The sequence below is a fragment of the Vicia villosa genome, linkage group LG1 (genome assembly GCF_029867415.1).
Source record: "Vicia villosa cultivar HV-30 ecotype Madison, WI linkage group LG1, Vvil1.0, whole genome shotgun sequence".
NCBI classification, from domain to species: domain Eukaryota; kingdom Viridiplantae; phylum Streptophyta; class Magnoliopsida; order Fabales; family Fabaceae; genus Vicia; species Vicia villosa.
This window is the reverse complement of record NC_081180.1, coordinates 38,065,637-38,117,612: the sequence shown is the minus strand read 5'-3', so window position 1 is coordinate 38,117,612 and position 51,976 is coordinate 38,065,637. Positions and strand designations below refer to the sequence as shown.

The window sequence follows — 51,976 nt, the reverse complement described above, 5'->3', positions numbered from 1 at the left end:
TCAGGAACGTCACGTTTCTAGTAATCCAATTTCAGAAACGATTTCTCTCATCATCATATAATTTATTTTCTTAAACTCTCTAAAAAATCTTCACTACTCATTCAGTAATTTCTTTTGATAATTGTTCTTGACCGGCCAAAGGCCCAAATTAACGTCAATTCACTCCAAATGACCCAAGATATAAAGTCATCTCACATGAAATGCAAGGTACATTTTTCTAATTTATACTTTTCACTACACTCACTTTTGAATTTTGAATTGACTTGGGCGTTGGAGTGTTAACCCTGCATGTTTACCCCGCATCGCAATATCGGAGATTAACACCAATGGTTAAAGATTCCTCGTCAGCAACTTACATATATTTCGAGATCCAAAAAGGAACTATGGCGGCATACGTGGGAAATGACTTCTCATTCCCATGAAATTCCACGAGTAAATCATCTTTGATCCAAAACCAAATCTATATTGGAAACATCATAATGGAAGCAATATCTCTATTAGCCATGTCAAGGAGATCCACTGAATCTTTTAATTCAGTCCTCCGCCAATTATCACTTATTGATGAGATCTGTAGTGGAGCGACATCCAATGTCGATCCGTCATCGGAGTGCCTTTCGTTAACTATAAGTATTTTTTTATCAACGAAACATATAATTAACGTTAGGATTTCTAGATCATGAGAAGATCAATGGAAATTCGAACTTCGGTCTACCGTTGTTCTTAACTTTCACTGTCATTGATTGCAATTAGACACGATTCCTTGTGGATGATGGAAGCTTCTGCAACATCATCTACATTGACATGTTAGAGCAATTAGCCCTCTGGAATCCAGATCTAAATTCGTATTGCAGTGGCGATTTTTTAGTCTTCAATGATTCAGTAACTCATCCTTGTGGAATCATAGATCTACAGCTATTATTAGTAGAAAGAATGTGTGGGAGAAAGGTAACTGTTAACTTCCTTGTAATTATGTGTATAAATGCGTTCAAAGGTATCTTAGGGAGATCCTACTTAGAAAATCTGGATTTGATGTTTTCCTCAGTCCTCTTTAAGATAGCATACCATGATATGGAAGAGAGGTCAATTATGACTAGAGCCGACCTTGAGGAAGCAAGGAAGATTAAAGAAATTCTCTTGAAATGCATCCTCTTGTTGTCAGCAGAAGTAGAGGAAGGCCCAGGGGGTATCGATATCTTCGATCTAGACACCCGCAAGGATAACGTTAGGCTTATTCTAGACAATAACTTCAAGACCGTCTAGTTCGTTGGCAATCTCAAGCAATTGGCGGAGATAGGATTTGAGCTTCATATGGAGGTAAGAACCACATTAATCGAATTCCTTCAAGCCAACACATATATTTTCTCTATTTATTCACATGATATGCCCGACATCAACCCCACATTGGCCTGCCATCAATTGAACATCGATCTCGGTGCCCACTAGGTCTCTTAACAGCAAAGAAGGCAGTCCCTAGAGAAAGCTCAAGCCCCCTTGAGCACGTTGAAAGGCCTATTAGATGCAAGATTTATTTTTTAGGTGAAGTATATAGAATGGTTGTCCAACATCATTATAGTGAAAAAAGCCTAGTGGAAGTAGAAGATGTGTGTTGATTATATGGATCTTAATAGAGCGTACCCAGGGGACTCTTACCCGGTCTCAAACAACGACAAGCTTGTAGATAAATCAATCGGGTACAAGTTACTATCATTCATGGACGCTTACTCTGTGTATAATTAATTACATGTGTTTGAGTCTGACCGGATAAAGACAACATTCATGAAAGAGCAAGCTAATTTCAAGTAGAATGTCATGTCGTTCGGATTGAAGAATGTTAGCGCGACATATCAGAGGATGATGAACAAGATCTTTCAAGAGGAGATAGGAGAGACGCTGGAAGTGTACATGGATGGCATGATTGTAAAATCCGCTCAAGCAGAACTCCATGCTCAATGCTCCATCGAGTATTCAAGAGGGTCCGACAATATAACATGAGACTCAATCAAAAGTAGTGCATCTTCAGAGTAATAGCCGACAAGTTCTTAGGATTCTACCTAACTGAACTTGAAATCGAAGCAAACCCTAACAAGTGCAGAGTAGTGGTCTGAATTAGCGCTCCAACCTCAAAGAAAGAGGTCCAAAAGTTGAATGGCATGTTGACAATTCTTAGAACAGTTTTTGCAAACCAATAATAATTGATTTATTCAAGAGCCTATATATTTGTTTTAAAAAATTTCTGTTGAAGAGGTTTAATTGCCAAAATCAGATTTAATTAGATCTCCATTGATTAAAATATTTAACTGGATATTCTTTGTAAGAAAGATTTAATTGGATATGTTTTAAAGTGAAGATTCATCTCGTACTTAATTAGTCTAATATTTTGTTGAAGTTGGTTTGAAAAGCTTTTGATTGGAAAAATTTTAATTAAACAAATCTTACCTGAAGATATTTAATTGGATTTGCTTTAAGTGCAAGATTTGATTTGCTAAATTTTTCATTCGGTTGGATTTTGATTGTACTCTATTGGGCTTCTGACTGGACTATAATATCTATATAAAGAGATTATTCTCCTTATTTGATGACAAAATTTTATAGAGATTATCTTTTATGTTAGAGAGTTTTGTTGAATGGAGTCATTGTGTTTTGTTTCTTGTGTAATATTTTATTTAAAAGAGTTTTTTCATACTTTAGGAAGATAGAGTATTTAGTTTGTAATGGTGATTTAAATTACTTCACTTATAATTGTTTCTTGCAAACACTTGAGTGAGTGTTTGAGTGAAATGAGGGGGCTCATATTCAGTGGGGGCCTAAGTCGAAATTCATGGACAATATTAAGAAAAGGACATTGAATTGGAGAGCTCATATGAAATTGTCGTGTACTATTAAATATTGAATTAATGATTTTTTTTATTGGGCCAATATCCTTCAAACATATGTGATATTGCATCGAACTTGGTTAACAATTATTTGTGCTATTTTTTATTTACTGGCGGTCCTTTTAAATCTTATTGTCTCACATTGTTTCTATATTGTGAGCGACATCTTGTCACTGATCGAACAAAATTTCACCTTTCAATAGTAAAATATTTATCCATCAAACGTTATTGGTTTGATTCAGTAAGACATGTGATATTTATCCTAATTCACTTAAAATTTGATAGTTATGTCTATGTCCAGTTTACTCAGAGTTGAGATATTTTTCCACTTACAGTCCAATTAATTACAATTACTAAAGTATTTCGTAGTCCAATTTACTATATCTTAGACTTATCAACAAAAAAAAATGATTACAACTTAGTCTCTTTTCTTCTTAAAGATTCTAGCTAAATTTAACCCTTTGAAAAAGTTTACAATCAATTAACTAATAAAGAGTATAGTGTTTAAAGTTTAAAATTTCATATAAGTTTCTAGCACAAATACAAGTGTTTTCTCTTATATATTTGTAAATGTTCTTGATTAAGTTCTTTACTCTTTTTTTAGAGTTTTGATATATAGAATTATTTGATTGGACAGTTGTAAGAGATATTTACACAATCTTACAAAAAATTCACACAATCTTATACTAATATTATAAATTGTTTTACACCACTCGTATCATTTTAACTTGTCTGTTATGTCAATTGTCTCTCAATTTAAATTTAGTTCTCTAGGAGGTACACCAATAGATGATAAATAAAATTTAATCTTTAAAAAAAAAAAAACTTACATATGATAAGCATATTAGTCATGAGAGAATAAACTACAAGAAAGATCGCTTACCAGTGAACAATGAAGAGTTTACTTGGTGAAGCATTAACCAAAGGGATATATCAAATGATAGTTTATAGGCAGTGCGCCTAACGATGCTTTGTAAGATGTGTTTCCATGTTCATTATAGAGTAGGTTATCATACGGTATTTTGCTAGACACATCTTTGTAGGTTTTCTACTATATCATAATTTCCATCGATAGTTTCAAATAAATTTTTATGCAAGAAATAATTATTAGAGCATAAAATTATTCACTTGTATCATGTTATCATGAAAACTGTTATCATGAAAACTAAAATTAGAGGTCATTGGTAATCATACATATTGTTGTAATGTGTTGTCTATACATGACTTATTGTATGTATTATTGTAATGTGTTGTTTGTAGATGATTATAGTATGTGTACCTAATTTTATATACTCGATGTCATGTGGAAAAAAATTGCTTGAATTGGAGCAAATATATGATTTGTTATTTCATTATGGCTTTACATAAGAACAAGTATGTGTGAACTATCATATCACTTTGATATTAACAATGAAGTTCTTGTTCATACATGTTGGAGCAAATATATGTTCATGCTTACATATAGTTGTGGTGTTGAACAATAATAAAGCCTGCGTGGTTCTGAACAAGAGTAATGCACACAATCCGCTACAAAAATGGAGTCAGTGATGGTGTTGAACAACTAATTTTCACCTGATATTAAAAAGAGTAATGCACACTACTAGAAAGTATGAGACATTGCATTAGGAATGTGTTGCATTATGATATTGTGGTGTGTTGAGAACATGTCAGATGTTTATGTTTTGGCTTTGAGTTTCCTGGACATTTATTCGCATATAGATCATAACTCTCTACTCTTGTTGTGGACTGGGCTAAATGCTCGAGATTTTAGTGGATCGAGTTACATGGAGATTGCAACTAGGATGACAGGAAAACATTTCAGATTGGTGGTCAAATGTCTTGGTGTTTGATGTCCCCTGCAATGTCTCCAGCAACCAGCAATCCTTGTGTTTAGAATAAAGATTAGCTTAGGATTTTTCTTGGAGTTTCATTTCATTTTGTGTTGGGGTTTATATTTTCTTTCAAAGAGAAAGTGGCTTACTTGAAATTGTTGTGTTTGAAGTTTTATTTCTTTTTGTTTTAGAGTTTATGTTTCTTTCAATGGAGTTAGTCTAAAGCTAAAACTTCATGCAATTTTCCCTAAACTTCTTCCATTACTCTCAAAGTTCTTCCTTTTTGTTCCAAACTTCAGGCCAAAATCTTAATAATCTGAGCATTGTTATTTGAACATAAAAATCTAACATCAGATACTGACTACTGATACAACATATAAAATACATTGATAATAAGTGAGTTAGATTTTAGATGAGAGATAAGACAATATAAAATTGAAAACTGTATCAAACTATGGTGAGATATCAACTTTTATATTGACATCTTTTCAGGATATTCAATCATTCATGAGAAATAAATGTTTTCACAATTTAAATATCAATTTTGTTTTATTTTCAATGGCTTTCCATTTATCAAGCAATTAATCAATCATCCTAATAAAATTACCAATACATATCAACGTTGCTGGGAGAGTATCGCTAAATGGCTGGTTGTTGCTGAGTGATGCAATGTATATTTCCACCTGACAATACAATCTCCCTGGAACCTTCAATTCCCACAACCTAGGAACCAACAAACATTATAAAATGTCATCAGTATCCAAAACAACTCAAATAATACCTAAATGTTAGTGCAACAACACAGTCTTTGAAATATTACCATATGGCATAACAACTCTTCAACTGAAAAGAAGAGTATTTCAACAATCAATGATATACAAAAACAATTACTTACTTCATGATGAGGAAACGTCTTAGACAGAACTCTGATAGCTTCATCATCCCACTTTTTATCTCCAAATTTTGGAACAACAATAGCACCATTTGCAATGTAAAAGTTTACATATGAAGCAGCAAGCCTAGTACCGGGAAGTCTTGGCTTGGCGCAGTCATCCTGAAAAATATAAGGTTAGGCCATAAAATCCAATAGAAGTTTATTTTGTGTAGTTGCATGAATAAGTTAGCAATCAGAAGTGTAATAAACAGTAATATTCATTCTTAACCATATAAGGTATCAATCTTAACACAAGTTCAGTATATTAATTTTCATATCATACGTAGTAGGATAGCCATTATTAGAATATCATAATTTAAATTCTACTTGACTACAACTTCTGAACTATTGGCAATATTTGAGCTGTTAGCGGTTTTTTTTTAAACACAGATTAAAGCTTGAAATCTTCATCCAAAACCCATGTCTTAATATGCTGATTGCTAACTAGTTGTGTTCCAAAGATTGCACTGATTCCGAGCATTACATGCAATAGATCACTTTCTAGCAGTGTCGTCAATAGCAGATGCAGAAAAAAGAGGTTGGTTATGCTACAGTGCCATAGCACCATTATTTGACAACACTTTGTATTAAATAGCGTATCACAGAACATAGCAACATAGCAGTTCGTTTAAATTCCACTGCACTATAGCATACCGCTATTTGACAATATTGCTTTCTAGTAATTAGCTCTTCCCAATACTACATACTACTGAAAACAAAATTGACTTGACTGCAAATGAACTTCAATAACCTAAGTATCAAATTATGTTAGAGATGTAATCATATGGTTACCCTAGGCCTTTGAGCTTTCCATATAACCATACACTAGAGACTCCATTAAAGAAACACCACACCCAATCCTTTAGAAAAGCAACTATGTAAAATGCAATGCAAGCCAACCAAAACAGAGAAAAATTCTTAGGTCTGCCTATGTAGTTTTCCAAATGGTATCCAATCCAATGATATATGTTTCACATCATCCTCACAACCAACAACTGAACTATGTATTAACCAATATATAAGGCCTGGGATTTGAAAAATGTAAAATCATCTGGCCAAGAGAAAAGAGCAAGCCTCAAATATGACATCTCAAACTTCTACAACTGCTGATCATACAACAATAAAGGTACACTCCAATAGAATTGAGTTTGTATTTTGAAAATTACTTATTTTTTTAATTATATTTTCAATCATTTAAGAAATAAATTTAAATGGAAAAAGAAACAAAATTTGGATGTTTACCTGGAAAACCCCCGCAGCCTCTTTCTCCGTCATGTATAGTGGATCCGGGACATGGAGTTTAATGATTTCCAATTTTCTACCATTAGCATCTGTTACACTTGAAAGGAAAACATATGCTTCTTCAGATATTTCATACTGAGGATCAGTTTTATCATCAGTCCAAGATAGCAGAACCACACCGGGCCTCGCAAAACAGCAGATGTTATCAATATGACCATTTGTATCGTCATCTCCTGTATAAAAACAGCATACTTAATAACATAGGGAATATGGAGAAACTAAATGCCACTTTGAACTTAAAACATGTATCGCAAGTATTCTAGCCCGTCTCTATGGAAATGAAAGTGTCTAATATTCCAGTTTGGGAGATTCTTTAAATGTGTGGAATTACACAGTTTTTCAACAATATGTTACCATGTTGGAGTCGTGTGTGAATAAAGTAGTATTGTAATGAAGTATCATCAACATAAATATCCTTTTGTGAAAAAAAATAAGGATCCTAAAAAAAAATTGTAAGAACATCATAACAAAACAAAACCACCACCAGCCTCCTGTTTCTTTTTGTGGAAAATTTGCTAATAAAAACGATTGTTATTAACTCCTTGAGACTTCTCATTTCTTATTAAGAAAGATGGAGAGAAATGAGTCAATTTTATCTTACTTTGTTTAATTCTACAATGCAGAAAAATACTTACGTGATAATCAATATGAACTAATTGAGTGAGATCTAAAACCTTATATGTACACGATGATAGCATAGTAAAAAAATACAGAAATTAATCTCTTGACAGAAAGTGGATTCTACACAAGAGAACAGCCAGATTTCCCTTATCATACTTGGTGATAAGTACCATGAAATGGTTGTAAAACTTTTTATAAGCTGCATCTTGCATTATTCCATTATTCGGTTGGTTTTACATTGAATTACAGTATTTTCTCATATATAAAATTCTTCTTATCCAAAACAAATCTATAAAATTATGATAAATGTCCATATATATTGTTTATATGAATACCATATTAAATATCCCGTGCAAAATACTATCAATTCATAGTAAGATTCTCAATCTAAAAGATCAGTATCAAGTTTATTTACCATATAATCCACGAGGCAACCATATAACCTTCCTGATTCCAAGATATGCCTTAAGTTCATCCTCTATTTGGCTCTTACTCAAATGAGGATTCCTGTTCTTGTTCAATAGACACTCTTCTGTGGTAAGACATGTTCCTGAGAGAAGAAAAAATTACTGAAGTAAACAGCAAAACATAAAAATTACAAAAGCAATTCAGTACAGAGATCCAAGTTTAGAGCAGTGAATCTAAGTAAATATAATCTGGTATCAGAACAGATTGAAATAACAGGCATTACCAGGAAAAAAAAATGAAGGTAACAGATTATACCATATTCATGAACATAACATATACAAAATAATTCTGCTGTCCAAGTACCTAATTACCCTTATCCTTGTTCAAGAATGAATCGGTACAAAAACTAATCTTAGAGCTGGATAACTAGCATGCCAACAAATCACTGCATTAACTCTTACCTTCTCCATCCACATGGATGCTTCCGCCTTCAAGCACCATAGAATGCGAAAACCTAGGAATTCTCTCAACATCCAAAATCTACAACAAATATGGTGATAGTAGCAAAATCAGCAAGTGATTACAAGTTTACCACAGCTAGAAAACAAACAAAATATTCAACCACTCTTACCTTCTTAGCAACATAGGTATCAAGACTCCAATCACTGTAACATCCATCTTCTACACCTAAACATTTTATAAAGTTCAATTAGTTTAAGAACCAATAACTAATACACTACAATTCAATGAATCACATATGTTTTTTTTTCCTTTAACCAAGCTCCTCAAATCACAAATCCTAAAAGATCTAAATTTCAAAACAATATGTACTCACCTCCCCAACTATTAAAACTCCAATCAATCCCCGCAATCCTATGTTCCGTATCACCAGATTCCGGCGTTCCTCTTTTCACAACAAACTGTTACACAAAACAAAGAAAAACTCATTCTTCAACAAAAACCACAATGCATAATGCATATATAGAATACCAAACAAATAACCAAAAACCGATCCACAAACTCACAGTAGGTCCAATGTCACGAAACCAAGAATCATTAGAGCAAATCTCAATGACTCTGATATGCTCTGGTAACTGACTCCGAGCATTCTCCCACTAAAAACATAACCAAACCAAACCAAAACAAACCATATCATATAATCATAAACAAATTTTCAGAGCGCTATAAATCAATAGCAATAGTACAGTAAAAAGTAAAACCATTAACCTACTTGAGCGGAACAAGCGCAAACGGTTACTCTCTCGAATCTGGAGATCGCGGACGCCACCCTAACAAACACACGTTGAGCATGAACGGCGTTGTCACGCCAATTATCAGCGCGTTCCTATCACGCAACAACACAGAGATTAATTAACACACAAAACACAACGAGAGAAAAAATGCATGAGGTTATAATATAATACTTACAGGCCAACCCATCCAACACTGCGTATGGGGTTCCCATTCTGCAGGCATGTGAAATCCAAGAGAGGAAGGAGTATCTTCGAGATGCATCATGCAATATTATTCTCGGTTCTGTAGTTTTTGCTCTGTTCTTCAGAATCGATTTTTGATGAAAAAAAAATTAAGATGATATAACTTAATCAAACATGTAATATACATGACTTACATATATAGAGAAGAGAAGAAGGTGGATGCGTGGTCACTTCGAACTCTTCACCGAGTGAGAATATTTTTGTGAGAATATTTTTGTGGGTTCATTTTTCTAATATTTAACTCTTCATGCTGCCGCTGAATTAGACCATTTAAACCCGTTCTAGACTCAATTATCAAAATACTCCCTCCGACCGGACCGACCGGTTCGACCGGTTTCACCGTGAACCGGACCTATATCTGGTCCTAAGAGGCTTGTAAACCGTGCTGTCAAAAAACCGGGGAAGAAGCCGGAAAACCGGTACAAAACCGGGTGAACCGACCAAAACCGGCGGTCTAAGTGGTTAATCATGTTGAACCGGTTTTTATAACTGATCAAACATTTTTTATTATTTAATATTTATCATTTCAAGAGCCCTACATTTTTTAAAATATTCCAATTCAAGAGAAGAAAAATTACAAACCGGATAACTTGACTGCAAGTTATCCGGTGAAGAAAAATTACAAATCGGATAACTTGACTGCAAGTTATCCGGTGAAGAAAAATTACAAACCGGATAACTTGACTGCAAGTTATCCGATGAACTTTGGTAGGGGTGGGAAATGATAAATATTAAATAATAAAATTATTTTATTAATTAAAAGGATAGAATTGGAATATTTTAAAAAATGTAGGGGTAGAGGGATAATGGTAGGGGTATGAGGTATAATTTTCATCTAAGTGAAACTATTACAATACTATTGTCTATTGTTTTATGTTGTTATGCAGTATGTAATTATAAAAATCATAAAAACAAACACAAATATAATAACAGTAAAAAATACTACGATTTTTTCATCTAAAATAAAATTAAATAGAAGTAAATTTTTATACTTATGTGTGGTAATGAAATCAAATCATGTCATTTTAGATATAAATCAAATCTCACGTAAAAAATAATGAAAATGTTTTAAAATAATAAGTTTTTTTTTATTCTTTTATATATTATTTCTTAATAAAAATATTATAAAAATCATATTTAATCGTAACCGGTCAAACCCCGGTCAAACTCTTAAACCTTAAACCCATATTTATACCGGTTTAATTTCCGGTCCGGTTTTAATTACTTTGGTAAAAAGTAAGAGATATAATATTATTTTTACTATAATATCCTTATTATATATTGGAAATTGTGAACTTTTTAATAATTAGAGGGTGGAATTTGAAAAAATATGTCACTTATTTTGGGACATCATTTTAAGTCACTCCTTGTAGGATAGAGAGAGTATTTGTTTTTTAAAAATAAAATAAGTAATATGATTATTAGAAGACAATTATTTGGAAGACAAAATTGTTAGGTGACTTTACTGAAAAAAGAATCCTAAACTAATGGAATCGAATGGGGTCCTGGCTGGGGCACTTGCTTTTCAAAGATTCTATGTTGTGTGTGGTTCCTATGCGGTGTTGGACACTAGTGGTTATTCCGTCACTTTCTGTTCAAAGTAAAAAAGGAATCTTTGAAATACAACTAAATATAATAACAAACCGTCGAATCTCAATAGAAGAGAATCTATACAAAACCAAAAAGTAAAAAATAAAAAATTCACATTAATACAAAACCAAAATGTTGTTAACAGGAAGTTTGGTCTCATCTATATAATAAGTTGTGGTATCAACTACTTATTTGAGAATTTTGTTAAGAGATAAGGGATATCTTTTTTACAAGAAAAAGCATAGGACTAGTAAAACCGGTCTACATGTATACTTTTGTTGAAGTATAATGGCACATTCAGCGTATTGTTGTTAGTTTGTTGGATTTTGTGTTGGACTTTAGTAGTTTGGCCCAATATATATATATATATATATATATATATATATATATATATATATATATATATATATATATATATATATATATATATATATATTGTATTTGCTTTGTAATTGTTAGTATCGTGAGAATAATATAGAACCATTCTTGTAACCGTTTTTCAATTGAGTAAAAGTTAGTTATAATTTGTCTCTATCTTCTTCCATTTTCATCGTGTTCATCTTTGTTCATCTTGTTCCGTTGTGCACCAACAATTGGTATCTAGAGCTCCGGTTCGGATCCACGGGAACGGAAACACGAGTGTACGTAAGGCGTGTGTGATTGATTTCGTTGTTCTTGAATTCACTTTGAATTCACAATCGAAATCGTATTTGAATCACATTTATTGATTTCGAAGGATCGGAATTCGGGAAACACAAGTGTTTGGTGAGATCTGAGTGATTTCTTGCATAATTTCTAAGATGAACGGTGGAAATGGTGGTTTGAATACGAAACTTTCGGTGTTTGATAGAATAATTGGAATTGATGGATGATTCAGATGTGTGTGTTGTTTGGCGCTCAAGATATGCTTGATCTCGTCAACGATGATGTTTACAGTGAAAATTGGTAAACAAGTGCTAGTCTTCCAGAATATTAATCTTTTGATTACTCACAGGATCGACTAGATTGATCCTAGTGTTCGAACAAGAAATGTCACTAGAAAGGGGGGGTTTGAATAATGACCTCTTTTTCTTCCTTTTTAAAATTAAGTTGAGTAGTTAAAAGGTAGATGATTAAGAAAATAGTAAAGCAAAAAGCACACAACAATTTATACTGGTTCACCAAATGGGTTAGTCTAGTCCTCACATACAGTGAGATTTTTCTATTCCTCAAACTCATATCCTCCAAGAGGGGTAACTGGAATATTTCTTACAGAGCCTCAAAAGGCTATTACACTTTCCTAGAGTTTTCTCTAATTTTGAATTGACTACTATATTTCGTCAAGATTTTATATCTCTTGATGATATACAAAATGAAGAATTTTTGTTTCAAGATTACTTCATTATGTGGCAGTGATGTAACTTTCACTATTGAATAGAGCTTCTATTAATTTAAGACTTTTGGAAGCTTTTGTGTGTTTGATCTTTTTTTCTTCTTATCAATTGATGCACTATCAGAAAGATTTTGGTGATGTATTTATAGCCATGTGAATAGAGAGTCGTTTAAGAGTGCTGAGTTGGAATTGTACTTTGAGTTTTCATGGGTTGTGTCCTTTGAGTATATGGACCTTGAAAGTTCTGGGCGCAATTTTTGAATATGTTGGATCTAGTAAGAGGTTCATGTGTTTTCTTGTGTCTTTGGGTAGTGAATGTTCTTGAATGTTATTTGCAAGTACTCAAGTTAAATTGAGATATTCTTTTTAAAAATAAAATCATATGAGAGTTATTGTCGTGGATGGCCCGTCTTAATTCACAAAAAATAAACTGAAAGAGGAGTTAGAATAATAGTTTGTTGTCCTGAAAATAAGATATGTTTCAACACCTAGGACATGTGCTTTCAATTTTAAATTTTGTTCTTATGAATGAAGGACAATTCGACTGTGCTCATGTTCTTACTAAAATGTTTGTTTTGATCTAAGTAATTCTTTAAAGCAATATTATGAACTTGTAAAGAAACGAAATAAAGGCAATTGAAAGTAAATTGCGAAGAAGTAAAATTCTGGAAATGATAAGTTGTAAAATTGTAGAAAAGATAAAATTGGTGTTTACACGTACATTCTCAGAAGACTCTTTTCTCAATACGCAAATACTTTGAGTTCTTTAGTGAGATTTGTACAAAATGAATAAACACCTCGAAACACTGAGACTCCTATATATACTAACTTGAAATAACTGTTTTTAATTGCCTTTCGTTTATAACATGTCACATTTCGTTCGCCATGCCTTCCTTTCATTCTGAAGCTCCACGCGTCTTCTGGTAAAATGGATAAGGACGGAAATCAGTTATTTCTTCATTCAATCTCAACTTCTCCGTCGAATAGCATTCTTCTTCGTTGAACCAACTACTAAACTTAACAAATATTTCTAAGTCCAAGTCCAACACTTCCCTTTATAAGGAGTGACTTCGACGGGCTTTCAGCAAACATGCCATTTTTGTCGAACGATTCATAATATCTCAAAAGATATTTCCTTTCCTTTATTAATAACATGGTGTTGAAATATATAGCTAACAAATTGCAACCCCCCCCCCCCCCCCAAAATAAACTGAAAGAGGAGTTAGAATAATAGTTTGTTGTCCTGAAAATAAGATATGTTTCAACACCTAGGACATGTGCTTTCAATTTTAAATTTTGTTCTTATGAATGAAGGACAATTCGACTGTGCTCATGTTCTTACTAAAATGTTTGTTTTGATCTAAGTAATTCTTTAAAGCAATATTATGAACTTGTAAAGAAACGAAATAAAGGCAATTGAAAGTAAATTGCGAAGAAGTAAAATTCTGGAAATGATAAGTTGTAAAATTGTAGAAAAGATAAAATTGGTGTTTACACGTACATTCTCAGAAGACTCTTTTCTCAATACGCAAATACTTTGAGTTCTTTAGTGAGATTTGTACAAAATGAATAAACACCTCGAAACACTGAGACTCCTATATATACTAACTTGAAATAACTGTTTTTAATTGCCTTTCGTTTATAACATGTCACATTTCGTTCGCCATGCCTTCCTTTCATTCTGAAGCTCCACGCGTCTTCTGGTAAAATGGATAAGGACGGAAATCAGTTATTTCTTCATTCAATCTCAACTTCTCCGTCGAATAGCATTCTTCTTCGTTGAACCAACTACTAAACTTAACAAATATTTCTAAGTCCAAGTCCAACACTTCCCTTTATAAGGAGTGACTTCGACGGGCTTTCAGCAAACATGCCATTTTTGTCGAACGATTCATAATATCTCAAAAGATATTTCCTTTCCTTTATTAATAACATGGTGTTGAAATATATAGCTAACAAATTGCAACCCCCCCCCCCCCCCCCCCCAAAATATCATTTTCGACATACTAAAGAAAAGGGCATTTTTGACCATTCATTCAACACCAAAACTTCAGTTTTAATGACGTCATAGTCATTATGACATCTCTTTTCAAAAAGTCTCTTCAAATCCTTGCATGCAGATTTTCTTCAATCATAACGCTCCTCGGTTCTAGGAGATCGTGGGTAACCTATAACTGCCACCACTTTTCACGAATTGAGTGTCTTACATGCGTCACATGCATTAAACCCACTTTCCAAGCACTTGACGAAAACAGTTCCAATTCTCAGCTTATAAATAGCTCTTCTTCACCATTTCAAACGTTTCTCCTCTTTCTCTCCAGATTTCTTCAAATCTTTACTTTCTCATCTTCGTCTTCTTCATCTATCCTCAAGCAACTTCCACCATTACCAATGGCGTCTTCCTCCACGGCAAACAAAGATTCCAAGAAGACTCAAGAGACCATGAAATCTTCCGGCTTACCTCTCGTCCATAAAATTTTGGGGCCTCAAGTTATGGGCATTCAACAATATGTTCCTGAACTGTTCACTGAAGAACAACGGAGGATCTATAAATCCCATGTATTACTTCTTATCTACATAGCTGCAAAAACTCATGCCATGTTAGGACCCATATCAGATCCAACAACTGACCCTGAAAAACTTAAACAGTTTTTTCCTACTTATGATAGGTATAAACCCATAGGAAATGTTAGAAAACCTAAGGCAAAAGATGAAGTTCACACTAATGAACAACCACACCTTGATCACTAAAGCAATCCTTCGACGAATGAGCTCATCAACTTAGGTTTTATGAATAATGGATTTAGGGTCTTTCAATCCTCTCCTATGTTTAGAGACTCTACGGACTATCTAGCTTGGATAGCCAAGGTAGAAAAGAAAAAAATCTCAATACTGAAAAGATATGGGTATTTTCGATTTGATCGAACTATCAAAGGTATGTCCTGCTTATTGCTCAAGCATGCTAGTTGCTTCCCTGTACTTCTGGGATAGTACTCACCAACCTTTTCATCTTCCTTCTGGAATGATGACACCGACCCTCTTCGACATAGTTGTTATCATTAGACTCAAACCTATTGGAGAGACCTTTGACCCTTCCTACCTGGCCGAAGATTCCATTGACTTTGATGTCTCTAGAGCATCGTACAACACCCATATCGAATACTATCACGACAAACAGACTGACGTAATGTCTGATCGAGAGCATATTGCATTCCTCACTCTCTAGCTATGTCGTTATGTCTTCTACTTAAGATCCATTCAAATAGCAAAGAAGTACATCATCATCGCCAACCAATTCAACGCTGGACACAGACTCTGTCTAAGCGAGTTGATCTTGATTCATCTTTATGAATCTTTGGGTGAAGGAGTTACATACCTCAAAACCCCTAAGAAGAAAGGAAACCTACTATTCGCTGGACCCTTCTGGCTGCTTCAACTTTGGTTGAATGTTTTCTTTGAAGCCTCCTTACCATACCTCAACCCTATTGATGCTAATTCTGACGAGATCAAGAATAGTAGAATCAAAGAAGTACGTCTGGCCCAGATAACTCCAGTCGAAGAAGGGCGTAATCTCCAATAAACTTTTACCAACTTCGTGATGGTTCTTGCACAGCTTCATAATTTTACCCTTTCTATGACTCCTTTCGCCACCAGAAAGATTTGTCCTGAGTGGTTCACAAAGAAATTTCCTGCCCCCATGAAAGAACAAGCAGCAGAGTATCTTAGCATCTAGGAATCATTTCTTACCCCAAGAGTGATACCACTAAGACTTCACCCATCAAAGAACCAAATCACTTTATTAAGCTATCATCCTAACCTTGTCGCTCAACAATTTGGCCTCATTCAAATATTACCCGAACCTCTTTTTGACAAGAAGAACATTCTCATTCTTTACAACATGGTTCATACAGAGGAGAAAAGTCACAAAATTTTGTTTAGATATTATGGTCGAGCCAAACTTGTTCCAGTAGCATTCCAACCATGTTTCCTTCCTACTCAAAAATTTGACTCCTGGTGGCATAATTATTATTCTGAGGAGTTTCTATATGTTGAAGCGTTCACTCGACATCTAACTAAGGCTTTTTCTTCCGTGTAAGAAAGGATCAAGAAAGGTACTTCAACTCATATCAAAGAGATCCAAGCATTCCAGAAATACTTTGAAACTGCTTAAACAACACACAAAAAATGGAAAAGGTAAAACAGGCACATATATGAAAGATAACAGACTAGCGACACGTGGAATGTTGAGATTTAAGGAGAAAAATATAGGAGGTTCAGCCAAAGAAGTAGAAAACGTGTGGGAAAAGGCAACAAGTGGGAAGCATGAAGACTTTAACCAATCAGAACTCTTTATTGTTTCTGTGTGTGTGAGAGAGAGAAGAACCGAATCCTCAAATTAAAATAGCGAAAAAGTGACTACGTGAATAGTGAACAGTGAACAAACTATTAAAACTGTCATGTCAAATAGTAGTAGTCAGGTTAATAAAGATGAACAATAGTTTGAGGAGTATGGCATCAGACCACCATATCTAATGGGAACGTGTCACACTTCTGTAGTTCAGACTGTTAGCAATAAAGAACTCGAGGAGATGTGCATGGGAGTTAAAACCGATGGTGATAAAGCTTAACAACTTTTAGCTATAGAACATGTAGATATGACAGAAATAGGGAAGAAACTCAACCACTAAGTTGTAGTCTGGTGGATCCTAGAAGTTACTTCAATTCAATTTTGTTATGATTATGAGTACATCAAATCAATTTCTTGTTTGGAATTGTAGGGGTGAGGCTAATAAAACGTTTTACAGATATAGAAAACATTACATGGACTTGTATAAGCCCGATATGTTTGTTATGTTAGAAACTAGGAGCGATCCCATGAAACTCACGAATCCTTTGAAGAGATTAGGGTTCGATGATTCCATTAGCATGGAAAATACTGGCTTTGCAGGAAGGACTTATGTTACATGGAAGACAGAAAAGATGGTTGTTCATCAACTGCACAAAGATACTCAATTTATTCACACTCGTATCAAGGACCAAGCTGGTAAAGAATGGCTTTTTACAACCATTTATGCTAGTCCAAATGTTATTAATAGAGGTCTCTTTGGGAGGATTTACGTAACATTGCGGAGGATTAAAGAACCTTGGCTGCTATATGGTGACTTTAATGATATATCTAATAGTACAGAACAAAAAGGTGGTGCACATGTTTTGATCAGGAAATGTAAGCTGTTTCGGGATAGTAATGAGTGTAATCTGCTTCATATGGAGACTGCGAGGCCGAAATATACGTGGAGAGGTCCTTTGTTTCATGGAGGACAACGAATCTATGAGAAGTTAGATAAAGAACTTAGCAACGAAGAATGAAGGGTGGAATTCCCAGACGCTCAAGCTAAGATGCTTACGAGGGGAGAATTTTTGATCATCATCCTCTCATAATTACTCTAAAGGTGTGTTTGATTCATAAGGTGACTCGAGAGTTCAAATTTAGGAGTTCTTGGAAGACGGATACATATTATAAAATGATGCTAAGAAAAACTTGGAACAGTGGTGATGATTTAAATGCTAATTTGGATAAGGTTAAAGAAGAGATTAAAAGGTGGAAGGTGCACACTTTTGATATAGTCATTGGTATGAAGAGAGAGATTATGGTTGGGCTTAATGGGGTGCAAAAATGTCTCCAACGTAATTTCAATGTTGCGGGTATGATTATGTTAGAGAAAAACTTACAGTTGGAATAGAGTAACATTCTCAAGAAGGAGGGGTTAATATGGTTCCAAAGATCGAGAACTCAGTGGCTTGTGGATGGTGACCGGAATACTCGATGTTACCATTTGAAAACTATAAATAGAAGGAGAAGAAACAATATTATAATGCCCTAGGATGACAATGGCAACTGGGTTGAGGATAAAGAGAAGTTGCAGGAGCTTGTGAGTAACTTCTACAAGGATCTGTTCGCGCTTCATTATGAATGGAAGGAGAAGGATTGAAATGAGATTTCATTTCCCATTCTTAATGAGGCTGAGATCAAGAGACTTGGTGATTCCATTAACAATGAAGAAGTGAATAGGGCTTTGTTTTCCAAGAAGCCTTGGAAGGGGCCTGGACTAGATGGTTATCCGGCAGGTTTTTATCAAAAGTATTAGGGAATCATATGTACGAGTGTATGCGATTTCGTAAAAAAGGTTTGGTGCAACCTAGGTAATATAGGAGAAGTCAACAAGACAAATATTTGCCTTATTCCAAAAGTCGATCATCCTCAGTCTGTTTCTCAATCTCGGCCAATTTCCTTGTGTAACACTATCTATAAGATTGTTAGCAAGGTAGTTGTTGAAAGGTTGAAAAGTTGCATGGATAAATTAGTCTCTCCCTTCCAAACTGAATTTGTCCCAGGCCGATTTATTCATGAGAATATCATAATAGCCAAAGAAGTTATGAACATTTTACATAAAAAGAGAGGTAAGAAAGGTGAGTTTGCCATCAAAATTGATCTCTCTAAAGCTTATGATAAGCTTTACTAGGAATTCATTTGGCATGCATTGAATGAGATAAAATTGCCTGAAAACATGATAAATATGATTATGCATGTTGTGTCAAGTGTTTAGACGAATGTAAACTAGCATGGAGCTAGAGGTGATTACTTTAGACTGCAACATGGGATCAGACAAGGGAATCCCATATCTCCTTATCTCTTTATGTTATGTATGGACAAGCTCTCTCATTTAATTGAGCAAGAAGTTGGGGCTAATAATTGGCGTGCGATTCAAATGGGAAAACATGGTCCAAAGATCTCTCATCTTATGTTTGCTGATGACCTTTTATTGTTTGGAGAAGCCAATGAAAACCAGATGAATTATGTTAGGAATACCATGAAGAGGTTCTGTAACATGTCAGGGCAAGAGGTTAGTAAGGAGAAGTCTAGCATCCTATTTTCTAAAAATATGTTGCGAAGTATGGAGAATAAACAGGTGAAGATATCGAGTTTTAGGGAGACTGAGCAATTTGGAAAGAATCTTGGCGTGTCGTTAAGTGGAAAAGCTTTGAGAAAGGCGGATTATCAGTATCTAGTGGAGCAGGTGGAGAGCAGACTTGCGAGCTGGAAAACTAATGTTTTATCTTTTGCAGGTAGAGTTACATTGACGAAGAGTGTCATTGAAGTTATTCTGACGTATGTTATGATAACCAATGTAATACAGTTTGCGTGTATTGATGAGATCCAAAGACTTCAACGCAACTTCATTTGGAGTGATACTGCAGACAAGAAGAAAATGTACGCAGTGAAGTGGGACACGCTCACGAAACCAAATCCTTCTGGTGGATTAGGGCTGAGAGATTTGGAGACCATGAATAGAGCCTGCTTAATCAAACTTAGCTGGAAAATGTTAACTAAATTGAATGATTTATGGTGAAAAGTGTTAAGAGGCATTTAATGTGAAGGAGAGGAACAAGACCATTATAAAACTAGGAGTAAATATTCGAGTTTATAGAGAGCGTTGTATAACACGATGCCATATATTAGGGAGACCGGTTTTTGGAGTATTTGCAATGGGGAAAACATTGATGCTTGGGGGACATTTGGCTAAGTCCTAGCATTTGCATAGCAGGTCTGGAAGTCCAGATTCTCGAAGATTTGCAAGGGGTAAAGGTGAAAGACTTGGTGATTGGAATTGGTAGTCATAATAAAATGCGATCCATTCTACCGCCTAGTATATATTATGGCAACAATAGCTTTATTCTAGTTGGGGCAGGTGATGTTTCTTATTCTGTTACGCAGATGTATCATGCATTGCTGAATTTTGGGGAGCAAAGTGAGAGTTCGGCTTGGGATAAAATTTGGTCTTTGAAGGTGTCGAAGCGAATTAGTTATTTCATGTGGCTGTTTAACCATGATAAACTAATGACGAATTATAACAAAAGTAAGAGGGGATTAGGTTCTGCTGTGTGTAATCTATGTGGGCACGTGAGGGAGACATTAGTTCATGTTATCCGAGACTGCCCTAGGGCCATGCAGGTCTGGCGGCAGCTAGTTCCTCTAGGGTTAATACAATCATTTTTATATGATATGGAGCTTGATGATTGGTTTTTGATGAATATCTCATTTTCAAGCAGTTCTAGTTTGTATTGGAAAGAGATGTGGGCCACGACTTGCTATTATAACTGGTTATGGAGGAATAAAGAAAAGCATGGAGAAGTTGCGAACCCCCCCTTTGATCCAAGAGAATTTATTTTTGTGAAGCTAAAGGAATACAACAAAATAGTGCGTACAAACTTATCTGTTATGGACAGGAGAAAAGTTCCCAAAACCGTTAAATGCATGCCCCCGATTGTTGATTGGGTGAAGTTGAATACGGATGGTGCGTGTAAAATCAATTCAGTAGCTGGCTGCAGGGGAGTGATAAGAAATGCATAAGGTATTTGGTTATGAGGTTTCTCATAATATATGGGTCATTGTAACGTCTTTATGGTGGAATTATAGGGATTGTTTGAAGATCTCCTCCAACTTACGTTGTCCCTTGGATAACGTAAGGTAGAAGTTAATGTAGATTCCATCATGATTGTTCAAGCTATAGCCACTGGTAGCGCTAAAGTGAGAGACAGCTCGGCGATTATTTCAAAGATAAGAAAGATTATGGAGAAGCATGAGGACATTCGCGTCTCTCACTCGTTTAAAGAAGTGAATAAATGTGATGATGCACTGGCTAATATGAGGTATAGTATGAGTTCTAGCATTGTGATCTATAATGCATCACCTGTTTGTATCGATAGCTTGTTAGATGAGGACTCTCGTGGTATCCTTTTCACTAGATTGGTGTCTGTATACTTTGCTGTGTTTTGAGCCTCTGGCCCTTTTTGTAACAAAAAAAATTATAGGAATAAAAAAACTGAAAAACTAATGAGTCATAGATAATTATAAAATACAAAAGAAATTGTTATATATTTATAATATTTCAAACTAATTTTATTTAGTTTATATTTTAATTTATTGAATAACTTTTCATATTATTCTTTGTTATAATTTGTAGAGATATTTAATTATTATTATTTTTATATTATTCTTTATTATCATTTGTAGAGATATTTAATTATTACTTTTATATTATTCTTTATTTGATTTTTTCGACATTTTTTATAGAGACAGTAAATTTATTAGGTAAAAATTTCTAAAGAGATTTTTTTTTTGATAAAAATTTTAGAGAGATTTTTTTTTTGAGAATTTTTAATTCTTTATATTTCTAATTTAAAATTGTAATGTATAAGATAGATTATTTTGTTGAGATTTTTTATTAGAGAATAAAAGTGGAGTTGATTTAAGAGAGAATAAATTAAAAATTGGAGATTTGAATAGATTAATAATATGATCATATTTAATATTTTATTGAGATTTTTTAATAGAGAATAAAAAAATAAGGTCAATTTAATAGAAAATAAATTAATAATAAGAGGTTTGGATAGATCAATAATAGTGTCAATTTTATAGAGAATAAATTAAAAATAATAGATTTAGATAGATCAGTAATAGGATCAATAATAATTATTTTTTTTAGAATCACAATTGTTTGATCTTTATATGATTTTTTTTTCAAAACATAATTAAGTTAACCTTTTTATTTCTATCCTAGACAAAATAGCGCCCGTTTAAGTTAGGTTTTTAAATAAACAAAAAAACCCATACCGCAGAGGCATTCTTCCCTGCCGCACCCTTACCGCTATCAGCTGCTACTGCATCATCATATAGTTGTTTTGTTGTTCTCCATGTTGCGTAGAAACGTCCGTTTGCGGAGAGAGTATTTGTATAGAAAAAGCTTAGAAGGAAACGAGCGTGTTCTTTATGAGAAGAAGCGCAAAGTCAGAGAAGCTCTTCAAGGTTTTCATTCATGAATTTTGTTTATTTGTTTTGTTGATTTGTTTACTCTTCACGGTAACTTCAAGAATGCAATTCAAATCAAATTCCGACGAAGGCAATTTGTTTTTATTTTTGTTTTGCAGATGGTAAACCTATACCAACTGAGCTTAGAAACGAGGAGGTTGCACTTCGTAGTCAAATTGATCTGGAAGATGTAAACACAGCTGGTATTGATATCGAATTTCTCTGTTTTTTTACATTGGGTATGATTTTGCTGATTTTGAATGTCAGTATGGTTGATTTTCACTTTTTGCATTATTGCTCTATTGAGTTCAGTTCCAACAACACACATTGATGACGAGTATGCATTTGCTGATGAGAAAGATCCTAAAATTATGCTCACCACATCAAGGGATCCAAGCGCTCCTCTTAAAAAGTTTGTAAAGGAGTTGAGTACTGTCTTTCCCAATGCTCAAAGAATAAACCGTGGCGGTCAGGTTGGAGCCTTTACCATTATATCATAACTCATGTGACAACAATGGGAAAATAGTATATAATAATCTTGAAATATTTGTTTGTCCAATCTGGTCAATCTTATCTTTGCTTAGTTTTACCATGAAAATATACATACATATTAACAGAGTAATACTTAATGATCTTCATTTTCATTTCAGGTTATTTCAGATATTATAGATGCTTGCAGATCGCACGACTATACAGATGTAATCTTGGTTCATGAACATCGTGGCGTGCCGGCTGGTTTAACTGTTTACCATCTACCATTTGGCCCAACTGCATGTTTTAGTTTACTCAATGTGGTAAGTGTCTGTCTTAGTGTTAACTATATATTTAAATTTAGGAGACTATATGTTACTTTGTTGTTTCTTGAAGGTTACAAGACATGAAATTAAAGATAAAAAAGGTCTTGGAACCATGCCGGAAGCTTATCCACATATTATACTTAATAATTTCTCAACTAAGGTATTCATATTCATAATTCAGTATGTGCTTTATTATCTACACCCTCCGGACACATTTATAAGCAACAAAAATGAAAAAAGTTTGGTCACTATTATAAGCAAAAGTCAATTATTACTCAATCATTCAATGCTATAATTCCTAATATACCCCTATATTTCAATTTCTAACATTATATCAAATTTAATAAGAAGGACATTATAGTAAATTTAATTGATTTTTCACCAAAATCTAAAAGTGAACTACACTTGATTGAATTTCTTAATAACCGTGAAAACCATTTTTGTTGCTTATAAATGTGTCCGGAGGGTGTATGTACATAATTGTTCATATGTTTTTGTGCTAAGGTCTGACTGCTAATAACATTTCTTTTGGTCTGGAAACAGTTAGGTGAAAGGACTTCCAATATTCTAAAGCATCTGTTTCCGGTGCCAAAACCTGATGCAGAGCGTATTGTCTCTTTTTCCAACAATTCGGACTATATCGAGTTCAGGTAGGTTACAGTTATCTGTTTTATGCATTAAGCCTTCTTTACAGTTACATTTACTCGTTTCCTTCTCATTTAAAATACCTTGTCTGCTGCCATACAGGCATCATATATATAACAAACGTGCAGGTCCTAACTCTGTAGAAATGAAGGAAATTGGTCCACGGTTTGATTTGCGACTATATCAGGTTTGTGTTGCGATTAAGTTCACTATTACTCCCTCCGTCTCATAATAAATGTCCTATTTGAGCAATGCGTGGTTTTTAAGAAAATGATTAGATGTGTTGGTTTTAGTAAAAAAGTTAATGTCATTTACTAGAATACCCCTATTAATAGTAGTTGAATAACGTGAAAGTTAATAAATAGGGGGCATAATAGTGGAAAAATAATAATGATTGACGCATTGGAATTGTAAATGGACAATTAATTTGAGACAAGAAAAAAATGCAAATGGGACACTTATTATGAGACGGAGGGAGTAGTTCTTATTTATGAAAGAGGGTTGAAGGAAATTGGTTCATGGATTCATCTAACATGTATCCACTTTGTGAAATGGTCGGAGCAATGCTCCTTAAGTGTGTTTTGTTCAGAAGTTTATTGAAATTGTCATAGGTTCCTATTTTTGCATTTTCTACTTTACATTAAACTCCAATCTTATTCCTAAGATTGGTTACCAAAAACATGTCCTTTCGTCCTTCATGTTTCTGAAACCTTATGCAGATAAAATTAAAATTGGGAACAGTGGATCAAGCTGAAGCTCAAATAGAATGGGTCTTCAAACCATACATGAACACTACCAAGAGGCGGAAGTTTCTCTGAAAATTTTGGATGAAATTTAATATATATACATATATTTTAATTTACTTTTTTATTCATTTACGTGTTATGTCATTTACTCATGTATTAAACATACTAAGTGCATTTAATGAAGCGATTTTTCAAGTTGACGAAGTGGTTCATAGGATAAAACTTTTGTCGTGGTTATGGAACTTGGTAGGAATTTCGGGAAACGTGTATTGTAATTATACTCTTTGGTGCAATCGGCCTATCGACTTTCTTAACTGTTGACTTTGTATGTGTCGGGAGAGTATTTTTTATACTCATCCGTCTATATTGAATCTCATTGCTTATATAAAAAATAAAAAACATACTAAGTGCATCGAGTGTATATCTATTTATTTTTTTAACAAATTATTTTATATTTTGAATAAAATTATTAACAATCTTTTAATATAGTTTTTGGTTGTTATTGTTTCAAATAAGTATATATTAATTGGTAAATTCTTTGGTTTTAGGTAAAACTCAACTTGTACAAAATGAGGTGTCATCACATTTTGTCCTATACATACACGATAGCTAGGGCAGTATTTAGGGTTATGGAAATGAATTTATATGAAAAATAGCATATGTTAATGTTTATTTTGGGATTTTATTTCTTTATTTTTCAAATTTAGTATGTTCATATGGATTAAAATGTAAGATGTTTTAAACTTTTATCATTGAATAAGTATTTTTTATAAAGAATTTATATGGATTAAAATGTAAGATGTTTTAAATTTTCATCATTGAATAAGTATTTTTTATAAAGAATTTATTAAAGAGACGCGCTTGAGGCTTGAGATTTTGAAGAAGTTCGAAATGGAGCACTGTAATAAGGCATGACAATTCTTAACACAATTTAACATCACAATACACAATTCATGGATTAATCAAGCATGCAATAGATACTTCTATTTCTAACCCCAATATCATGCATTTTCCCCAATTTTTTTACCCCAAGTTCCTAACTAATGGAACTCACCTCTTTTACTTGAAGATTCTGAGTTGGAGAGATGAAGATGATGATGAACCCAAGCTTGACTATTTGCTCTCTTCCAAAATCACCAAAGCTCCACATACATGCAAGAGGTGGATGGGCTTGTTCTTCCTTCTCCCTTCTTCTCTCCAATTTCGTTTTCTACTCTTCCTCCTTGACCTTAATTTTGATATTGGTTTGGTGAGAATGAGAATGAGTGCTTGGTGTTTGTTCTCCCATTTTCCTCTCATTTTACGTGTCCCACTTCTTCTCTTAAAAAATCTGAATTGGGAAATGTTCTTAATAAGAGGTTTTTAACCAAACAAGTCCTTAAGGTCCTCATTTAATATGAATAATAACCATAATGTCCTTCAACTATGCAACATTTATAAGCTTGTCATCCGATTCAATTCTAACCAAATCCTTGGAATCAATGGAATTCTAGTAAGACCATCTCCAATGGTGCAACTCATTTTTGAGTTCTTTATGGGTCCCACCAGCCATATCATCTCAAAATAATTTATTTAATATTTATTTTTTTAGTGTAATTCAAATGAGTTATTTATGGGTCCCACCAGCCATATCATCTCAAAATAATTTATTTAATATTTATTTTATTAGTGTAATTCAAATGGGTCCCACAACTTTACCTCATAAATTAATTTGAGTGGGTACCACAATTTTTTACTAGTTGCATTGCAATGCAACTCTACTATGACATGACATTTTGATTCAGTACTTAATTATTATATTGATGTCTAGTTGGAGAACTCATTTAAAAATACCACCATTGGAGATGCTCTAAGATCTTAAGTGACATACCATCTAACCAATTAAATGATAATTATCAGTTTTTGAGAATCGAGATATTACAAAATTGTTCAACCAAAAAAATCTATTATTTTAAAAAGATAATAAATCGATGCCTATAATTCTTTTCATTTATAAAAATATTTGAATCAATAATATATATTTTTATATAAATATTATTTTTGTTTTCGCATTATTTAAAAAAATATTTGAACCAATTGTAAAGTTGTTATATTATTATTTAATATTTTGATCAATAATTTTATTTTCCGTTATAATTATTTAATTTCGTGTTTTGAAGAAATAATAAATTATAATTTGGTTAAAGTTTATCTTTTGTAATTAGTATGTGCATTTGTTTTCAAAATATAATTATAATAAATAAATAAATAATCAAAATAATTGAATCACAAGAGATTATTATTTTTAAAAAGATAATAAATCGATACCTATAATATTTTTATATTTTTTTCTTTAAAAATCATATCATTTAAAAAAGTTGTTTTAAGAAAAATAAATATTTCAAATAATTCTTTAATAAAAATTATTCAAGTCAATTTCCCATCCAAATAAGATACTTCACAAATTATTTAGAAATAATTATAAAAAAAGAGCCTATAAAGATTCGCAATATAATTAAATGATTGTATAAAAATATTTTGGTATTATTATTGTATAGTCATCGATTCTCTTCTTTTTTTCTTTTTTAAAAAAGTTAAGCACCCACTCACTTAAAATATTTTGCTAATTTCATGGCATAGTCATCAAAATAACTTCTTACTATTGGTATTTTCTTTAAAAATTGTATCATTTAAAAAAGTTGTAACAAAAATAAAATATTTCAAACAAAAATTTATTTAAATTTATTTTCCATTTAAATAAAATATTTTACAAATTATATTTTTAAAAATAACTATAACAAAAAGCCTAAAATGATCTTTGAAGATTCTCAATATAATTGAATCATCATATAAAATATTGAGTTAATGAATATGCATTAAAAATGTAAATTAATTTGACATTGTTATTCAATAAAAAATTAACAATATATCATTTTATTAAAAATTTTAAAATAAAAACAAGATTTGAGCATGCATGATCGTGAATGCGTCACTTTTTTTCTATTTTTGATAATAGCAGTGCATGGTCATCAAATTGACAAATTCTCAATTATTCAAAAAAAATTAAACACTCCATGACTTAAAATTTAATTGATAATGTCATGATTTACCAAAAATTAACGATTCTCTATAAATTATGATTAATATGATTAATTGTCATTATTTACTAAAAATAAATTTAAAATTAAAATAGATTTTCCCAACTTATATAATTTAACCTAAAAATTAAAATGCTAAAGACGTTAATCCAAAATTAGTATAAAAAAATTACACCAAATTTCTTGTGATTTTTTTTTTTTTCAAATTTTCACTCTTCTATAAATACTAAAGGCGTTAATCCAAAATCTAAAAGTCTTCCACCAAACGCAGAAGCAAAAATCTCAAAGAAAGCGATTATTTATCTCTCTTTTGAAAATCGAACTAGCAAAACAACAGGGAAGATGTTTCGGGATACAACCGCCGTGTTCGCCGCCACGACGCGGTGGGAGAGTCATCAAACTCAGTGGACTCGCGACTAAGATATTGTCTTCGAGGGAGCTCTAGTGATGGTGCCGGAGGGTGTTCAGAACCGGTGGGAGAAGATCGCCGAGAAACTTCCCGGTAAGTCGGCGGTGGAAGTTAGGGATCACTATGAAGCTTTGGTTCATGATCTACGGGAGATTGAATCCGGTAGGGTTGATGTTCCGAGTTACTCTGATGAATGGGATTAGTCTAATCAAATTTCGTTTGAGTCGAAGGTTAAACATCGCGGTGATAACGAGAGGAAGAAAGGAAAGCCGTGGAGTACAGAAGAACATGGGTATATGAAATTTATGGTTCTTATGAATATTGTACATGCAGTTGTTATGAATATTGTACATGCAGTTGTTGCATGGGCATCTAATACACATTTGACATGGTTGAGATTGCACGGGCGTCCACACGTAACATGGCACTGACCCGGAATATAGATGTTTGACATGACACTGACACATCACATAGATGTTTGACAAGACACTGACATGTCACTATAGATAACAATTTGAAAATAGTAATAAATAAATTGAATACAAAAACACTTTTATTTAGAGGTATAAGTGATGAAGAATGATACTCCCTCCATCTAAAAATAAATTTCGTTTAAGGTTATTATACACAGATTAAAAAATTTAATGATTAAATTAATAAAGATAATATTTTTATAAAATTATCCTTAATTACTATTGGTTGTTATATATTATCATGACTTAAAAAGAGAGTAAATAAGGGGCATAATTGGTAAAAATTAGTTAATGTTATATTGAAAAAGCAAAGAGATTATTATTTTGAGACAACTTTTTATATTTTCTTTCATGGTTGCTGATGTGGTATGTTATCTGTGGCAGGTTATTTCTGATTGGGCTTGGCAAATATGGGAAAGGAGATTGGGTTAGCATATCAAGAAATTGTGTTAAGACAAGAACACCAACTCAGGTAGCTAGCCATGCTCAAAAGTACTTTATTCGCCAGAAGTCGGTGAAGAAAGTGGGGAAAAGATCAAGTATTCATGACATTACTTATGTAGACAGTAACTCTGCTCCTACCCCTATTGATCAGAATTGGGTTCCTCCACCTGGTGAAGAATGCTAGAACCAGTGTGTGATTTTGTTTATATAGTGCATTAGGTTTTTCATGTTTATCTGTTTTTGTTTTTGGAGTTTATGGTGTTTCTAGATGACAGAGTAACTAGGAGTATGTTGATAGTGATTGAATTATTAGTTGCTGTAAAGAAATAGGGAAGTTTTAGGTATATGAATTCAACATGAATGGAAAATTATTTCTCTGTCCAATTCAATTACTGCATAACTTTATTACTATATTTGTGTCAGTTTTTTTTTTACCTTTTTAAGTAAACAACCGTGGAGTTTTTCATTTATTGCGTGATTTGTCAAGGGGAAAATCCTAAATTCTTGTTAATGATAAACCGTGACTTGTCAAGGAGAAATTCCTAAATCTATAATAAGAAAAGAATCTATAATATAAGAAAACAAGTTATCCAATAGGCCATCAAGGTTAATGAACCAAATTCTGTTGAGTTGAAACGGAACGTAGCTCTACTGAGCTTAATCCAACACCAACATGCATTTTCCCCCTTAATTTATAGTGATACTATGTATGTACTCTAGTATTTGTTATGATATTGGTATGGAATAGCTGGACGAATATTTATTATGCACACTCTATTTAAATACCATGTCACATGTTCAAACATCATTTGTGTTAAAACTTGCACGGATTTACAAGTCGGGTTTATGGAAATTCCATGAATTTACGTGGTCTAAAGAATTTGAAAACCTTGGTATCACTTATATTTGGTTTTGCAATCATGTAAAGAGTTATTGTCCTCATATAGAAAGGGTAATTCAATTACTTCTTCTCGTAAGGTGATTTTAGCATCCTGATACAGACTTTCATTCTTCACATATTATTCATTCAATTTTGTTATTATTCATGGGTTGGTAATATAGTGCAGGCGTGCGTTGGATTATTGCTTATGGTTTTACCATTTTTGTTGTTGTTCAAATGTGCTTATTTATGGTTGCGTTGATGGTTTGTTATCAGGAATTAGGGACCTGCAAGTGACTATGAAGGAAGGTGTTAGAACATTGGAGGAACTGACATTTACCGACAATTCAAGCTGGATAAGGAGCCATAAAAACAGGCTTACTATGAAGGTTGCAGCAGGTTTAAACGACTCTATACGCATTCACGAAGGCACGGTAATGGATTTCACTGTTAAATATTTTGTTGGGAAGCCACACGATGGTAAAAACATCAAGTGGAGTTAAAAACATAAAATTGTAGGTTCAATAAGGTTCTCTTTTTAGTTTTTTTACTGTCATTTATGTTTGTAAGGCAAGATAATCTACTTAAGCAACTACATAGACTTTCCCCATTCCTTTTTTGGACTATTTTGTGTGGTATTTTTTGTCTATAAGGTGCTTCTTGCATTGGTTATGTCAGTTCAAAATTTCTTGCTGCATTTTCAGCTGCTGCCCGGAAGAAGTCACTTCAACATTTTGATTCAGAAGAGTCTGACCCTAAAGTAATTTGAAGACCTTTGCTTTTCCTTTGGATTTGCTTGATTTGTTTTTTACATATTTGCTTCTATCATGTTTCTGTGAGTTCAACAAAAATGTTCCATCATATACAGCCTTCTGTATAGGATATTTTGTTGTTGTGATTTGTGATCTAAGTTATGAACACAATTGTGATTTGTGTTCTGAGTTACGAGGAGTGGTGGTAAAAATTCAGTCATGTTCTCTCTTAGACTTTAAGCTAGGATTTGGTTTCTAGTTGAAGACTGAGTAAGGGTTCTCTTATGCCACCATTGGTCCTCCGAGACAAAGACCTTCTCCCATCGTCTTCCTCATGTACACTAGTGTTGCATGAAGATGTTCCACTGCATATTATGACATTGGTTCAATCTTTGTCATATTATGGCTAAAAAGTGGGAGAGTTTCTGATTCTGCTACTGTCAGAAGAAACAAAGGAATATTTGCAGACAGAATAGCCTTGAAGAATAGAAGATATTGAAGCCCAATTCTGAGAATGTAAAAAATTTGTTCTTCTTTGTTGTCTTGAAAGTTGAAGCAGTTATATTTTGCTGCATTTTAACATATGTATAGTTTTAGCCAAAATAAGCCAAAGAGGGAGATTGTTGTTGTTTTTATTGGCTGATTGGCATTTATGTTTGGCTAAAATATAATAGCAGCAAAATGTAATAGAATGTATAAGTCTTGCAAATATAAAAGAACAAAACAGGTACAAGCAATATGTTATATGGAATGTCATGACATCAACTCATGACATCGCGCCTGCAGAACTGAAACATGAAGATTCAGTCTGATACTCAATAGATACATAATATTCTATGAAATATTATGTAATCCTATGTGGCGCAGATTTAAAGGTCAAAAGATTCAAGTCAGAATATTGAAGAATCAAATCAGAATATTGAAGATTCAGTAGTCTCTAATTTAGGAGATAAATTAGGAAACTTGTGATTGAAGACCTTTCTTTTAGCAGAAGATATCTGCTGATTTGTAACAGCTAGTAGTGCTGCGATTTGTAAGCCCAAGTCCAATTGGGAATAGGTTATAAAAAGAAACCTTTGTAACTTAGCTTTGTAGGCAAACCGTGTATTGAAAAGATGTAGTCATTAGGGTTTGTAAAGGTAGACCACCCAGGTTGTGGGATGGCTGCCATGTCCTTCTCGAAACCTGTAGGTAAGATAAATTATTGTTCTCACTTGAAACCTGTAGGTAAGAGTTGAGTATTTTGTTCTTGATTGAAAGCTGTGAAGCTAGATCAAGTATTGTGTCTTGAAGAGTGTCTTCATTACTATTGTTAAGAAGATCACAAGTTGTGATTGATTAAGAGAATTGAGGGGGGCCTCATACCTAGGAGTGTCTTAGGTAAAGTATATCACGGGTAGTTTTAAGTGATTAGATCGCAGACTGGAGGTTTGCTGAGGGTCTATGAATTGATTCTATTATAGTGGACTATGAATTGATTCTATTATAGTGGACTTATTCTTGGCTTGGAAGCCCTCAGAGTAGGTTGGTTGAACCGAACTGGGTTAACAATTCACTGTGTTATTTATCTTCTGCTTTGTATTATCTGTTCAGTCTTGGATGTTGTAACATCGTGTATAACATTAGGCTCATGTTTGATAGCTTAATTCACTGTGTTATTTATCTTCTGCTTTGTATTATCTGTTCAGTCTTGGATGTTGTAACATCGTGTATAACATTAGGCTCATGTTTGATAGCTTATTCTATTACTGAACCAATGAAGTTTACAATCTGGTTATGTTGACTAAACTAACTTGATCCCAGTACTCATGGACTCCTTCTTCTTAGGGGTAATAAAAAATTTGGGGATCGTTCTGTCCTGCCTTTGCTAAGCTGATAACAGACCAGATGTCTTGACATCGCGAGTGACATCCTGAGTCTATCATACCAGAATTTCAAAAGCAAACTTAGATGACCTTGACACCAGCTGATCGCTTAATCACATATCCTTATAAAGTTCTTGAATATGTACTTGTTACGATCAATGGACTATTGTTTCCACTTGATTTCATAGTTCTGGACATGCTTGAAGATGATGAGACACCATTATTATTGAGAAGATTATTCTTACCCACATGTAAGGCTCTAATTGATATAACATAATGAGAGTTGATATTTAGGTTTAATGAGGAGAAAGTCGTAAAGCGATGAAACATCAAAAAGAAAACCGTCAGCGTTGCCAAGTGAACATGATGAAAGAAATATTTGAAGGGCACCATGGAAAGAATTGGTGAGAAAAGAATTTCAGGTAGGGCAGAAGGTTTTTGTGCATAAATCTCGCTTGAGGAGGTTGATTCGTAAGTGGAATTCTAATGGTTCTGGCCTTTTTATTGCTAATAAAGTACTTGCAGATGGTGCAGTAGAAATAAAACACCCATGGGATTCATGCACCTTTACTATGAAGGGAAAGAGACTAAAGATTTATTCACGAAGTGAAAAAGCATCATAGAAGGTATCTTTGATGCTCACAGAACTTTAGACAAAAGAGTCAAGCTAATGACCTTAAAAAAACGCTTTATGGGAGGCAACCTATCAAAGTTTGAATACTAACTAGCTCTCATGAAATGCTTTTCATCCTTTTTGTACTTCTCTTTACTTTGAATTAATGAATTAGTTTGCTACTATTATTTTTCAGCTTTGATTTGCTACCTTACCAATGCCTGTATGAAAAACAAAAGCAGAGTCACCAAAAAAAAAAGAACAAAAGTGATTAACATTGAAATTTCCTTGCAGATTAAAAGTTGATGAAGAAAAGGGAAGACAACTACTTGCACTCAATCTCTCATACCTTAACTTTTTAATTCTGCATAGTATAATTTGTTGCTATTAACCACTCACACTACTAAATATAATGGTATAAATGGAAATAGTATGCATGCATATAATTTGTTGCTATTAACTACTCACACCCACGTTTTTATGGTCTCTCTCATCTTTCTTTGCATTCCAAACAAGAGAACTAGAGTATTTCTCTTCTACTTCTCTCTTTTCAAACTCTCTCTTTACAAATTTTCTTCAAACAAACACACCCTAAATGAGAAAAAATATATACGTAGTCAGTGTAAAATAGTTTCACTGACAACCAATCAACGATATGTATTCAACCAAGTCATACTTAAACTTTAAAAATACTTTAATGATTTGTCAATTTGTTATGTTTTCATTGAACGACAGTGTAAGACTATTTTACATTGTCAGTGCATATCTATTGAACTCTTATTAAATTTATGTATTGTTTATTGAGAAAAAAGAGTATCCACTGACATTGTAATGTATTTTTACATGATCAATCAATCATAGATATGTATGTTATAATTTTTACAAGGTCAACCAAATCACATTTTTTATTTTAAAATACTAATACGAAATAGCTAAATGTTATAATTTTATTGAATTGAATGATGATTTAAAACTAGTTTACAATATTACTTACGAAATAGCTAAATGTTATAATTATATTGAATTGAATGATGATTTAAAACTAGTTTACAATATTACTTTTAGAGTGTGTTTGATTGAAGTGATTTAAGAGAAGTATCAAAGAAAGATAGAGAAAGAGAAGGGAAACATAAAACTTATTTCGTGGTAATTCCAATTAAGTTCAGCATTAATCACCACTGAACCAACTAACAATTGATACTGAACAACTAGCGATTGGTTAGTCTCTTAATTTTTAGTGTCATATCTTTAAAAAATATCTATACCGGTCAAACTTTGTTGAGGTCAGAATAAATGCTGGGAATAATTCCATTTCAGCTTCTCAAGTGATCATATAACGACTTCTCAAAAAAAATCAAGTCGCCGTAAAATAAATGAAACCAAAACTGACACGTGTCCCTCGCACTTTTTGTCGTTATCCAATTCTAACTGCTACCTGCAAATTGAACCCAATTCTTCTTCTCTGCTTCCAGAACCATTCATTCATTCATTCATTCCCTTTTCATAATCACTTTTCAACATCTTTAAACTTCACTTCACCATTTCAACTTCATAACAATCTTTCTCGAATTCTCTCACTATTTTCAATTTTCTTCAGTTCCATGCTGTGAGCATTCCGATTCTTTCTCTAATGGCACAAACCGTTGTTTCCGGCGCCGAATCGCCTCGCCGTCGTCATGGTTTACTCCGCGATCAAGTTCAATTAGTTAAACGAAAAGATTCTTCCGATCGCTATGAAATTGTTCCGATTCAAGATTCTTTATCGTTTGAGAAAGGATTCTTCATTGTTATTCGTGCTTGTCAGTTATTGGCTCAAAACAATGATGGAATTGTGTTGGTAGGAGTTGCAGGTCCTTCTGGAGCGGGGAAAACTGTTTTTACTGATAAGGTTTTCAGTTTCATGCCGAGTATTGCTGTTATAAGCATGGACAATTATAATGATGCTAGTCGAATCATTGATGGAAACTATGATGGTATAGTATTTTCTTTACTTTTTATAGTTATATATACGGTTATTAATTCATATTTGTATCTTTCTTGATGTTTTATTTAGGGCACTGCAAACTTTTGTTGATCTTATTTATTTCTTGTTGGGGAGTTTTTTTATTCTATTGGGATAGTTAGATTAATTAAGTGCTTATTATATAAGTGCTTAATAATTTCATAAACTGTTATGTAGGGGTGTCCATGGTTGGTTATTTTTTGAAACAAACCGTATCCATTTATAAACCATAGAATGGATTAGGATTTATAATCATAATCATGTTTCAATCAAAACCGGTTACGAAACCGGTTATAAATTTGGTTATGGAGACTTTATGGAAATAATTGGAGTATGACTTTGAAATTGTATTGACTGAAGTTTGTTTCATTGTTGGGCAATTGCTAAGCCTATGAAGTTCGAAGAACATAGACTCTACTACTAGCACAAGTTTCTGTGGTTTGTATACATGGCTGCGTAATCGCTTTAATGTTGTAGTTTCAGATTTATTAGTTTTATTTTATGCTTGTTTTCTGGATTTTTTTGGATCAATCTAAAATTTTGTTTAATGGATTCTTCTTGTAGCATTTTTATATATTAGATAGCATCCATTTTATCTATGGCCAGTGGTAGAACTTAAGTCAAGATTTTTGTTTTTAGGGTGAAATTGGTATAATGTAGACGAGAAGCTAGGATGATAGGGGTCCTTCCCATTTTCTTGGCCATAGTAGACTACACGGCTCGCAATCCGTTGTATATTTGAAATTTATTGCAATTCATACATATAAGTGAGTTAAAGTATGAACAGATAACATTAATGAGAAATAATTAGACAGCAATAGAAAATTTTGACAGCAAAGCAAAATTCAAAGTAGAATAAATTGTAGTGATACACAACCATTGAAATTATTGACGAATCGGGCATGTCATGTTTATCATCTATTGCTGATAATATAGTTGAGTTTCCCTTAGTATCTAAGCTTCTTTTACTCATTTCATTTATTGGAAATGCTTTTACAAGTTCATCATCGTAGTCAATAATTAAGAAATAGGAAGGGATGTTACGCGAACCATATTTCTAATGTCATCATTATTTGAAACAGACCCTCGATTGACGGATTATGACACCTTGCTAAAAAATATACAGGATCTTAAATCAGGGAAGCCTGTTCAGGTTCCAATATACGATTTCAAGTCTAGTTCTCGCATCGGATACAGGTTGTGTACCACTCGACTTCAACTTTAAAGAATATGCAATATTTTCTTTTATAGCTGTTCCATCTAGGTTTACGCTCACCAATGAAGTAAACCTGAAAAGTAGAACTCAAAAACTAATAGAATTTAATCCTTCCATCCATTATTAAGTAAAATATATTCAAAATGCTTTAGGTGTGGAAGTGGGAAGTCCTTAAAGTGTCTGATTATATGGAATCTTTGGATTGTTTTTGAATTATCTATGCATAAAATATTATTCAAAAATCTATTATGCTTATACTTTTGGATATCCAAACTGAAAAGTGGCTTGTTTAGAAATATATAACCTGTGAATTTATGAATGACGTTTAGAGGCTCATGTTATATGCAAATTGCTCAAAGCATTGTTTTTTTTACTTCTTCTAAAAAGTAATTTTTCCGTGCAAGTGAAGTTATTAGTGATTATAACCAATTTCACTCACATGCCCAAACATATTAATTAACAAAACAGACATGTATATATAATGGAAAAAATTGTTGTCGTGTTTGGTTTACAAACACATGCATAGTATCATGCAGCAACATTTTGTAGTATGTATTATTGCTCTCTGTCTCTGCATTCACTTTCCAACATTCGTAGCCTCTGAGATGCCGAGAGACACAGAACACATACATGCACATGAATGTCTATTGAGTCTAGAAGAGGTGCAAAATAGCATGTGTAAATTTGGATACACGTTAGCTTTAAAATAGAATCATATTTTTCCTAACCAAGATGATATTGCATTTATACTTAATTTTGTTGATTTCTTTTGTACTATTTCTGAACAGAACTATTGAAGTCCCTAGCTCCCGTATCGTAATCATTGAAGGCATCTATGCCTTAAGTGAAAAATTGCGACCATTGCTTGATCTTCGTGTTTCTGTCACCGGTGGAGTTCATTTTGACCTTGTCAAGCGTGTTCTGCGGGACATTCAACGAGCTGGTCAAGAGCCTGAAGAAATAATTCATCAAATCTCTGAAACGGTTTCTCTCTGATCCTATTTAGATTTTGTTTTTCCTTTAGGAGTTTTGGAATTCCAAATCTTCAAGGCTAGGAGCTATCTGCTATAATTCTTGCATATTATTCTGTTTCCTTTTTTAGGTATATCCCATGTATAAAGCTTTTATAGAGCCAGATCTCCAAACAGCGCATATAAAAATTAGTAACAAGTTTAATCCATTCACTGGATTCCAGAATCCCACCTACATATTGAAGGTGACCCTATGCTATAGATTATCATATAGTAATTTCTTTGTAGGTTTCAAGTATCTTCTTGACTATACATTACTTTGATTGTTCCTACCATTATAGTCAGCAAAAGTTGTGACAGTGGATCAAATCAAGGCAGTTATTGCTGCAGAGTATACTGAAACCAAAGAGGAAACATATGACATTTATCTTCTACCCCCCGGAGACGACCCTGAAGCATGCCAATCATATTTGAGAATGAGAAACCGGGATGGAAAATACAATCTTATGTTTGAGGTTAGGTGATTGAAAATCTAACACTATAGACAGGCATAAATTTTGTCTGAGTTGGTCATATGATATGCATAATGCATTTATTACATACCAATGCTTCACTCATAGAGTCATATTATTGTTCTTGTCCTTCTGCCGTGAGGTAAAAAACGGTCCTATCTTTTTGAGCAAGTAGTTTTCTACTTTTATTTTCTTTTGTTTGATCAATCTCTATCGTTATATGTGTATGCATATGTGCTGGTAAATATGTCGGTTAAAAGAAGTGTCGAGTTTGTTTGAACAATTTTGACAAATATTTGAACACTTGTACTTCACAATGGAGGATGCTATTGAACTCACAACTTACAAACTCAAGGCTTTGCAGATTGTATATTTTGATACCCTAACTTCACATGTTTGAGACTTGCTGAAATGTTTGCACTTAGAGCAAAATAACTGGAAAATCCCCATATTGATTTCTTGTTTTCAGGAATGGGTTACGGATAGTCCATTCATTATATCACCTAGAATTACTTTTGAGGTCAGTGTGCGTCTGCTTGGAGGGCTGATGGCCTTGGGGTATACAATTGCAGCAATCCTGAAAAGAAGCAGCCATATCTTTCACGACAATAAAGTGTCCATAAAAACTGATTGGTTAGAACAACTTAATCGCCAATATGTCCAGGTATAACAGCATATTGTTTGTATTTTCTCCCTCCTTACTTTTTTCTATGCTTGTTGATCATATGTAAAGTAGTTTTAATCTATACCCTTATTGTTAGTTGCCCGTCAATTGTACCCAAAGATGCCTGTTATTTATCTGCTGGTACTATAAATTTTATAATACTAGCCTAACCCTCTATTCACAACCCTCTTATCCCTCTATTCTTTTTTGTTGAGTGTTCTCTTCCATTCTATTAGAATTCTTAAAGATGAAGTTTTATGCAATTAATAAATGCTGAAATAGAGAGAAAATTATGAACTGAATGCTGAATCTCAGCTTCTGACTTTATTGAACGAATTCAGTTAATTATTACAATAGATGCAAATCCTATTTATAGAGAATCTAGGGAATAGGATATTACTGGTGTAGCCAGTTTCTGACTGACACATGTCATTCAGTTAGTTACAACTGAAATTCTCTAACCGCATCACAACAGATTCAGTTTCAGTGTAACAGAATCTGTTTAGAGGGATAATCCTGTGTGTGTGGGTGCAGGCCTATTGCAGCGAACCTTTCACTAATCTCAACTTCAATACATTCATATTTGTTATAATTAACTTTTAACTTGCTTGCTTGCCATGGGTTCTAGTCCCAGAAACAATCTCTCCCCTGATGGGGCTAAGGTCATTTATGCATGACCTACCTAAGATCCCATATTAATGGGATTGCATTTTGATCAATCTTGTTAACCTTAATGATAATTCACATCTTACTAATATTTTATTTTGTCATGTTATTCCATGTTCTAGCTAGGAACATACCATGATTAGTGTTCTCTCAGTTTTAATGCTTATTGACTTTTATTCTTGTCTATCTTATGCCTTTAATGGGGAGAGGTGGTTATGGAATCATTTACATTGTAATTACGTGCCGAGTTTCAAACAACCAATGCTTATGAAGTTCAAAACTATATACAATCCAGTTCAAAATATGGTTCAATGCATTTTAGTTCACAGTTCGATTTAGTTTTTTAAACTATGTGGACTCCCATACCCATGGGTATTTATTTTATACCCAAACACTTCAAATATGTGATGGGTTTTGTTGGCCCATGGAACTCACCAAGTGCCTGCTTAGATACCATTTATGTATTTTATGTTATTTTTTGAAGTAACTAAATACTCGTTCATGTTTTTTGAAGGTGCAAGGGAAAGATAGAAACTATGTTAAGTTTGTAGCGCAGAAACTGGGTTTGGATGGTTCCTATGTTCCTCGCACTTACATTGAACAAATTCAGCTAGAAAAGCTTGTAAATGATGTGATGGTATGAATACTGATGCTACCATCTACTTGTGTTTTACATATTTGTTCCCCAAATCACTGATCTAGTCAAACTTCAGACACTGCCAGATGATCTGAAGACAAAACTAAGCATAGACGATGATTCAGTTTCAAGCCCCAAAGAAGCACTTTCTAGAGCTTCTGCAGATAGGAGAATGAAATATCTTAATCGGTACATACTAATTTCATTCACATATTTAACCTGCCTTATAAAGAAGTTGACATATCTTCTACTTGCTTTTCATGTTTGGGATAAAATTTTCTGAATATGATTAAAGTGAAAATAGGTTTAAGAAAGGACCTCCTGATGTTATTTTCACGATGTTCTTCTGCAGTGATATTTCACAGTCATTTTCAAATCGAAGAGACAAGATTCTACCTAAGTTGACTAAACTTGCTATAAATAACAGAAGTTTTAATGCGAGAGCTTTAGAATCACCTGCTCCCATGGCTAACCAAGTAAGATATATTTGTTATAAGAAGTTATACAAAGACAATAATTTTGGCTACTTCATTCATTGGTAATACCTTTCTGCTCTTATTTTATGGAACATAGCTACTGCTTAATCTCTAGTACCTAGAAATGTCGAAAGAAGATTGAGATGCAATTGCATTTCATATTGGAGTTTATATTAATCTTTTGAGGAAATTATATTTATGCATTATTTTGGCTTACAGAATGTGCTGCAATTTATTGGCGTCTGCCTTTCTGACTAGAAGGTTTTATTTTCTGTTCGTTTTTCTACTCATCTGAATGATTCATCAACTGATATTTGCTTTTAAGCTGGCAGGGAGTTATCATTCAACTGTCTGATCAAATTTCCACCCTAAATGAAAGAATGGACGAGTTCACCTCCCGTATTGAAGAGCTGAATTCAAACTTCGATGTTAAAAAAATTTCAGCCAGTCAACAAAACATGGCTTTACAGGCTGAGACCTGCAATGGCTCCGGCCCCACTTCTCACTTTGTTACTGGATTAAGCAATGGTTCATTGACTGGATCATTACTTCCTAATTCTCTGTCATCCTCTCAATTGGTTAGAGAGTCTCCGCTAATGGAAGAGGCAAGTGATATATCCTCTCATTTTGAATTCAGATGACAATAAGTGTTCTATTGCATTAAAGTACATGTATGGAATTACTTTGATTATGACACACTGTACTTTCCCTCTCTGTTGATATAGGTATTACTTGTTGCCCGAGGACAACGTCAAATCATGCATCAACTAGACACTCTGAGCAATCTTATGCAGGAATACTTAGGAGAAAAATCGCGGCTGGGAAGAGCAGACCAGGCAGGCAAAATACGTGGAGTTGAATCCTTTGCCATCCCTATGGTTCTGTCTTTAGCCATTGGTGCTGTTGGCGTGTTCTTATTCAAGGGTTTGACAGCTAAAAAATAACGTGTCCACATCGTTTCTTGTAATTGCCATTTATGAAAGATTCCTTATCAGTATATAGCTAAAAGGTTTCTGTAAACAGTTGCCATTCACTCAAGATGCAACATACTAGTAATAAGTGTCAACGAGCTTATACCTTTACTCAATATATAAGCTATTTTATATCTTTGTGCATCTTATACCTAACTCAATGTATAAGCTTGTTTATATCTTTTGTATAACTCAATGTATTAAGTGTCACAATAGAAAAGAAAAATATTTCAGAATAAGTGCGGCTTTAAATATTTATTTCAATTCTACATGAAATTAATAAGATCTACGCAAAGTTCATTAACACTTAACTATGCATTTCTAAATGTTGCATATTATAGTACTACACTACTCCAATACTCCACTTCTTATTATAAGGAAGTTTGAGATTTTTTTTTGTCACAATCAGTGTTGTCCATGGCGGATGGAGGTCCATGATGGAGAACTAAAATTCCGCTGCGCCATTATTGCGGATTATGGCGGAAAAAGCTGCAATAGCGGTCGGAATTTACCATTAGAGAGCAAAAAAACCGTCATGTATATATGCCATGGCGGACATAGCGCCGCCATTTGATAACACTGGTCACAATTATAGGAAACAAATATTTATTGTTTAAAATATTTTTTTACCCTTATTAAAAATATTTGAACTTTCACAAAGATATATGTAGAAAAATTTTAAAAATTACGACAACTAATGTCTTATTGGTTTTGATACCTTTTTAGATAACTTATGGTTTTGATATTATTTTGATCCTATTTTCCTTTTTATCAAATAGTTTAGTGACTTGAGTTACAAGAATAAGTGAGGTACTGGTGCCACTATAATCATAATAGTATATTTCTGCATAAGTACTAATTACTTAACTTAATGGAACCTATGTAATCAATAGTGGTTGGCGCGGCCCGATATAGCGGTGCGGTGCGGAAAATCCGACGAAGCCGCTTCCTAGCATACCGGTGTATTGGGAGAAGCGGCCGCGTTAGGGCTGGTGCGGCCTAGGTATCAGGTTCGGGCACGGAGCGGGTGCGGCACAAAGCGTCGCTTTTTCATTTATTTTAAAACCGGGTCGGGTCGACCCGAAATTTAACGTTTAAAACGTTTTTAACCGTACAAATCGAGCCATTGCATATTGATTCTGTTCTCTCTCCTGTTACGACAACTTTTACAGACCATTCCATCATCATCATTGTTCCATCCTCATCATTGTTTCTCTTCATCTCCAGCTGCTGCCTTCCTCTTCATCCTTCCATCATCATCTTTCTTACTACTGCTTTAAGTATTTTTCTTTCTTCTCTTCTGCTACTTCTTCCTTCTGTTATGTTCTTATTTTGTTCCATCATCATCTTTGTTTTGTTCTGAAATATTTTTTTCTCTTATTTTTCTTTCTTCTCTTCTCCTACTTCATCTTTGTTATGTTCTGCTACTTCATTGTTTTGTTCTGCTACTTCTTTGTTTTTTCTTGCTATTTATTTCAAGTTCTGCTATTTACATGCTTCCAGGTTTGTTATTTATTTTTGTTCTGCATCAACAATTATGGCAACTAATCCTCCGATTAGTTCTACTCAACCATCATCATCTAATGTTCCATCTGCAGCTTCTTTGGCTGCTAAGATACACAAACCAATATGTGATATAGGCTGAAAATTTAACCATTTGAAAGACTTGAATAATAAGAGGAGGGTTACATGTGATTTTTGTAATGAAACGTCGACCGGAGGAATTTCAATAGCTAAACAACATCAATTAGGAATAAAAAGAAATGTGAAGGCTTGCAGCACTCAAACACCACATGACATTAAGTTGATTTTACAAGAGCATGAAGATAAGAAATTGGATGCAAAAAAATCTATGTCAGATGAAGTTCATGAAGATGATGATGAGGCAACACGGCCAGCTGAAGAGGGGAGTATGCCGGCTGCCAAGAAGAATACAAAAGGTATGTTGGATGTAATTTACTAAAGAAAACCACAGGAAAATTTGAAAAAAGGAAAGCAAACAAGCTTGAATGATGCTTGTGATAAGAAAGTAAGAGCAAGTTGTTCCCAATACATAGCCCATTTCTTTTAATGGAATTGCTTTCAATGTTGCAAAATCAAAGAGTTTCAAATTGATGGTTGAAGCAATTGATATGTATGATGCACATTTGAAGCCTCCAAGCTACCATGAGTTACGAGTTCCTTTGCTTTAAGATGAGTTGAGACTTACACATGAGATGTTGGGCACTAATAAGAAAGAACAAGAAAATATGGTTGTTCCATAATGTCTTATGGTTGGAATGATACAAAGGGAAGAAAATTGATCAATTTTTTTGGTGAATTCTTTGGCAAGAACAATATTTTTTTAAAGTGTTGATGCTTTTGCTAACATGAAAACTAGACAAAAGTTGTTTGAGCTTTTGGATAGCTTTGTAGAAGAGATAGGTGAAAGTAATGTTGTGCACTTAGTTACCGATAATGGAAGCAACAATGTCTTGGTCGGTAAGCATCTTCAAGTATCGAGACCAAAAATATTTTGGACTCCATGTGATGCTCATTGTCTAGACTTGATGCTAGAAGATATCGGAAAAATTGCAAGAGTCAAGAAGGTTAAACAAAAAGGAATGACTCTCGAGGGCTTCATTTACAACCATTCTTTAGTTATAAACTTAATGAGGGAGAAATTAAAAAGTGAGTTGGTTAGAAGTGAACTCACAAGGTCTTCCATAAACTTTCTTACTTTGCACAAATTGCACACTATAAAGGAAAAAATTAGACCCATGTTCACTTCTGAAGACTGGTTGAACTTCAAGTCTTATTTTGGGAGAATATTGTGTACACTCTCAAAACTATGTGGCCTCTTGTAAAAGTACTTAGGCTTATTGATAATGAAAAGAAGCTGACAATGGGTAACATCTATCATGCAATGTTGGAAGCCAAGGAGTTAACAAAAAAAAACTTCAACAACAATGAACGCAAGTACAAAGAAGTCATTGATATTGTTGATAGAAGATGGAGTATTCAACTTCATCATCCGTTACACGCATGTGAGTATTATCTTAATCCAAAGTACTTTTATAGCAATCCAATGATTGAGAATGACGATAAATTGTTGGATGGCCTTTATGCATGCATTACTAAGCTTTCTGCAAATATTAAAGTTGTTGATGCCATCCATGGAGAATTGGTGAAATATAAGATGGGTGTAGGACACTTTGGATTGAATAAAGCGGTAAGGCAACGAGTCAATGTAGCCGCTGGTAAGCAATTATGTCTATTTCACAATAATTTAAATACATAACCATTTTTGTGTATATATGCTAATGCAAATAAGTGTTTCATCGCAATTGAGTGGTGGAAGACGTATGAAGCACGAACACCAAATTTGCAGCTCCATGCTATTAAAATATTGAGTTTGACTTGTAGTTCATTGGATTGTGAGCGGAATTGGAGTGCTTTTGAGCATGTAAGTAGTTGATATTAAGTTATAGATTCAAACTAATAGTTTAATAATGTATATTTATTTCTTAGAACTAACAATAAAATTATAATATAGATTCACTCTAAGAAGAGAAATATACTTAACCATCAAATGTTGCTGTAACAGCCCGATTTTATTAGATATTTTATTTATTGGCTTATTTGTGTGTTTTATTAATTAATTGTTTATTTAATTATTATGTGGAATTACTAATCAATTGAAATATCTAATTATATGCATATTTGTGTTTTATGATATAATTAGGATATAATTAGAATATTAGTAGTATACTATGTATTGGGCCTAATTAATAATTGGATGGGTGGGTAATAACATAACTAAGCCCATTAAGAGAAATATAGTAAGAAGAGGAAAACTAGGGTTTTAGAGATAACACAATTTGGGGGAAAGAAGAGAAGAGAAGAGAGGAGAAAGAACAAGAGAAGAGGAATTGTAGATTTCTTGAAGAGGGTGGATTTAAGAGTAGAGGTAAGAGTTTGAATACAAGTTCTTGTAGAATCTATAATTGGGTAATGTTTGTGTTGTGTGAATCTCTTCATTCTTTGCTATTTCATGAGAAATGTATGAACCCTAATTTCTATGATATTTCTATGGATTTACATGATTAAACATGATTTTGATGATATATGTTGTTCAATAATGATGAATACTGGTTGTATTTAATGTTTATTGATGTTTGGAAGTGATTTGGAGTGGTGGGTGTGTGATTTCGCAGTTCTGTATGTTGCTGAGTTTTTCTGCATAATCGCACAGCCGCTAAGCGGGGACTCTGGCCGCTGAGCGGACCCTGCTGTAGGCAGAATTTTCCAAACTTTAAAATGTCATAACTTTTGATCCGTAACTCCTTTTTAGGTGCCGTTTGAAGCATATTGAAGCTTAAATAATTGTCTATATGATATAATAGAATGGATTGAAGCTTGTTTGATTAATTATGATGATAATTGGGAATAAAATGTAATTATATGTGTGTGTGTGTTGTGAATGTTGTGTACAATTGGTGGATAATTCATAGAGTTGAATTATTGTGATATGCGGAAAGTTAAGATGGTAGAGATGATCTTAATTGCATAGGTTTGATTAACATTGTACATACATTCATATCATGGATGCCTTGAAACAAAGGTGGTTTGCTTTGAAACAAAAGCGAGGCTTAGATTCTAAAGTGAATCGGAAGCGGTAAACTATATGTTTACGTTTTGGTGGGCTTTGGTCTTGTCTGGATCGGAAGCGTGGCTTGGATTTTAGATATTGAATCGGAAAGCGGTGAAACTTTGGGTTCACAATTCGGTACCACATGCATAGCGTCACATATCTTGCATTGAGTCACACTTGAGTCGCACGTGTCGGTGTGAAATGTTGTTATTGGTGTGATTTATGTGATATGAATTGTGTGGAATGATGTTGGTGGATATGCATATATGTGAATTTGTGATCATTTGATATGAATAGTTGTTGTGTTATGAATGTGATATATGTGATTGAAACATATGTGATGTAGATGTTAATTCATATGTACTAATGATATATGTATATATGTGTGGATATGTGAATCATGTTTGATTAATGATGATACATGGGGTAAGAGAGGTGACTACATGTATACTTGTGATATTAATGACATGATTCCAATGATGTAAATATATTCTATGATGTTTTGTGAAATGGGATAGAGATGAATATGTGTATTTGGTGATATATGAACATACTTGCGATACATCGGTGAATCTGTCTATATATTCGAAAAAACATGTATATGTGATTATGTGATGATAACTTGTATATTTAGAATATGATTATGTACATTGTTTAGGAATCATGTTTGATCACTTGAAATTGAATGAACTAAGTTGTACGACATGAATATGTGAATCTTGATTAATTGCATATGATGCATGTTTATGTGAAGAGTGATGAATTCTTGAAATGTATTCTTGTTGTGTTTTACATTTCCCATATTATGTTTTCTATAAGAAGTTGAATTCTCACCCTTCTGTTTGAATGTTATCCTTTGTTGGTAACGTGTAGGTTTCATGGATAGTGATGCTTCGAAGGAGTCTTAGCGTCGAGATTTAGATCTCTAGTAGGGTGTCGTGACTAAGTAGTCACTTGTGCTCTGGTCATATATAACACATGGGATTTGGGTTTTATGTTTTTATGACTCGATATTATGAGATATTTGTTTGCTCATATTGTATTCGTATTTGATTACGTTATTTTGTTAATGTGTGGCCATGAGCCAAGATGTTGAGGCATGGTGGATGATGTATGGGAATCATCCGACTTTACCATTTATTTGATGAGATGATTATTCCGCTGTGGTTTTGCATGTCGTATTAAATCTCGTGTTATTTGGAAATGACCATTGCATGTTTTAAAGATTAAATGTTGTTTTATTTTGAAATGTGTGTAACGCCCTCGTGAGATGCATGCTTCTTTACTCTGATTTATGCAAATATATGCCTTATTTGTTTAGTATAGAATTGGGGGTGTTACAGTTGCAACACTTGGTATTTATCAAGTACAATCAAAATTTGAAAGAGCGTTTTGATAGTGATGATTTGATTGATCCTGTGGTCATGGATGATGATTTTGATACCCATGACCTATGATTGTTGGGATGTGAAGATGAAACTCAAACTGAACCTGATAATAATATGGTGTTTGATGGTGATTATTTGTCTTGGCTAGATGTTGAAATTACAAGTGGTGCTGTTAAGCCTGCAATAACCACTAAGAGCCAAGCAGCATTGCAAAAGAAGGAGTTTTCACCTTCACCACCTTCTTCATTAAGATTTAAGGCAAAAGCAAAGAAAGTGGTAGTAGTAGATGATGAATTTGTTGATCAAGAATATACTATAGAGGATGAAGATTATGAAGAGGATGAAGAGGATGCTAGTGGCAGAGAAAGTGATGATGAAGACTTAGATTTTAATGATTCTTGAATTTTTATTAGCGTTTTCATGTTTAGTTATTTTAAGATTTAGATGCTTAAGTGTTTGCTTTCTTGATTTTTATTGTGATTTGAAAGTATGTTGCAATGTTTTGCTTAAGACTTATGCCTTTTAATGATATTTGGAATTGGAATTATGCTATTGTGTATTTTATTGCTTATGATTTATGAAGTTTGAATTTTTTTTTATGGTATTTGCTATATATTTTCGACATGTAAGCTCCTATTTTTTTAGTGTTCGCGTTGCTAAAATAGTGATTGCGTCTCTCCCCGCATCCGCGTCACTCCCATTTTGGGGTTGACCGCACCATGCCGCTTTTCGAGATTAACAACATAGAATGAAACTATTTTGATCATATTTAAGTCTAGGTTTGATAGTTTAAAATTGATTTATTTTTCTTTATAAAAAAATTGCATTTTTTAGTTATATACATACTCATTGTTATGAAATAAGAAGAAATGAAAAAGATCAGAGAGAAAAGATTATAAACTTTGTATCGTATTATTCTTATGTGTAATTTTACAATGTAGTATAGGTCTTATTTATAGGACACAAATTGTCAATCTAAATGATAAAGATAACATTTAATATGAGGGGGAAGTTATGAGACAAAGATTAAACATCCATAATTTGTAATTATTCATAACACTCACCCTTGGATGTTTATTTAGGATATGACAAAAAAACCTTATTAGAAAAAATCCAGTAAAGAAAACTAGTGAAGGAAGAGTATAGTATCCTATGAATGAGAATTGTCTTGTTAAAAGCCTTATCAGAAAAATCCAGTGGGACAAAACCACGATGAAGAGAAAAAGAGTGCATAACATATATATTTCTCACCCTCATGCATACATTTATATGTGATACGATATTCTTTCTAGGAGTTGTTTAAAATTTCATCTTGAAAGTGACTTCATGTAGTGATAATAGTTATGCAAGATTTGATGCAGTTGTTTCCAAGAGTTATTTCATAGATCTACATGAAAAGGTTGTACCTCCACAAATAAACAAGTCACATGTTTGTGATCTACCATTATAAGGATATGTAAGTAACCTATAACTCTACGGTAACAAAGTATTTGTTTGACTTTGTTTCAACTTCAATGTGTAGGAAAATAACTCTATCTTATTAATAAATTGACAAAAATTGATATATCATGGCATGTATACTTAGAAAGATACATTAGTGCTTGAATTACACTAAGATATGGTGCTTCTGGATCAAGTAGTTTTTCATCATCTTCTCGAGGTCTGAAATAATCTTTTCCAAAATCAATGGTCTAACATCATTGAGGTAAACAACATTTGAGATTTGTCCATATAGAAATACATGATCACTTTTCTATATAAGTTTCTTGGTGTTCAAAATTTCTATTGTCCAAATGCTCAATTTCCTATGTCATTCATCTCAAACTATTTCTTTAAGCAATTTATAACTTTTGGAAGCTCTTCAGGAGTTCCAATAATATTTATGTCATCCACATAGACAACTATTATAGCAAGTTCTTTTCCACACCTTTTTAATAAAATTACATGGACAAATGGAGTTATTTGTATTTCACTCAATTAACAAATATTCACTTAGACGATTATACCACATGCGTCCAGATTGTTTTAGCCCATAGAGAGACTTATTCAATTTTATTGATTAACTTTCTCTAGATCCCAATTTATGTGCCTCGGGTATATTAAACTCTTCAAATAGTTTCATGTAAATGTCACTATCAAATGAGACATACAGATAAGTTGTTACAACATCCATCATGTGCAAATTAAGTCATTCATGTGCTACAAGGCTTATTAAATATCAAAAAGTACTTGCATCCACTACATGTGAACATGTCTCATCAAAATTAATTTTAGGTCTTTGCGAAAATCCTTGAGCAACACGTCGAGCTTTGTATCACACAATTTTATTATTTTCATTTTGTTTTCGCACGAAAATCCATTTGTATCCAAAAACTAGTCTCTTGTAAAATGAGTTTAACTTTGCTTTAGTTGAATTTTTCCATTTTGGACAATCCTTACTTTGTCTATAACATTTAATAGATTTTGATTTATGATCCCCTTATCATTTATACTCTTAGCACTATATTATATACAAAAACATTGTCAACGTTGACTTTTTTTTGGTTCTATTAATTCATATTCCACCATATTTCATTCATGACATAATTTATTTAGATCTCTTTATTTTCATCAATTTCAAGTACCTAGTTAGTTCTCCTGGAACTCAAAAATAAATTACGTCAAAGACTCTTAGAGTTTTCATATCCCCACTTGGTTCATCTTTAATTTTAGGTTATTTGCTTGGTAGAGGATTGTTAATATTGGAACCGACTATCCTACCATGCTTCATGCACGGTTTCAATTCATTTGCAATATTATATTATCTAACAGGAGAATTCACTTCAATTGTAGTATTAGGAGTTGTAATTGTTTGTATAAAATTTGCAAATGAATAATCTTTCGAACTTCTGGTTCATATTGGTTTGTACAAGGATCAAGATTTAACCAAATTCAATTAGAGTGAGATTGTTATTTTTTTTAACAGGAACGCGGGTGTTTGAAATCTATTAACCATGCCAGAAAGATTTACAAGCTTGCTTAGCTTAAGGAAGAATGGTTTCTAAGTGTGCTCCGATACTCCGGTCTTGTCGGTATGTGTTCTTATGGGTACAACATCATCAGTCATGGCATGCATGCAGGCGACATTTGCTGAGAGATGGCATAAATACCCGTCATATTTCTAATTCCCCATTTGTGAGATAGATGACGGTTACATTAGATGATGTCGTTTGCCCCTACACATTCCCATAAGAGGGAAATTACTTGAGCATTCTAGGGTCACCAGGGGCGAGGCAATGGATATGATGGTGATTTATTCAGGAACTAACCCAATAGAAGCCTTGATGTAGAGTGAGAACACCAAGGGTGCACATGGCATGTTTTCTTGGTTGCATACATTGTATAAAAAAACTTGGAGTTGGCTGACGATCCCGATGACGGTGATCTATAGGTTGTCTACCACATGGAGTGTGCATTGAGGTGTTACTTCCTATTCTTGGTAAGCACGTCCATGTTTATGGACAAAACTGCAACCTACGTGGATGTGGCATACCTCAAGTATTTCATCAACTTGATGACCATTCACGAGTGGAATTGGGGGGCCGCATGCTTGGTATACTTGTACTCCAAGCTGAGCGAAGGTTCTTTTTGGAGGATAAAGCAAATGACAGGCTCGTGCACACTGTTGATGATAATTTCCATAGCCACTATTAATTTAAAAATAACTTTCTTTTTACACTTGTTACTATTTTTTTTTACTTATTCATTTTTCAGGGGTAAATTCTTCCCTACTTTCACTGTGTACACAGGTTTGAGCATGTGCGATCGTATACTGAGAATTACCCACGTGCTTGTCTGTTTCTCCTATGTAGAGGAAATGATGTTGTGGTACTGTTTTGTGTGTATATTGATTGGACTCAATATGATGATATTGACTGGATGCCATACACTTCTCACTGGGAGAGAGTTCCATCCGACCATATTTTATTATACTCCGGATGAATTGCATGTGGGAGTAGTATCTCCTGCAGGTATCTGTCAAAGCGTTGCATGCGACAGTTTGGGTATGTGAAGATCGTTCTTAGATCCCCTTCGAGGATGCTCCCGAGAGCATTATCCGCAAACATCTAGATGACATTCTGGCAAATTTTGAGTCGTTTGGTACCGAAGGAGTATCGGAGGGTGCAAGCCACGTCTCAATGACATTCTACCGAGGGTTACATGAGTTGATTCTATTATATATCACACCCTATCATGACACCAAAGCTCATGGGCGTCCACCTAGGCCTGCTTATAAAGAGATCCTGGAGAATAAGCAGGTCATAGATGACCATGTCATTGATTTATTGCCGGTCTGTCAGAATATTATGCGGATTACATGTGAGGGCACAGAGTCTGGACTATTTGAGGGAGGTGGCAATGACGCAGTTGCCATAGCTCGTTCTATTCTTACCGAGGTACTGAATGTCTTGAGTTACCGTCGGCAAAGGAGGAGCCAGAGATTAGGATTAGGCATACTCAGTAGATTATGCATTTGATTGTATTTCGGGTAGTTTTGGTATGTTTTTCTTCCTTTTTTGTACTAAGATTTTTTTTTTAATACATTACTCTGTTCTATGATATACGTGTTTATTGATCTTTGAATCAAATAATGACAATGTTAATCGAATTAAGATGATTTTGAATTCAAAAAACTATAAATTTAGAACAATGTTTATGCACAAAAAAAAATGCTGACAAGATTTTGAAGATGTATCTTCTAATTTACTTCAAAAATATTCCCAGATACATCTCCAAACTATTTATTTTGGGAAAAATGGAATCACTACTTGATTTATGAAAGAAAAAAGATGACTTTAGATAT

The 51,976-nt window shown here is 33.5% G+C and overlaps 3 protein-coding genes and 1 pseudogene across 10 annotated transcripts; 3 read left to right on the top strand and 1 right to left on the bottom strand.

The window, feature by feature from the left end:
- Positions 1-5,148: 5,148 nt before the first annotated feature.
- LOC131634437 (agmatine deiminase-like) lies at positions 5,149-25,817 on the bottom strand. 6 transcript variants are annotated; one of them, XM_058905114.1, is made up of 12 exons: positions 25,539-25,817; positions 21,179-21,274; positions 9,399-9,520; positions 9,202-9,315; positions 8,996-9,085; positions 8,806-8,890; positions 8,602-8,657; positions 8,432-8,510; positions 7,978-8,112; positions 6,882-7,114; positions 5,601-5,759; positions 5,149-5,428 (listed from the first exon to the last, which is right to left on the bottom strand). In XM_058905114.1, exons 3-12 carry the CDS (start codon positions 9,486-9,488, stop codon positions 5,345-5,347), a joined length of 1,125 nt encoding a protein of 374 aa, XP_058761097.1. In that variant the 5' UTR covers positions 9,489-9,520; positions 21,179-21,274; positions 25,539-25,817; the 3' UTR covers positions 5,149-5,344. The 6 variants fall into 6 exon arrangements, with proteins under 6 accessions (XP_058761097.1, XP_058761100.1, XP_058761089.1 ...); XM_058905117.1 differs by lacking the exon at positions 21,179-21,274 and having other exon boundaries at positions 9,399-9,525; XM_058905106.1 differs by lacking the exon at positions 21,179-21,274.
- LOC131634465 (uncharacterized) lies at positions 22,036-25,503 on the top strand. Its single transcript, XM_058905140.1, has 8 exons — positions 22,036-22,293; positions 22,416-22,499; positions 22,609-22,769; positions 22,947-23,090; positions 23,164-23,253; positions 23,637-23,743; positions 23,841-23,925; positions 24,458-25,503. The coding sequence occupies exons 1-8, from the start codon at positions 22,182-22,184 to the stop codon at positions 24,554-24,556; spliced, it is 882 nt and encodes a 293-aa protein (XP_058761123.1). The 5' UTR covers positions 22,036-22,181; the 3' UTR covers positions 24,557-25,503.
- A 2,086-nt stretch (positions 25,818-27,903) lies between the features above and the next one.
- Positions 27,904-29,071, top strand: LOC131616059 (transcription factor SRM1-like; annotated as a pseudogene).
- A 5,306-nt stretch (positions 29,072-34,377) lies between these two features.
- On the top strand, positions 34,378-41,351 carry LOC131634418 (inorganic pyrophosphatase TTM1-like). 3 transcript variants are annotated; one of them, XM_058905083.1, is made up of 11 exons: positions 34,387-34,970; positions 36,082-36,196; positions 37,004-37,199; positions 37,318-37,431; positions 37,528-37,701; positions 38,168-38,362; positions 39,543-39,665; positions 39,742-39,854; positions 40,018-40,141; positions 40,474-40,746; positions 40,867-41,351. In XM_058905083.1, exons 1-11 carry the CDS (start codon positions 34,628-34,630, stop codon positions 41,083-41,085), a joined length of 1,989 nt encoding a protein of 662 aa, XP_058761066.1. In that variant the 5' UTR covers positions 34,387-34,627; the 3' UTR covers positions 41,086-41,351. The 3 variants fall into 3 exon arrangements, with proteins under 3 accessions (XP_058761082.1, XP_058761066.1, XP_058761075.1); XM_058905092.1 differs by having other exon boundaries at positions 34,834-34,970; positions 36,126-36,196; XM_058905099.1 differs by lacking the exon at positions 40,867-41,351 and having other exon boundaries at positions 34,378-34,970; positions 40,467-40,645.
- The last annotated feature ends 10,625 nt before the right edge of the window (positions 41,352-51,976 follow it).

Excerpts from the sequence above, each read along its gene's own strand:
- LOC131634437 (XM_058905114.1), bottom strand. The coding sequence starts at position 9,488 with ATGATGCATCTCGAAGATACTCCTTCCTCTCTTGGATTTCACATGCCT. Across the intron at positions 9,316-9,398 it reads AGTGTTGGATGGGTTGGCCT|GAACGCGCTGATAATTGGCG; the intron begins GTAAGTATTATA and ends GTTGCGTGATAG. Across the intron at positions 8,113-8,431 it reads CATCCATGTGGATGGAGAAG|GAACATGTCTTACCACAGAA; the intron begins GTAAGAGTTAAT and ends TTCTTCTCTCAG.
- LOC131634465 (XM_058905140.1), top strand. The coding sequence starts at position 22,182 with ATGTTGCGTAGAAACGTCCGTTTGCGGAGAGAGTATTTGTATAGAAAA. Across the intron at positions 22,770-22,946 it reads GAATAAACCGTGGCGGTCAG|GTTATTTCAGATATTATAGA; the intron begins GTTGGAGCCTTT and ends TTTTCATTTCAG. Across the intron at positions 23,254-23,636 it reads TTAATAATTTCTCAACTAAG|TTAGGTGAAAGGACTTCCAA; the intron begins GTATTCATATTC and ends GTCTGGAAACAG.
- LOC131634418 (XM_058905083.1), top strand. The coding sequence starts at position 34,628 with ATGGCACAAACCGTTGTTTCCGGCGCCGAATCGCCTCGCCGTCGTCAT. Across the intron at positions 37,432-37,527 it reads ATCCCACCTACATATTGAAG|TCAGCAAAAGTTGTGACAGT; the intron begins GTGACCCTATGC and ends CTACCATTATAG. Across the intron at positions 39,666-39,741 it reads AGCTTGTAAATGATGTGATG|ACACTGCCAGATGATCTGAA; the intron begins GTATGAATACTG and ends GTCAAACTTCAG.